General features: G+C 43.1%; 2 protein-coding genes and 2 non-coding genes across 8 annotated transcripts; 1 reads left to right on the top strand and 3 right to left on the bottom strand.

Annotated features, from left to right (window-relative positions):
• Positions 1 to 5402: 5402 nt before the first annotated feature.
• LOC144595193 (high mobility group protein B1-like) lies at positions 5403 to 16755 on the bottom strand. The gene is made up of 5 exons (XM_078402369.1): positions 16594 to 16755; positions 14965 to 15131; positions 10120 to 10268; positions 9302 to 9476; positions 5403 to 5990 (listed from the first exon to the last, which is right to left on the bottom strand). Exons 2-5 carry the CDS (start codon positions 15115 to 15117, stop codon positions 5838 to 5840), a joined length of 630 nt encoding a protein of 209 aa, XP_078258495.1. The 5' UTR covers positions 15118 to 15131; positions 16594 to 16755; the 3' UTR covers positions 5403 to 5837.
• Positions 16756 to 35493: 18738 nt separating this feature from the next.
• uspl1 (ubiquitin specific peptidase like 1) lies at positions 35494 to 63380 on the top strand. Of its 5 annotated transcripts, none has more exons than XM_078402368.1 (11): positions 35494 to 35583; positions 38065 to 38154; positions 41334 to 41401; positions 44169 to 44339; positions 44806 to 44934; positions 45515 to 46145; positions 50493 to 50606; positions 53096 to 53225; positions 54723 to 54848; positions 54927 to 55087; positions 59846 to 63380. In XM_078402368.1, the coding sequence occupies exons 4-11, from the start codon at positions 44214 to 44216 to the stop codon at positions 61798 to 61800; spliced, it is 3372 nt and encodes a 1123-aa protein (XP_078258494.1). In that variant the 5' UTR covers positions 35494 to 35583; positions 38065 to 38154; positions 41334 to 41401; positions 44169 to 44213; the 3' UTR covers positions 61801 to 63380. The 5 variants fall into 5 exon arrangements, with proteins under 5 accessions (XP_078258494.1, XP_078258492.1, XP_078258491.1 ...); XM_078402366.1 differs by having other exon boundaries at positions 41291 to 41401; XM_078402365.1 differs by lacking the exon at positions 41334 to 41401.
• Positions 63381 to 68513: 5133 nt separating this feature from the next.
• On the bottom strand, positions 68514 to 68586 carry trnav-aac (transfer RNA valine (anticodon AAC)). The gene has a single exon. It is a non-coding gene; the product is annotated as a tRNA-Val (tRNA).
• A 172-nt stretch (positions 68587 to 68758) lies between these two features.
• trnan-guu (transfer RNA asparagine (anticodon GUU)) lies at positions 68759 to 68832 on the bottom strand. The gene has a single exon. It is a non-coding gene; the product is annotated as a tRNA-Asn (tRNA).
• Between the last annotated feature and the right edge of the window lie 3111 nt (positions 68833 to 71943).

The raw sequence follows: 71943 nt of genomic DNA, 5'->3' as shown, positions 1-71943 counted from the left end.
GTACTGATTGATAGTGATCAGCCATGATCGCATTGAATGGCGGTGCTGGCTCGAAGGGCTGAATGGCCTACTCCTGCACCTATTGTCTATTGTCTATTGTCTATTGTCCGTAAAGCACCCGTGATTAATAACTTTTGCTAATCTTTACATTTCTACATGACTTTTGCCAGCTAATTTTCAGGTGGCAGTGGGGGGGAGTAGAGGGGGAGGGATGGAGTGGGGGGGAGGGGTGGAGTGGGGGGGAGGGGTGGAGTGGAGGGGAAGGGGAGGGGGATTGTGGGGCCAAGTGGGGGTTGGGGGGAGGGAAATGGGGGAGGGAAGTGGGGTGGGGGGGAGTGAGGGTGGGGATGGAGGGGAGCGAGGGTGGGGGGGGAGAGGAGAGGGAGAGGGGGAGGGGAGGGTGATGGACCAATGTAGGCCTTGGGTCCACGGCTCGCTCTGGCTGCAGCACTGGCGGCATGGGGCCAAGATGAGTGGCACCCTCTCCACTTCCCTGGCCCCCCCCTCGCCTGCCCACGGCCGGGAGACACTCTCCGCCTGGCAACAGGCTTCGTCTGTTGGAGAGGGTTGCCGGGCCTGCAGGAATATGGATATTTTAAACTTTACTAAATCACTTTTCCACTTGCCGTGCCTGTCAGCCGCGCGTGCGCAGTAATACCTCTGTGTTCGACGTCACAATGGGAGATGGTCAAAGAAGATGGCCGCTGGATCCGTGCGTGTGCAGTCGGGAGCTGCTTGGAGGGGGGTGGGACCCGCCCGAGTGATGGGAGTGGCGGCAATAAGGGGTGGGGGAGTGGAGCGGAAGAGGCGGGGCCGGAAGGAGGTGGAGGTCCCTCTCACCTATCCTATTCATGAACCTGTTCAAATGTCTCTTAACGTTGTGATAGTAACTGCCTCAACTACCTCCTCCGGTAGCTCGTTCCATGCACCCACTACCCTTTGTATTAAAAAAATTACCCCTCAGGTTCAGATTAAATCTTTCCCCCTCACCTTAAATCACCTTAAATCTATGTCTTCTGGTTCTTGATTGGCCCTACTCAGGGCAAGAGACTCTGTACGTTTACCTGATCTATTCCTCTCATGATTTTGGACACCTCTATAAGATCACTCCCTCATCGTCCTGCGCTCTAAAGAATAAAGTCCTAGTCTACTCAACCTCTTCCTATAACTCAGACCCTCGAGTCCTGGCAACATCCTCATAAATCTTGCACCCTTTTCAGATTGACAACATCTTTCCTATAACATGGTGACCAAAACTGAATACAATCCTTTAACATGACCGTACAACTGTAACATGACCTCTGAATTTCTATATTCAATGAATTTTGAATTATCTTTTATTCAGCTACTCCTTGAAATGCAACTCCTGCACAATCTATCCTAGCATCTCCTTAATAGCTCAGTGTCAGTGTTATTTTTTAGTGATGGTTATTAATGTCATTTGTTTGTGTTGTAATTAAACACTGCGAGATACTGTCTATCCACAATCGTGAACTTCCTGTGCTCATAGATTATTTTATCAGTGTTGGCTGGGTCACCTAAAGACGTCTCTTTTTGAAGAATTAAACAAAACTCATGAATCAAAAAGTGGTGTTTCCATTAGTAATCTAACTAGGAATCAGCTTGATTTTTCTGTCAGTACTTGCCATTGTAGTTACAATTACCCATATCTGTGCTTGGATTTGAAACCTCATAATAATCTTAAATGTTTCTATTCAGCATACTTACTTAATGAAAATCATTAAAATTTAATATGTTAACGGTACTTCATATATTTAGATTGAAAATATAATCAATTTATCTACAGGCTTTCATGACATAATTTATCTTGTCAAAATAGTTAGTCACAAGATTAATATTTTTTGAAAAGCAAGGACAAATAGGACAAGCTGATGTCAATGATTACAATACTAAAAACTCGTTTGTTTTCTCTCTGTTTCATGTTTAACAAAGGGTTTCTGATCTGAAATATTACCTTTACAATTGCTGTCTGACCTGCTGAGTTTTTTTTCTGGTCTTATTTCTGATATTCAGTAGTTTTTCTTGTCAATTTTTTCTTGTGTTTCGTTAGTTCCACCTCAAGAGAGTCAAGAGACAAAAGTGTTATATTGTCATATGACTCAGACAGAAAAATGAAATTCTTACTTGCATTTTACTTGCGAAATGTAGATAATATTTTTCTCGTTCATTATATTGTACACATACAAACATAAACTCAAACAATAATAGTGCAAAAAGACAAATTAATGCACCTGTCTATGTAGTTCAGAGCTTATTTGGACCGTATCTTGAAAGCCAAACAACTATTTGGACGAGAAGAGGAATTCCTCCCATTTTCCTCATTAGACAGTAGGGGGCATGATTGATAGCAAAAATCTAAGCAGCTGGAGGAACTCAGTGGGTTGGGCAGCATCTTTGAAGGGAAATGGATGGTATCTTTGCACAGTGCAACTGAATGCATTTATGTGCTGTTCAGGACTTCATCAGGGTATTTAAGCAGGGTCTGAAAAAGGGACTAGACCCAAAACGTCACCCATTCTTTATCTCTAGAGATGATGTTACTCCAACACTTTATTTCTTTTGTAAACCAGCATCTGCAGTTCCTTGTTTCATTTTTATTTCTTATCCTTATTCAATTTCTCACTAACAAATACCTGCTTCTATTTTCTCTTGATTATGCCTATGTATAGTAAGATTTTTACCAAACTGTATGCAAAATAGGAATTTCATTGTACCAAGCAGGTACATGTGACAGTAAAGTACCATTGAACCATTAAATCTGTAACACATTGTCAGTCATTCTGCATGGAAACAGGCCATTTGGCCCAACCTGTCCATGCCAACGAAGACGCCCATCTAAGCGCCATTTGCCGACGCCTGGCCCATATCCCTCTAACTTCCTTAGGTTTTTCCCAACATTGGCAGCAAGTCAATTGCTTCGAGCAAACATTTTCTCTCTTTCTTTTTGAATGGGGTGTAATATTTTCAGTCATCCGACTTAATCAAGATTGAAAGAGTGTAGTCAAAGCTTCAAATATTTCTACTATGGCATCCATCAACCATCATGACATTTTATAAATTAAAGATTTGCAAACTTCCATGGTGCTTTATCATCACGTGAAATATTTTTTGCGTAAATCACACATGTACGAGTCGCCATATTTTGATGCCATTTACAAAAGTCCAAAGTCTGGTTCACACACTCAGAGTGATACAGTGTGGAAACAGGCCCTTCTGCCCAACATACCCACACCGGCCAACATGTCCCAGCTACACTAGTCCCACCTGTCTGCATTTAGTCCATATCCCCCAAACCTGTCCTATCAATGTACCTGTCTGTTTCATAAATGTTGGGATAGTCCCTGTCTCAACTGCCTCCTCTGGCTGCTTGTTCCATACACCCACCACCCTTTGTATTAAAACGTTACTCCTCAGATTCCTATTAAATCTTTTCCCCTTCACCTTAACCCTATGACCTCTGGTCCTCGATTCACCTACTCTGGGCAAGAGATCTACCTGATCTATTTCTTATGATTTTATACACCTCTATAAGGTCACTCCTCATTCTCCTGCACTCCAGGGAATAGTCCCAGCCTACTCAACCTCTCCCTATAACTCAGTCCCTCTACTCCTGGCAACATCCCCGTAAATCTTTTCTATACTCTTTCCAGCTTGACATCTTTCTTAAAACATGGTGCCCAGAACTGAACACAATATTCTAAATGCAGTCTCACCAATGTCTTATACAATTACGACATGACCTCCCAACTTCTATACTCAATACTCCAACTGATGAAGGCCAATATACCTACCTGTGACTCGACCTTCAAGGAACCATGCACCTGCACTCTTAGATCCCTCTGCTCTATGTAATGGAGCGGCTCCTTAAACAGGTAAGTCGCAGGCTGCTGCAGGTCCTCCACCGCCGCCCTCAACCGTCTCGGCCCGCAAATCAACAGCCCTCCCCTCCGCCAGACCACCTGTGTCCTGGGGGCGCTTCCTACAACTGACCTTGAAGGTGCTGGAGGCAACTCCTGGTCCCTCTCCTACCAGCCCACTCCTCATATCCGTCGTCGCCAGTGGCTCCCTCAACTCTTCAGGAGTGATGATAACCTATTTTATACTTTTTAAATTATCGTCATTACTCCACTACAATATTAACTGTTATTTAATAAGCTGAGGGGTGTAAAAAGAGTCAGCCAGTCAGCAGTGAGAATACTTGCATTAATTTTTATGATTCTGAGAGGATTCTTGACGGTGACATCCCCATATGTGCCATAAAAGCCTGGAGTCAACGAAAAAAAATCACTTGAGAAAGCTTAGGTGACATTTCAGGTCCGAACCCTTCTTCAGGAGCAAAGCTTAGTTCTCACCCAAAACCTCTACTCTTTTTCTCCAGAGATCCTGCCTCCCCCTTAGTTACTCCAGCATTTTGCGTCTATCTTAGGTATAAACAAGCATCTGCAGTTTCTTCCGGCACACTTGAGGAAGCTTAATAGTTTGGAGTATAGAGGGATATGGACTTTGTGCAGGCAGATAAGAGTTCCTAAGGGCCTGTTCTGTACCTGGTCTGCTACTGACTTGCCCGAATATCTTTTAAAGAAATGTTTGAGTTTGTTTTATTGCATTGAGTAGCAAATCAAAAATGGCAGGTGAAACATCCACTTAATTCAGTCCTGAACTAGTTAAAAATCAGACAACTGAACTATCCTACCAATAAGTAGCCCTAAGCTACTATCTACCTCATTGGAAACCCTTAGAATATCTTTGATCAGACTTGACCTTACACCAAATTTTATTCCGTCCAGAATCTGTACATGTGGATGGCTCAATTGTAATCATGTACACATGCTCGACTTACGATGCTTTGACTTAACGATGGCGCACAGCGGCAGAGTTGCTCCCTTACAGCAAATGCAGCAGAGACCCAGGTTTGATCCCGACTGCGGGTGCTGTCCACGGAGTTTGTACGTTCTCCCCGTGACCTGCATGGGTTTACTTTGAGATCTTCGGTTTCCTCCCACTCCAAAGACATACAGGTAGGTAGGTTAATTGGCTTGGTGTATGTGCAAATTATCCCTAGTGGGTATAGGATAGTGTTAATGCACGGGGATCGCTGGTCAGCACGGACCCGGAGGGCCTAAAGGGCCTGTTTCCGCGCTATATCTCTAAACTAAACGGCAACGAGCCGCAGCTCCCAGTCAGCCATGCGATCAGGTGTATTAAATGCATTTTCGACTTATTGGAACGTAACACCATCGTAAGTCGAGGAGCATCTGTATAGACTTTCCGCTCAATGGTTAGCACGCAACAAAAGCTTTTAACTGTATCCCAGTACACGTGACAAAACTAAAGTACAAGACCAATTATGAGGTTGAGAGGATAACAAAATAAAAATCTAATGAGCATTAATAAATTTTTTTAATAAGCATTTCAAAAGGTCAACAAAAAAGCCGCAATTTCAGCCAATTACAGAGTGGCAATATCTAGCACAATGTTGGATGCACCAAGAATGTCACAACAACTCAATAGCAAATTAACACCCCCTCCCCCAAACCCAGTTGGTGCAGTGTACCAACATGAAATTGCTCACCAAGCCAACTTGTATCCCCTCACTGTACCAGCCAAGGTAAATGTGAAACAAAACGCCACTAAGAACAGAGACAATGGGCCACCCAAAGACACTTTCGTAGTGTGTTAACTATACAAAACAAAAATAAACTGTACAGTTTAAAATCAAATTCTCATATACATAGCCTTATATATTTTTAAAAAGCAGTGTGTATAGGGCAGGGGCAAATGTTCTATCACTAAGTGTTGCTGGAAGTAGGATTAATTCAATCATCCTCTTCATCATCTTCATCCTCTTCCTCATCATCATCATCATCATCGTCATCCTCATCTACGACTTTCTTTTTCTTTTCCATTTTGGTAGGCATGGGCTTTTTAGTGGCTTCAGCCTTTGATTTAGCACGATACGTGGCAAGATCCTACAAGATAATGCAAATGAAAATGTAACCAACATGAATAGCAGTTTGTTTGTGCTTGACTCGGGTTAAGTGAACCATAGATTTAGGTTTATTACTGTCATGTGTACCAAGGTACAGTGAAAAGCTCAGTTTTGCATGTTATCCAATCACATCAGATATACCAAACATAAACACAATCCATTCAAACTCAAGTACAATAGGCAGAGCAATGGGGTAGAGTGTCAAAACTAGTTCTCAGCAATGTAGCGTGCCAGTTTCAGTCTAAAGTCCTTGATGGGGAAGAAGCGAATCAGAGTATCCAAACTTATGGAAAAGCTGTTCAGGTCAACACATTCGTCAGAGAACAATACTTAGAATCTCAAAACCTGAGGCAGCAGTGGCGCAGCAGTAGAACTGCTGCCTCACAGCACCAGAGATATGGATTGTGTCCTGACCATGGGTGCAGTCTGTAAGGAGTTTGTACGTTCTCCCAGTGACCGCATGGGTGTTCCTCTGGATGTTCCGGTTTCCTCCCATATTCCAAAGATACGCAGGTTTGTAGGTTAATTGGCTTCTGTAAATTGCCCCAAGTGTGTTGGATAGAAGTAATGCAAAAGGGTGATCGATGGTACAGGGTACTGATTTTAGATGACCAGCCATAATCATGTTGAATGGCGGTCGGTGCTGGCTCGAATGGTCTATTCCTGCACTTACTTTTCTATATTTCTATGGCCAGTGTGGACTCAGTGGTCCAAAGGACCCGTTTTGCTGAATTAAAAGTCTCATATCTAAGGAATCCAAATAACCTTCAACCATCACAGTATAACTGGTAAAACTCTAAGTAAAATAAGTTTTAATCTTCAAGTTTACGTGAGATGAAAGATGCATGTTTTTCAACCTCAAAATGCTCACTGATTCAGTATTAGTGCAAAACAATCATCTGCATGGTAGACTGCAACTGGGATCACAGCATCCTCCACTTACAATAGGATTTCATTGATAATAAAGGGCGATTCTCACCTTGGTCACTCTCTTCTCATTCACTCATCAGACAAGAGAAAGTGTGAAAGTGGGGAAGATTCCAACAAGGGGACATAGCTTCAGAATTGAGGGACAAAGGTTTAGGGGTAACATGAGGGGGAACTTCTTTACTCAGAGGGTTGTGGCTGTATGGAATGGGCTTCCGGTGGAAGTGGTGGAGGCTGGCTCGATTTTATTATTTAAGAGTAAATTGGATAGGTATATGGATAGGAGGGGATTGGAGGGTTATGGTCTGAGTGCAGGTAGATGAGACTAGGTCAGGGAGAATGGTCGGCGTGGACTGGTAGGGCCGGACAGGCCTGTTTCCATGCTGTAGTTGTTATATATATATATATATGTTATATGTTGTTATACAGTGCCCTCCATAATGTTTGGGACAAAAACCCATCATTTATTTATTTGCCTCTGTTCTCCACAATTGGAGATTTGCAATAGGAAAAAAATGACATGTGGTTAAAGTGCACATTGTCATATTTTAATAAAGGCCATTTTTATGCATTTTGGTTTCACAATATAGAAATTACAGCAGTGTTTATACATAGTCCCCCCATTTAGGGGACCCATAATGTTTGGGACACAGCAATGTCATGTAAATAAAATTAGTCATGTTTAGTATTTTGTTGCATATCCTTTGCATGCAATGACTGGCTGAAGTCTGCGATTCATGGACATCACCAGTTGCTGGGTGTCTTCTCTGGTGATGCTTTGACAGGCCTGTATTGCAGCCATCTTTAGCTTCTGCTTGTTTTGGGGGCTAGTCCCCTTCAGTTTTCTCTTCAGCATCTAAAATGCAGGCTCAATTGGGTTCAGATCAGGTGATTGACTTGGCCACTGAAGAATTAACCATTTTTAAGCTTTGAAAACTCTTTTGTTACTTTAGCAGTATGTTTGGGATCATTGTCTTGCTATAGACGAAACCACCAGCCAATGAGTTTTGAGGCATTTGTTTGAACATGAACAAATAGGATGTGTCTATACACTTCAGAATAACATTATGCTACTACCATCAGCAGTTGTATCATCAATGAAGATAAGTGCGCCAGTACCTTCAGCAGCCATACAAGCCCAGGCCAAAACACCCCCACCACCTTGTTTCACAGATGAGGTGGTATGCTTTGGATCTTGGGCAGTTTCTTCACTCCTCCATACTTTGCTCTTGGCATTACTGAGAAAAAGATAATCTTTGTCTCATCTGTCCACAAGACCCTTTTCCAGAACTGTGGTTGCTCTGAAGTATTTCTTGGCAAACTGTACCCCGGCCATCCTATTTTTGCGGCTAACCAGTGGTTTGCATCTTGCAGTGTAGCCTCTGTATTTCTGTTCACAAAGTCTTCTGTGGACTGTGGCCATTGACAAATCCACACCTGACTCCTGAAGTGTGTTTCTGATTTGGCGGACAGGTATTTAGGGATTTTTTTTTTTTAATGAGAGAATTCTTCTGTCATCAGCTGTGGAGGTCTTCCTTGGCCTGCCAGTCCCTTTGTGATTGGTAAGCTCACCAGTGCTCTTTCTTCTTAATGTTGTTCCAAACAGTTGATTTTGGTAAGCCTAAGGTTTGGCTGATGTCTACAACAATTTTATTCTTGTTTTTCAGTCTCATAATAGCTTCTTTGACTTTCATTGACACAACTTTGGTTGTTTCCAAAGGTGATAGAAAGATTGGAGGAAAGACTAGGTGCTGAGAGTTCTCTTATAGCTGCATTAAGGAGGCAATTAAACACACCCGAGCAATTACAAACACCTGTGAAGCCATGTGTCCCAAACATTATGGTGCCCTGAAATGGGGGGGACTATGTATAAACATAGCTGTAATTTCTGCATGGTGAAACCAAAATGTATAAAAATACCCTTTATTAAAATATGACAATGTGCACTTTAACCACATGTGATTTTTTCTATTGCAAATCTCAAATTGTGGAGTGCAGAGGCAAATAAATAAATGATGGGTCTTTGTCCCAAACATTATGGAGGGCACTGTACACCTCCAGATTTAGGGAGTTTCTTCTCAGGTGTAATCAAGCAACTGAACCATCCTATCAACTAGAAAGTGGTCCTGAGCTACTATCTACCCAATTGGAGACCCCTGGACAATTTTTAATTGGACTTTACCTGGCACTAAACATTTTTCCCTTTTATCATATATCTGTACACTGTGAATGGCTTGATTGTAATCATGTCCAAACTTACCACTGACTGGTCAGCACACAACAAAAGCTTTTCACTGCACCTCAGCACATGTGACAATAAACTAAACTAGACACTAAAGCTTGTAGCTTTTGGTTAAACAATACCTGTTCATATATCTCCTTCAGTTTGCCAGCCCGCTTTTCATATGGAATCTTATCACTTGCGGCCGTTCCATTCCAAAGCTCTCCCAGCTTCTTAGCCGTCTCCCCAATTGATAAGCCAGGACTATCATCTTTAATTTTTGGACGCCAGTCAGCACAGAAGACAAAGAAAGCAGATCTGAAATTAATTGCAGTTAATTAATTATTTGGAAGCGACATCGTACACATTACAAACCCTTAACCGTACCTTTCACCTGTAAAAAGGCTGTTTGGATAGCAGCCTCCACAAGATCAACATAAATCTTTCCTCCCACTCCAGACGTACAGGTTTGCAGGTAAATTGGCTTGGTATAAGTGTACATTGTCCATTGTGTATGTAGGGTAGTGTTAATGTGCAGGGATCGCTGGTCGGGACGGACTGTGGAACGACGGACCTGTTTCTGCGCTGTATTACTAAACTGAAATATTTGGTTCAGGAAATCTGATCCGAAATGTCACCCATTCCTTCTCTCAAGAGATGCTGCCTGCCTTGCATTTTGTGTCAATGTGGTTTTTAAACCATTCATCCATTGCCATTTGTATTGGAGCAGAATAAAGGCACCTCACGTTTTTACGAGTGTTTGATTTACCCATTTTCAAAATAATGCACGTGCTCCTTTAATACCAAAGCTACATGTACGTGCTGATATTTTAAGAATAACTAGCTCAAATTTACCGTTGACAGTGTAATTGTTTATTTGTGTAATTTTACACGCTGTTTTTTCAAGCACGTAGCCCCTGTGTAAAAGCGCGTGTATAATTGCATCTTAATGCAAACTTACGGAGGTCTCTTTGGTGCATTAGGGTCCTTCTTTCTCTTCATTTTCTTGGCACCTGTTGGTGGCACATAAGTCTTCATTTCTTTCTCCCAACGAACCTTGTCATCTTTTGCCTTATCTTCAAACTTTGTTTTCTCTTTGCCGGTCATCGACTACAGAAAACAAATCAAAACTGTAGAAAGAAGATCCTTAGAAAAGGGAAGAGTGAAAGAGATGTTATGGGGGGCAATTTGGTGCTTACTGCCCTGACAATAGGCCAATAACATTCAGGAATGTTTAAGTGATCATATTAGAAACATAGAAAATAGGTGGAGTAGGCCAATCGGCTCTTCGAGCCAGCACTGGCATTCAATATGATCATGGCTGATCATCCAAAATCAGTACCCCGTTCCTGCTTTTTCCCCATATCCCTTGATTCCAGTTGCCCCAAGTGCTAAATCTAACTCTCTTGAAAACATCCAGTGAATTGGCCTCCACTGCCTACTGTGGCAAAGAATTCCGATTCACAACTCTCTGGTTGTAGATATTTTTCCCCATCTCAGTCCTAAATGACTTACCCTTTATTCTTAAACTATGACCCCTGGTTCTGGACTCCCCCAACATCAGGAACATTTTTCCTGCATCTAGCCTGTCCAATCCCTTAAGAATTTTATGTTTCTATAAGATCCCCTCTCATGTTGTGGAATTCTCTGCCAGAGGGCAGTGGAAGCCAAATCACTGGATGGATTTAAGAGTTAGATAGAGCTCTAGGGGCTAGTGGAATCAAGGGATATGGGGAGAAGGCAGGCATGGGGTATTGATTGGGGACGATCAGCCATGATCACAATGAATGGCGATGCTGGCCCGAATGGCCTCCTCCTGCACCTATTTTCTATCTTTCTAAATTCCAGTGAATACAAGACCAGTCGACCTATTCTTTCATCATGTCAGTCCCGCCATCCTGGGAATTAACCTGGTGAACCTACGCTGCACTCCCTCAATAGCAATAATGTCCTTCCTCAAATTAGGAACCAAAATTGCACACAATACTCCAGGTGCAGTCTCAAAATGGCCCTGTACAAGTGCAGTAGGACCTCCTTGCTTCTAAACTCAAATCCTCTTGCAATGAAGGCCAACATGCCATTAGCTTTTTTCACTGCCTGCTATATCTGCATGCTTACTTGCAGTGACTGATTTACAAGGATACGTGTACTTGTACGTTGAACCTCCCTTTTTCCTAATCTGACACCATTCAGATAATCTGCCTTAGTGTTCTTGCTACCAAAGCGGATAACCTGTTGTCCACATTATACTGCATCTGCCATCTCGCCCAACCTATCCAAGTTACCCTACAGCCTCATAATATCCTCCTCGCAGCTCACATTGCCACCAGCTTAGTGTCATCCGCAAACTTGGGAGATATTACATTTAATTCTCTCGTCTAAATCGTTAATATTGTAAATAACTGGGGTCCTAGTACTGAGCCTTGCGGCACCCTACTAATCACTGCCTGCCATTCTGAAAAGGACCCGTTAATATTTGCAAAAATGTAGATACCCCAGGAGAGGATGTTCTTACAGAAATTGAGGGTTTGCTTACAAGAGGCAAATACTGGTCAATGAGATGTGATGTGTAAATTTGGTACAGGACCAAGGAAAAGAGACCTGAAGGGAAAACGTAGGTGCCAATCAGTTGGGCACTGAAACAGTAGAATCTAGTGATAACAAAGGACATTTTTTTGTTTATTGTCACATGTACTGAGGTACAGCGAAAAAAATATTGTTGTGTGCTTATCAGTGAGCAGTCTATACACAATTACAATCGAGCTGTCCACAGTACATAGATACACGGGAGAATAACATTTAGTGCAAGATAAAGTGCAGTAATGTCCAATTAATGATAATCAGTGGGTCTTAATGAAGTAGATGGGAGGTCAGGACTACTCTTTAGTTGGTGATGGGATGGTTTAGTGGCTTGTTAATAGCCGGAAAAAAATGTCACTGAATCTGGAGGTATGCATTTTCACTTCTTCACCTCTTGCCTGATGGGGTTGGGGAGAAGAGGGTATGATCAGGGTGAGACTGGTCCTTGATTATGCTGGTGGCCTTGACGAGGCAGCGTGACGTGTAGATGGAGTCAATAGCAGGGAGGTTGGTTTGCGAGATGATCTGGGCTATGCCCACAATTCTCTGATTTCACACATAGCCAAACATGCAAGCAAGTGATCAGGCAGTGGCCACTGCAATGGCAGATGTTATCTGAAGCACAGAAATGGGCGGTGGGGGGGAGAACAAAGATGGAAAAAGAACACCAAAGGGAAGGGTGTAAACTCAGTAAAGGAGCTAATGCAGGTAATTCTCTGGCTGCGACTAGATAAGATGGTGGTCATCCACAAACAGGGCGGGCACGATGAGCAATTACTTCTTATTGCCACATTCATTGAAATTGGAGGGAAACTGAATAGACGACCCATAGCATGAAAGCGGTTTTGGTGTCAATCTGCAAATTCCGAAATGCTCCATTTCATATGCAAGCCATTACAACTTCCTTTCTCTATACATAACGCATTGCTAGAATCTAAACCAAGGCATTCTTCTATTTCTTGAGACACAGGGAACTGCATAATAAAACCTCTTAGAAACGATCCATTGGGTTAGGTGAAGAAAAGAAAAAGTAGAGTTGATTAATCAATCAGATCTTCTGAATGACAATGATGAAATAGCCTCCAGGCAACAGCTGCTTAACGGAAAAGAGTAGGAGGCTTGGGAGACGTTAGATAAAGGCTTTGTCTGGTAAGCATGCAGATACAACAGGCAGTGAAGAAAGCTAATAGCATGTTGGCCTTCCTTGTGAGAGGATTTGAGTTTAGGAGCCAGGAGGTCCTACTGCAGTTGTACAGGGCCCTGGTGAGACTGCACTTGGAGTATTGTGCACAATTTTGGTCTCCTAATTTGAGGAAGGGCATTATTGCTATTGAGGGAGTGCAGCATAGGTTCACCAGGTTAATTCCTGGGGTGGCAGGACTGACATATGATGAAAGAATGGGATGACTGGGCTTGTATTCACTGGAATTTAGCAGGATGAGAGGGGATCTAAAAGAAATATATAAAATTCTTAAAGGATTGGACAGGCTAGATGAAGGAAAAATGGTCCCGATGTTGGGGGAAGTCCAGAACCAGAGGTCACAGTTTAAGAATAACAGGGAGGACATTTTAATACTGAGATGAGGAAAAACTTTTTCATCCAGAGTTGTGAATCTGTGGAATTCTCTGCCACAGAAGGCAGTGGAGGCCAATTCACTGGATGTTTTCAAGTGTTAGATTTAGTTCTTAGGGCTAAAGGAATCAAGGGATATGGGGGGAAAAAGCAGGGACGGGTACAGATTTTAGATGATCAGCCATGATCGTATTGAATGGCGGTGCTGGCTTGAAAGGCCTACTCCTGCCCCTATTTTTCTATGTATTTGCAATTTGGGATACCTACTGAATAGTGAGCAGTTTTGGCGTTATATTATACATCCCGATTTTGTAATGAATATTTCAACTCCAATTCTGGATTCCCCAGAGTCAAAGGCTGCAGAGGGAATCAGCAAAGTGGGAATACAATGATTTTAATGGAGATTAGGGCATTAAACATGGAACCAAAGATACTGTTGCAAAATTAGTAACTGCAGAATTGTTCAGTGAATAGAGTAAGAGTCAGAGCCATACGGTATGGAAACAGGCCCTTCAGCCCAACTCACCCATGCCTGCCCATCTAAGCTAATGCCAATTGCATTTGGCTCGTATCCCTTTAAACTTTTCCTATCCATGTATCTGTTCAAGTGCCTTTTAAATCTATAGTATATGTTTTAGTACGTGCATCAACCATGTCCTCTGGTACTTTGATCCGACACCCACCATCTCAAATGAAAAAGTTGACCCTCTTAAGTTCTATTAAATCCTGCCTCTCTTACCTTATACCTACGCCATCTGGCTCTTGATGGTCTACCCTGTGACTCCGTGCATTCACCCTATTTCCTCCATGATCTTATACTCTTTTATAAGATCACCCCTCATCTTTCTGCGCTTCAAGGAATAAAGCCCTAACCTGCCCAGCCTTTCCCTATTGCTCAGGCCCTCGAGTCCAGGTAACATCCTCGTAAATGATCTCTGCACTCTTTCCAGCCTAGTTACATCCATTCTACAGCAGGATGACCAAAATCTCAACCACCTAGCATTTTTTGGTTTTACTCAGGTTGTGAAGCTTTTTTTTTTTTTTAAAGCAACCTCTTCAAATGATTCAATAATCAACATGCTAAACTATAATCCAACAACATCCCAAATAGTTTGATTTCATGCCAAACTCAAAAGAAAAATCTGAAATAGAAAGACACTCCAGATGAGAACACAAGGCTGATCTGTAATATAAAAGAAAAACTAGGAAAAAAAGACTTTGATGGATGCACAATTGCCGATTTTTACATTGTTGGGTAATGTTAACAATGTCCTAGCCAAATTACTGGGTTTGTTAAAGGCTAATTCAGAGTGCTTTACATGTTAAAATTTCAAACATTTTTAAAGAAACTTAAAAAAATTAATAACCAAAAAATCCAGGAAAGTGAAAATCTAATTTGTATTTACAGATGAAAATCTTTCATTCTTATACTTCATTCTTGAACTCCATCCTTATAATGCAGGGGGGGGGGGGGAGAGAGAGAAAAAACATGCTGGCATATCTGATAGATCTATCATTACCTTGTCGTCTGCTTTTCAACCATTTTATTTTAGCTTGAATCTTAATGCACATATTCTAAGGGGCAGAAGTACAATTTTTTTAAATAAGGCAATTAAAATCTGCAACCGAGCCACAAAAGAACAAACTCCCCACCTTCCACCTTTCTGCACACTTCTTTGAAAATTCAGAAAAGTTGACAGACGCATCGGGATGCTTCTTCCTGTGCTCCTCGCGACAGGTTTGAACAAAGAAGGCATACGAGGACATTTTGCCTCGAGGTTTTTTAGGATCACCCCCCCTTACCATTTTGGCTTTTTTTCCTGAAAAGGGAATTTAAAAAATCGCAGACAATTAATTAATTACATCCTGTACAATTCATAACATTCCGTCCATTCAAGTGGTGCATGAAATAGAGGTACAACGAGCTACTGAACGAGATTTCCATGAAGTACGTGCGTTGTACGTTAAATGGTTTAAAAAACAAGTTTCTGGAGATTAATACTGTATTGCTGTTATTCCATCTCCGTTCACATCACATTCTTTGAAAAGGGCAGAGGTTTAAACTACCTGTGCCTCTGTCGTTGGCTTATCGCTATATATCAGGACAACCTTGCAGTTCTCAAAATACTTTAATGCACAAAAATAAATAAAAACGCAAAAAGAGTGCAAATTGCCACCAGATTTACCAAAAATGTGTGAAAATAACCGCGCCTTGCATTTTAGCCTGTGAGGTGGGAAGGTAAACGGTGCAGAAATTAAACAGGAAAATTAAAATTACTCTATGTCATTTACCCACAAAAAAATGTCTTTAAATGTTAATTCCATCCTTCGCGCCATTTTAGGACCAGTGTGGTGGGGGGGAAAGCAGCTTAAAAATTTTATAAAAGAAAAAAAAATGTTCCTGCGATTTAGTAAACCCGTCTAACTTTTCCCGCAGTTAAAACTGCAAAAGTTTCCATTGGAATGGGGAGAAAATTCCGCTCTGAACACTTCCCGCCACATTTTGGAGAAAGAATAAAATAATAACGTCCATTTAACAAAACAAAAATTCCTAATCACGCCCACCAAGAAAATAAAATCTTCTGAAAATGGTATTTAAAAGTTAAAATGTTTCTAAGGGCTTCTTAGTTCACTGCGGTTCGAGTGGACGCAATGGCTGAGAACAACAGAGAGAGCGGAGAAGAAAACAAAATGAGGTCAAACAACAACGACAATATTTCTTCTTCCATGTTGAAGAAACTGCTTCTTCATGAGAGAAAGTCCCCTTCAAATGTCACCGGGCACCGTCTGGAGAGGGTTGTGTCGTTGTTTTCCGCCTCCATCGCTCGCCTTTTTTGCGGTGGGAGTACAATGGGGTTTATGCCTGTAGTTTACACGGTGTGTGGTGTCTATAGTGGAGTATGTGGAGAGAGCGCAGCGAATGGCCGCCTCGACATGGCTCCATCTTGATAGCGGCCTGAAGGGGAGTGGGGACACCCCGCCTTGCCGCACGCTTTACCCCCGCTTCGCAACCCCTCACCACCGCCAAACCCTCACCCTCGCACGGCCCTGAGTCCCGGCTACCTCACCCCGCCTTCGAAAGCCGCCGCCCGCCCTCCCGCCGCCTGCCTGCCGTGCTCGGGAAAAGTTGAAGCCAACTCGACGGCGCTGCTATTTAATAATGGCTTTCAGCCGTCGTCAGCCATGTTAACAACAGCGCTGGGGCTGCTCTTCTATCCGTCAAACTTTGCTCCCTTTCTCCGAGATAAAACTAAAAGAAAAAGAAGAAAGTAAAAGACATGCCCGGTTAGAATTCGCAGGGTTTTTTTTTTTTTTTGAGGGGGAAGCCTGAGGTAACGATGCAGCTCGCTGTGTTAGAGTTGGTCCGCACGCTAACACCCGCCCTCACTCCGTCTCTCGCTGTAATGGCTGGGAAGGCGCTCTCTCGCTGCCTGCCTTGCCTGCGCACTATCACCACAAGCCGTTACCATTGGGCGCCGCCGCGCCGTGCGGCTCGTCAGTTGGTCAACACCCAGCCATTGTTCTGACTGCAAATTCCCTCTCATTGGCAGCCGGCGGGGAAAATGACAGCTGAGGGCGAAACAGCGCGCAAATACAAAATATAAAACAAATCTGCAGGCAGAGAGAAAGAGAGAGACATAGGCACATGCCGCACACGCACAGAGTCTCTGTGTACAGCCTGGCTACACATGGGAGCTGCACTCCGCTGCCTTAGCCTCATTTCTCACCCACTCCTCCACATTTGGCTTGGTCCTGGTGGCCTGAGATTCTAAACAACACTCCTTTTAATCGAGGTTAAGAGTTGTATGTGACATAATGCAAAATATGACAGGAAAATAGATATAATCCAAAAAAAGACACAGAGCGCTGGAGTAACACTCTAATGCCTTAACTTCACTTGTCACCACTCCTCCACAGTTGGCTTAGTCCCGGTGGTCTGGGATTCTAAATTGCACTCCTTTTAGTCGATTTTCTATGCATTCAGCTATCCCTCCTTGGGTCCCATGTGATCTAACCTTCCGCAGCAGCCTACCACGAGGAACCTTGTCGAATCCTTTACTGAAGTCCATATGTACAACATCTACAACTCTGCTATCATCGACATTTTTGGTCACATCTTCAAAAAACTCAATCAGATTTGTGAGACATGATCTCCCACATACAAAACCATGCTGACTATCCCTAATCAGCCATTGTTCGTCTAAATGCCTGTACATCCTCTCCCTCAGAATACCCTCTAGTAACCTCTACAGATATTAAGCTCACTGGCCCATAGTTCCCAGTATTTTCCCTGCAGCCCTTCTTGAATAAAGGCAAAACATTTGCCACCCTTCAGGCTTCCAGCCTCCAGTCTACAACTCCTGCAGTTGCAAGAGAAAGTATCTGGGGAGGGGATGGTTGGTGTGGGAAGGGATGAGTGAACAAAGGAGTTGTGGAGGGAGCAGTCTCCATCCTATTACAATCAATCTGCATGATCCCGATCTAAAATGTTGCCTATTTATGTTCTCCAAAGATACTGCCTGACCCGCTGAGTTACCCCAGCACTTTGTGTTGCGTTTATTGTCATATGTACAAGTTACAGGTACAATGAAAATCTTGCTTGCAGGAGCACCACAGGCACTTATCTCAGACAACATGCAAAAACGATGTTATACATAAATTCTACAAGGCAGTGAAAATAAAAAGACAGCAAACGATAAAAGATATTAGTGCAAATCACAATTAGAAAACAAGTTTATAGCAGTGTGGAAAATTGTCTGTAGTGTGACTAAAGACACAAAATACTGGAGTAACTCAGCAGGTTAGGCAGCATCTCTGGAGAAAAGAAAAGTTTTGAGTCGAGATCTTTCTGTCGTGTTCAGTGGCTGAGATAGGATTAGGGTTGTGCAAGTTGTTCAACAACTTGATGGTTATAAGAAAAGTAACTATTCCTGAACTTAGTGATGTGGGACTTCAGTCTTCTATATGTCCTACGCAATCGTAGAGGAAGGGAGAGGACACATCTGGATGGTTGGGATCGATGAAAGGTGCCATCTTCTTCCGGCAATACCTTGTGTAGATGCTTTCGATGGTGGGGAGGGTTGTGGCATCGCTCTCTGCAGCCTATTGCATTCCTGTGCATTAGAATTGCTGTACCAGGCCATGATGTAACTAGCCTGGATACTTGCAACAATGGAGCTAGAAGATCGTTAGGGGTATTTGGTGAAATGCCAAATCTCTTTAAGCTTCTTAGAAAGTAGAGCCGTTGGCACACCTTCTTCACGTTACATCTACGTGCTGGGCCCCGGACAGGTCATTCAATATATTAATGTCTAGGAATTTGAAGCTGCTAACTTTCTCCACTGATAACCTAGAAATGAAAACTGGAAAAGTGGTCTCTGCCCTTCCCATTTCTGAGTATAGAGGAAATAATTCAAGGAGGTTCTCAACCTGTCTCCGAAAAAATACACTAGCCACACTGACTCATAGATTGTAGAATGGACCAGCATGGGAACAGGCCCTTCGATCCACAATGTCTGTGGCGAATATGATGCCAAGGCTATTGCTTATCTACTGCACATAACCCATATCCCTCCATTCTCTGCATATCCATATGCCTATCCAAAAGTCTTTCAAATGTCACTAACATATCTGCTTCAACCACCACTCTTAGCAGCGTATTCCAGGCACTCACCACCCACTGTGAAAAAGCATGCCCTGCAAATCTTCTCTTTTTTTTGCAGTTATAATATCAGTAGTACACAGAACAGTACAGCAGGGGTTCCCGGCGAGCCGTGTGGCTGGGAGTGTTCCCACCTACATTTCATCATGTTCTCCCTATGACCATGTGGGTTTCCTCCAATACCCCAAAGATGTGCGGGTTTGTAGGTTAATTGGCCTCTGTAAATTGTCCCTAGAGTGTAGGGAGTGGATGAGAAAATGGGATAGCATAGAACTAATGTGAATCGGTGATCAATTGTCGGCGTGGATTCAGTTGGCCGAAAGGCCCGTATCTGTGCTGTATCTCTATACTGAGCTAAGATAATAATTCTGGATAGTGTTTCAGAAATATTCCTGGATATTCCCCCTCACCCTGAACACAGGATTCCCCCAGGGTTGTGTCCTTAGCCCCCTACTGTACTCCCTGTACACACATGACTGTGTGGCCAGGTTCAGCTCAAACTCCATCAAGTTTGCTGATGACACTGTGGTGGTGGGCCAGATCTCCGACAACGATGAGGCCTACCGGGAGGAGGTGGCTGATCTGGCACTCTGGTGTCGGGACAATAGCCTCCTCTTGAATGTCAAAAAAACTAAGGAGCTGATTGTGGACTTTAGAAGGGTTCAACATCCAAGGACGTACACCCCACTGGAAATAAATGGGTCTACTGTGGATAGGGTGAGCAGCTTTAAATACCTGGGAGTCCACATCAAAGAGAATCTGACATGGACAACACACATTGCCGCACTGGTGGGTAAGGCAAAGCAGCGTCTTTACCACCATAGACAGCTGAGGAAATTCAGAGTGTCTCTGAGGATCCTTCAATGCTTCTACTCTGGGGCTGTAGAGAGCATCCTGTCCGGCAACATCACAGTCTGGTTTGGGAACAGCTCTGCCCAGGACAGGAAGGCCCTGCAGAGAGTGGTGCGTTCGCCCCCCTGCAGGACCTATACATCAGGAGGTGCAGATCGAGAGCAAGCAAGATTATGAGGGACCCCTGCCACCCCAGCAACGGACTGTTCCAGCTGCTACGGTCAGGCAAACTCCTCCGCTGTCATGCTGTGAAAACGGAGAGGATGAGACGGAGTTTGTTCCCACAGGCCATCAGGACTGTTAACTATTATAGCTCCAGGGACTAAATTTTTATTTTCTGTATTATTTTTAATTTATATGCTGTAATTGTAATCTTTTTTTTGCACAATCCGCAGGCATTGCCACTTTCATTTCACTGCACATCGTGTATGTGTATGTGACAAATAAACTTGATTTATTCACAAAATGCTGGAGTAACTCAGCAGGTCAGGCAGCATCTCGGGAGGTCTCGGGAGGTCCCGCCCGCCTGACATCAGTCTGAAGAAGGGTCTCGACCCGAAACGTCACCCATTCCTTCTCTCCCGAGATGCTGCCTGACCTGCTGAGTTACTCCAGCATTTTGTGAATAAATCGATTTGTACCAGCATCTGCAGTTATTTTCTTATACTATTATGACAAATAAACTTGACTTGACTTGATGGTGTTTCAGAAACTTTACAGATTAAACCAGATGAATGCAAGAGCATCCTTTCCATCCATCATTGTGCCCGATAATGTAATAAGAATAGTACAGTCCAAGGAAAGCAAATGTGGTTTTACCATCCAATAAAAAGAAATTAAAGATATATATCAAAAGAACATAATTAACTCCTGTTCTACAGATGACATTAGTCTTTGTAGTGATGTGTTAAATGATGAGTGAAATTTATTCATCAAGAAGAGAAGGTGGATATGAACTATTAAAAGACTGCAAATGGAGACGGTTGATTTCAGTGGTTTGGAAAGAGTTCTGTTTGGAATTTGGAACATTTAAGGCTAATATTGTATGGAACAAATACATGAACAACAATAAATACCGAAATAGCACAAAAGGGAAAGTGACTCAATGATGGAATACAAAATAAGTTCAAGATAGTATTAGATCTAAAGAGTTGCATTAAAAGACAAATAGGCCTGTGTTCTGGTAGCAGTTTAATATTTGGAGAAAAAGGAGAGTTTGAATTAAAGGATAAAAAAGGCTCAGAGCAAGAAACACAAAAATGGACTGCAAAGTATGTATATACATATGATTGCTACTTTATTGTCACGTGTACGGTACTGTGAAATTCTTTGTTTGCATACAGTACACATATGCAAGAGTCGCCATTTAAAGGGCACTGACAAAGTTACAAAAGTATTCAATATAGTCCCTCTTCCTTCTCCCCCACCCATGACTCTCCCTCACACCGAGTCCCTCTTTGTTCTTGGCGCCCCTCGGCGTGTGTGTGTGTGTATGTATATATACATATATATTTCCAGCGACAAACAAAAGCATCTAGAAGGTTCCAGTCGCACAAGGGCACAGTTTCTTGTCATCACTGGGGAGGCACAGGCAAACTTGGATTCATTTATGATCGTATAGCACAGGAACAGGCCCTACTGCCTGCAATGTCTGCGATGAACTTGATGCCAAGTTAAATTAATTTTCGCTGCCTGCATGTGATCTGTATCCCCCACTTTTTCAGCATAGTCAGCCTATCTAAATGTGTCTTATATGCCACCAAGCATATGTGCCTTCATCACCACCCCTAGCAGCACGTTCCACGTACCCACCACTGCGTGTACAAAAAAACATGCCCCGCTCATCTCCTTTACCCTTTCAACTTAAAGCAATGCCTTTTAGTCTTTAACATTTCAAGATTCCTAGTATAACTTTCCAGAGGTGCTTGGAAAGCAAGAGAATAATAAAAAGAAGAATGAAAGGAAATTAGAATTAGTAAAAAAAAAATGGCTGAAGAAATTAATGTAATTGATAAACGATAAGTTCTCAGGTGGACACAAAATGCTGGAGTAACTCAGCGGGTCAGGCAGCATCTCGGGAGAGAAGGAATGGGTGACGTTTCGGGTCAAGAACCTTCTTCAGACTGTTCTCAGTTCTCAGGTGCTGATCATTTGCATTTGGAGTACTTGAGGCTGGGTCACTGATCGCATTTAAGAAGTATTTAGATGACCAATCGAATGGCTTAGGCAGAGAGGGCAATGAACCAAGTGCCTGGGTGATGGAATTAATATAGAAGGGAGACAAAAAAAGCTGGAGTAACTCAGCTGGACAGACAGCGTCTCTGGAGAGAAGAAATGCGTGGGTTGTCTCTGGAGAGAAGAAAAACCTGCGTGGGTTTTCTCCGAGATCTTCGGTTTCCTCCCACACTCCAAAGACGTACAGGTATGTAGGTTAATTGGCTGGGTAAATGTAAAAATTGTCCCTAGTGGGTGTAGGATAGTGTTAATGTGCGGGGATCACTGGGCGGCACGGACTTGGTGGGCCGAAAAGGCCTGTTTCCGGCTGTATATAAACATAGCACAAAAAGTAAGGAAATTTGTGTTTGGTAGATTATTTCTTTGTTGTAACAATGCTTCTTGGCAATAAATCTTATACCGTTGGAAAGCCTGTTTATTTCCCTTTTAAATGGTGCCACATTTGTAAGGAACATGCATTTGTGGGATGAGCAGCAGAGCTGAGTATGTGGGTTGCGCCCATGAAAAATCTGCCAACTCTTCTCTGCCAATGCCAAACAGCTTATTCTGCCATTGACTCTTGTTCGGTGTTGTTTGGTGGATTGGATGATTGAAGTCTGAAGAAACAAGACATATTGGCAATTTAACAATTTATTCATTTAATAAACAGGAGCCTCAGTAGCGTGTGGAAGAACCATACACAGCCACAACAGCCTGGCATCTCCTCCTCATGCTGGTCACCAGCCTGGTCACACACTGTTGTAGGATGGCATCCCATTCTTCAACCAGCATTTGTCGCAAGTCAGCCAACGTGGTTGTGTTGGTCACTCTGGCACGAATAGCACGCCCAAGCTGATCCCACAAGTGTTCAATGGGGTTGAGGTCAGGACTGCTGGCAGGCCATTCCATCCTCTCCACTCCCAAATTCTGGAGGTAGTCTCTGAGAAACCCTGCTCTGTGGGGGCGAGCATTGTCATCTTGGAGGATAGAGTTCGGTCCCAGACTGTGGAGATATGGGATTGCCACTGGTTGCAGAATCTCATCTCGATATCTCTCTGCATTGAGATTGCCTCCAATGATGACAAGCCTCGTTTTTCCAGTGAGGGAGATGCCCCCCCACACCATCACACTGCCTCCACCAAAAGATGTTACTCTATCGGTGCAGCAATCAGCATAGCGTTATCCGCGTCTTCTCCACACTTTGACCCTATGATCCAACTGCCGTAGGCAGAATCTGGACTCATCGCTGAACATAACGTTCCTCCACATGTTCAGGTTCCAGTGCACGTGTTGCCGACACCAGCGCAAACGGACCTGATGGTGAAGGGCAGTCGTGGCAGGCCTCCTGGCAGCCCTATGAGACCGGAGATCGGCTGCGTGCAGTCTGTTCCGAATTGTCTGTGCAGAGAGCCGTCGGCCATATCGTCCTGCAAACCTTGACTGCAAATCTGTAGAAGACAGCCTACGGTTCCTAAGTGCTGACAGGGTGAGGAAACGGTCTTCTTCGGGTGTCGTCTTCTTGGGACGCCCACTTCGCGGCCTGTCTCTGACAACCCCCGTTATATGGAACTTGGCCTTCACTTTGGAGATGGTACTAGGGCTCACTCCAAATAATGCCGCAACTTGGTTTTGCGGAACACCAGTTTGAAGTTGCCCTATCGCACGGGCCCTATCCAGATCAGTCAAACGTGGCATGCCGATTCTTGGAGCAGACACCTACTGACCACTGTAGCAGGGCCCATGCTCACAAATGCTGCCAATCAGGTGCCAATCAGGCACCTGATTGTCAGCACCTAGGGGTACCAGAAGCTCAAAACAAGAGTCAATTGCAACAGCAGAATAAGCTGTTTGGCATTGGCAGAGAAGATTTGGCAAATTTTTCATGGGCGCAACCCATATACTCAGCTCTGCTGCTCATCCCACAGATGCATGTTCCTTACAAATGTGGCACCATTTAAAAGGGAAATAAACAGGCTTTCCAACGGTATAAGATTTATTGCCAAGAAGCATTGTTACAACAAAGAAATAATCTACCAAACACAAATTTCCTTACTTTTTGTGCTATGTTTATATGATATGATATGAAATGGGTGACATTTCGGGTCGAGACCCTTCTTCAGACTGGTTAGGGATAAGGGAAATGAAAGATATAGACGATGATTTGGAAAGATAAAGAACAATGAACGAAAGATATTGACTCCTCCCATTTCCCCCAAGTCCAAGGCGTTGCTATGGGCACCAGCTATGCCTGCCTCTTTGTAGGGTACGTTGAACAATCCCTGTTCCAGGCGTACATTGGCCCTGTCCCCGAACTCTATCTCTGTTACATTGATGACTGCATCGGTGCTATCTCCTGCACCCATGCAGAACTCATGGACTTCATCACTTCACCATCAATTTTCATCCTGCACTCAAATTTACTTGAACCATCACCGACAACTCCCTCCCATTTCTTGATCTGTCTTCATCACAAGAAATAGACTATTGACTGATGTCTATTACAAACCCACTGACTCCCACAACAATCTCGACTACACTTCTTCCCACCCTGCTTCCTGCAAAGACTCTATCCCCTACTCCCAATTCCTCCGTCTACGCCGCATCTGCGCCCAAGATGAGGTGTTCCATCCGAGGTGTCCTCATTCTTTAGCGAAAAGGGGGTTCTCCTCTCCCATCATAGATGAAGCCCTCACTCATGTCTCCTCGGTACCCCTTGCTCTCCCTCCCCCTAGTCGCAACAGAGACAGAGTCCCCCTAGTCCTTACCTTCCACCACATCAGCCGTCGCATACAACACATAATCCACTGAAATTTCCACCACCTCCAACGGGATCCCACCACTAGCCACATTTTTCCATCTCCACAGAGACCGTTCCATCCGCAACTCCCTGGTTAATTCATCCCTTCCCACCCAAACCACCCCCTCCCCAGGTACCTTCCCCAGCAACTGCAGAAGATGCAACACCTGCCGCTACACCTCCTCCCTCGACTCTGTCCAGGGACCCTGACAGTCCTTTCAGGTTAGGCAGAGGTTCACTTGCCCCTCCTCCAACCTCATCTACTGTATCTGTTGTTCAAGATGTGGACTATTATACATCGGCGAGACCAAACGTAGACTGAACGATCATTTCACCGAACACCTTCGCTCAGCCCGCCTGAACCAACCTGATCTCCCGGTTGCTGGACACTTTAATTCTCCTTCCTATTCCTACACAGACCTTACTGGCCAAGGTTTCCTCCATTGTCAGAGTGAGGCTAAATGCAAATTGGAGGACGAGCATCTCATATTTTGCTTGGGCAGCTTACAGCCCAGTGGTATAAATATTGATTTTTCTCACTTCAGGTAGCGCCGGCATTCCCTCTCTCTCTATCCCTCCCCCACCCAAGTCGCACTAGCTTCTCATTTTCAAACAGCTAACAATGTGAGTTGGAAAGAACTGCAAATGCTGGAGTAACTCAGCAGGTCAGGCAGCATCTCTGGAGAGAAGGAATGGGTGGCGTTTCGGGTCGAGACCCTTCTTCAACAGCTAACAATTACCCGTTTCCTTTATCATCGTTACTTTTTTGCATATCTTTCAGTCATTGTTCTTTATCTCTCCACATCACTGTCTATATCTCTCGTTTCCCTTACCCCTAACCAGTCTGAAGAAGGGTCTCGAACAGAAACATCACCCATTCCTTCTCTCCAGAGATACTGCCTGTCCCGCTGAGTTACTCCAGCTTTTTGTGTCTATCTTCAGTTTAAACCAGCATCTGCAGATCCTTCTTATACAAACTTCATATGTTAACCAGACGTAGGCAAGTGGGACTAGTCTAGATGGGGCATGCTAGTTGGCAAGTTGGACCAAAGGGCCTGTTTCCACGTTATATAACTTTATGACTCTAAGTACACACAGTGTTTACCAGCAGTAAGAACTCCCTTCCCCAACACTCAATCTATTTAAAAGTTTCCTCAGTGGGTTGCAAGATTTTTAAAGTACAAGATGGCTGGTTAGGATTTTACATGGATGTTGATGGGATGCAGGAGGGCCCTTTTTTGTTGAGGTTGTGGTTTTACAATCTCTCTTACTGGGTTGACAGTATGACATGGGAGAGGGGGGGGGTGGAGGAGGGGGACATACTGAAGATCATGCCAGTATTCTAGAAAAAAAGGGGGGGAAAGGCCTATTCTTCAAAAGCATTGCAAGTGTTCAGGTGTTCAGTGCACTTTACTGGGGGGAAAAGGAAGCTGAAGTTTATGAAGCAGGTGGTCACTGGGATCCTGAACAAAACACTAAATGCATGTGGAATTCAGTGGGTCAGGCAGCATTTGGGGAGGAAATGGACAGGGTCAGGACTTTTCGCCAGATTGGTTAGAGAGGATGGTCACTGGTATTCTCAGCTGCTTGGATGGAAAGCTGCAGTCAAAGAGTTGGGCTTGGGCTGCTTTGCTAGTATAGAAACGTAGAAAATAGGTGCAGGAGTTGGCCATTCGGCCTTTCGAGCCTGCACCGCCATTCAATATGATCATGGCTGATCATCCAGCTCAGTAACCTGTACCTGCCTTCTCTCCATACCCCCTGATCCCTTTAGCCACAAGGGCCACATCTAACTCCCTCTTAAATATAGCCAATGAACTGGCCTCAACTACCTTTTGTGGCAGAGAATTCCACAGACTCACCACTCTCTGTGTCTCGCAGTATGGTTGCAATAAACGCTACATTGATCCTTAACATCTTTCCATCTGTTTTTTTCTTGGTAGTCGTGACAAACGCCAGCCGTATCTCCCAATTTGCAGCAACATAAGTGAGGTGACGGATGCTTTTTATTCAGAGTTCATCTTGAATGGTCAGCAGTAGAAAATGCATCTAAAAGAACTTGCAGTGGAGAATGCAGATCAGCAGCTTGCTGATATCACGAAACACAGCAATCAGTGCTGGAGTAACTCAGTGGATCAGGCAGCATCTGTGGAAGGTATGGACAGACGATGTTTCAGGTCAGGTCCCTACTTCAGATAATATTACAGACTTCCCTGTGAAGCAGAGGTGGATTGCAACAAGTGGTATTATATGAAATTCTTACTTGCAGAATGAGCACAACAGGTTCAATAAATACAATACTCAATAAATAATATAATAAACAAACAAACAAAATAGTTCAATAAACGAAAGAACATCTATATTATGCAAAAAAAAATAAAGCGTAAAATCGCTAGCGCAACCCAGGCAGTTTGTAGTTTAGGTGGAGTATGTAGTGTTCAATAGGTTAAGAAAAAAACTGCAGATGCTGGTTTAAATCTGAGGTAGACACAAAATGCTGGAGTAACTCAGCGGGGTCACGCAGCATCTCGGGAGAGAAGGAATGGGTGACGTTTCGGGCTGCCTGACCTGCTGAGTTACTCTAGCATTTTGTGTCTACCTCCGTGTTCAATAGCTTGAAGGTTGTTGGGGAAAAAGCTGTTCCTGAACCTGGACATTACAGCTTTCAGACTCCTATACCTTCTACCCGATGGCAGGAGTGAAATGAGAGCATGCCCAGAGTGGTGCAAGTCCATGATTGTGCTGGCTGCCTTTTTGAGTCAGCATCTCTTATAGATCCCTTAAATGGTGAGGTCAGTACCTGTGATGACCGCACTTTTTGTGATCTCCTTCGTTCCAGGGCATGTGTTGCCAAACCAGGCTCTCTTAATAATGAGATAGTTTGTGGTCTCATACAGAAAATCCTGATGGTCAATACAATACACTTATGGTGCTACCTGGTTCGTTCATACTGAGGGAGGAGGTCATGCCTACCATGTACAAGGAGGATTTTACAGGACAAGAATAATCCTCTAATCCACTGGTTCCTGATTCCAATGCAGGTCTCTGGAAACTAAGAGGGAAGTGAGAAACATTGAAAGTAATGTTACACCCAATATTTTGATGTACAAACCAGTCTGGAGGCACATTCCAAAGATGCTATCTCAATTCATATTTTGATACAGTGCCAAACAATAGGAGAATATAACTTTACATGAAAGTTTTCATGAACAAGGAATAGTGGAACTAAAGAACTAGATAAATGGATAAATGTCATGTTTTGTCCCGTTGCTTTGAGGAAAGATTATGTAGAACATGTCAGACTTCATGAGGAAAATGCCCTTTCTGTGATCCATGTTTTTTTTAATGTCAATAGACAATAGGTGCAGGAGTAGGCCATTCGGCCCTTCGAGCCAGCACCGCCATTCAATGTGATCATGGCTGATCATTCTCAATCAGTACCCCGTTCCTGCTTTCTCCCCATACCCCCTGACTCCGCTATCCTTAAGAGCTCTATCTAGCTCTCTCTTGAATGTATTCAGAGAATTGGCCTCCACTGCCCTCTGAGGCAGAGAATTCCACAGATTCACAACTCTCTGACTAAAAAAGTTTTTCCTCATCACTGTTCTAAATGGCCTACCCCTTATTCGTAAACTGTGGCCCCTGGTTCTGGACTCCCCCAACATTGGGAACATGTTTCCTGCCTCTAACATGTCCAACCCCTTAATAATCTTATATGTTTCGATAAGATCCCCTCTCATCCTTCTAAATTCCAGTGTATACAAACCTAGTCGCTCCAGTCTTTCAACATATGACAGTCCCGCCATTCCGGGAATTAACCTAGTAAACCTATGCTGCACGCCCTCAATAGCAAGAATATCCTTCCTCAAATTTGGAGACCAAAACTGCACACAGTACTCCAGGTGCGACCTCACTAGGGTCCTGTACAACTGCAGAAGGACCTCTTTGCTCCTTTACTCAACTCCTCTTGTTATGAAGGCCAACATTCCATTGGCTTTCTTCACTGCCTGCTGTACCTGCATGCTTCCTTTCAGTGACTGATGCACTAAGAGACCCAGATCGCATTGTACGTCCCCTTTTCCTAACTTGACACCATTCAAATAATAATCTGCCTTCCTATTCTTACCACCAAAGTGGATAACCTCACACTTATCCACATTAAACTGCATCTGCCATGCATCCGCCCACTCACACAACCTGTCCAAGTCACCCTGCAACCTCATAGCATCTTCCTCACAGTTCACACTGCCACCTAGCTTTGTATCATCGGCAAATTTGCTAATGGTACTTTTAATCCCTTCATCCAAGTCATTGATGTATATTGTAAATAGCTGCGATCACAACACCGAGCCTTGCGGTACCCCACTAGTCACTGCCTGCCATTCTGAAAGGGACCCATTTATCCCCACTCTTTGCTTTCTGTCTGTCAACCAACTTTCTATCCATGTCAGTACCCTACCTCCAATACCATGTGCTCTAATTTTGCCCACCAATCTCCTATGTGGGACCTTGTCGAAGGCTTTCTGAAAGTCGAGGTACACCACATCCACCGGCTCTCCCCAGTCAATTTTCCTAGTTACATCCTCAAAAAATTCCAGTAGATTAGTCAAGCACGATTTCCCCTTCGTAAATCCATGCTGACTCAGAACGATCCTGTTACTGCGATCCAAATGCTCCGCAATTTCGTCTTTTATAATTGACTCCAGCATCTTCCCCACCACTGATGTCAGACTAACTGGTCTATAATTTCCCGTTTTCTCTCTCCCTCCTTTCTTGAAAAGTGGGATAACATTAGCTACCCTCCAATCCACAGGAACTGACCCGGAATCTATAGAACATTGGAAAATAATTACTAATGCGTCCACAATTTCTAGAGCCACCTCCTTAAGCACCCTGGGATGCAGACCATCAGGCCCTGGGGATTTATCAGCCTTGAGTCCCATTAGTCTACCCAAAACTTTTTCCTGCCTAATGTGGATTTCCTCCAGTTCCTCTGTCACCCTAGGATCTCTGGCCACTAGAACATCTGGGAGATTTTTTGTATCCTCCTCAGTGAAGACAGATCCAAAGTACCGGTTCAACTCTTCTGCCATTTCCTTGTTCCCCATAATAAATTCCCCTGCTTCTGTCTTCAAGGGACCCACATTTGCCTTGACTATTTTTTTCCTCTTCACATACCTAAAAAAGCTTTTACTATCCTCCTTTATATTATTGGCTAGTTTACCCTCGTACCTCATCTTTTCTCCCCGTATTGCCTTTTTAGTTATCTTCTGTTGCTCTTTAAAAGAGTCCCAATCCTCTGGCTTCCCACTCTTCTTTGCTATGTTATACTTCTTCCCTTTTATTTTTATGTTGTCCTTGACTTCCCTTGTCAGCCACGGGTGCCTCTTACTCCCCTTAGAATCTTTCCTCCTCTTTGGGATAAATTGATCCTGCAACTTCTGCATTATTCCCAGGAATACCTGCCATTGCTGTTCCACAGTCTTCCCTGCTAGGGCCTCCTTCCAGTCAATTTTGACCAACTCCTGCCTCATGCCTCTGTTATCCCCTTTGCTATACTGTAATACTGACACCTCCGATTTTCCCTTCTCCCTCTCAATTTGTAGAGTAAAACTTATCATATTGTGGTCACTGCCTCCTAATGGCTCATTTACCTCGAGTCCCCTTATCAGGTCAGGTTCATTACATAACACTAAATCCAGAATTGCCTTCTCCCTGGTAGGCTCCAGTACAAGCTGTTCTAAGAATCCATCTCGGAGACACTCCACAAACTCTCTTTCCTGGGGTCCATTACCAACCTGATTTTCCCAGTCTACCTGCATGTTAAAATCTCCCATGACCACCGTAGCATTACATTTGTGACATGCCAATTTTAGCGCCTGATTCAACTTGCACCCTATGTCGAGGCTACTGTTTGGGGGCATGTAGATGACTCCCATTAGGGTCTTTTTACCCTTACAATTCCTCATCTCTATCCATACTGATTCTACATCTCCTGATTCTATGTCACTCCTTGCAAGGGAGTGAATATCATTCCTTACCAACAGCGCTACCCCGCCCCCTCTCGCCACCTGCCTGTTTTTTCTGTACGTTGTGTACCCCTGAATATTCAGCTCCCAGCCCTGGTCCTCTTGTAGCCATGTCTCAGTGATTCCCACAACATCATACTTGCCAATGTCTAACTGAGCCTCAAGCTCATCCACTTTATTTCTTATACTTCGCGCATTTAAATAGTCTTTGGGCTTCATTCTTCATCTTATTGATAATGAGTGAACGTTTAATGTAAACGGATGTGTAGGCCTAAGAATAGGATATAGGCATTATCTTAGCCAGGGACAGATGTAGAGAAGGATACAATGAGCAGCAAAACAGAAAAGGAAATATTCACCTATTGTTGGGCACAGTGTCAAAATAAAATTTGAGATATTATATTTGGGTTGTACCTCTATAGTTTGTACATCCAAATATTGGCTTTAACCCTACTTTTGGGATTACAGAAAAACCTTCCAAATTATGCAGTGAGGAGTAGATAATGCTATGTTATCATGGTGCAATAAAGGAGAAACAAAATAGTAGTTCTTTCATATTCATTTTTAAACATTCAGAATATTTCTTTATTCATCAATAATCAAATCAGCGTTTAGAAGCAAGCCAAAAGCAAAACTAAACGGAACTAAAAACTGAAAATAGACACAAAATGTTGGAGTAACTCAGCGGGTCAGGCAGCATCTCTGGAGAGAAGGAATGGGTGCGTTTCGGGTCAAGACCCTTCTTCAGACTGATGTCAGGGGAGGGGGAGGGACAAAGATAGGATGTAGTAGGAGACACGGACTCGTGGGAGAACTGAGAAGGGGGAGGGGAAAGAGAGGGACAGAGGACCTATCTGGAGAAGTCAATGTTCATACCGCTGGGGTATAAACTGCAAAGCGAAATATGAGATGTTGTTCCTCCATTTTGAGCTGGGCCTCACTCACCCTGACAATAGAGGAAGCCCAGGACAGAAAGGTCAGATTGCGAATGGGAGTTGAAGTGCTGAGCCACTGGAGATCAGGTTAGTTAAGGCGGACTGAGCGGAGGTGTTGAGCGAAACGATCGCCGAACCTGCGATTGGCCTCGCCGATGCAGAGAAGTTGACACCTAGAACAGCGGATACAATAAATGAGGTTGGAGGAGGTGCAGGTGAACCTCTGCCTCACCTGGAAAGACTGTTTAGGTCCTTGGATGGAGTCAAGGGGGGAGGTAAAGGGACAGGTGTTGCATATAACATATAACAACTACAGCATGGAAACAGGCCTGTCCGGCCCTACCAGTCCACGCCGACCATTCTCCCTGACCTAGTCTCATCTACCTGCACTCAGACAATAACCCTCCAATCCCCTCCTATCCATATACCTATCCAATTTACTCTTAAATAATAAAATCGAGCCAGCCTCCACCACTTCCACCGGAAGCCCATTCCATACAGCCACAACCCTCTGAGTAAAGAAGTTCCCCCTCATGTTACCCCTAAACCTTTGTCCCTCAATTCTGAAGCTATGTCCCCTTGTTGGAATCTTCCCCACTCTCAAAGGGAAAAGCCTACCCATGTCAACTCTGTCCGTCCCTCTCAAAATTTTAAAAACCTCTATCAAGTCCTATGCATCTCCTGTGGTTGCATGGGATAGTACCTGGGGAGGGGGTGGTTTGGGTGGGAGGAGGAGGAGCCAGCGCTGCCGTCGCAGCTGCGGCTTGCCTGCAGTCCGTCTGTCTTTTGTGTTTTTTGTTGTTTTTGTATGAATTGTAGTTTTAATATGGTGTAGGGTTTGTATGTTATGTGTGTGGGGGGGTGGGGGGGAACGGGAACTGTAAAATTCTCTCTCCCGAACGGAGACGCGACCTTTGTTTCTGTGTCGTGTCTCCGTTCCCGTTGCGGCCTACCATCGGCCATGCACCTGGGACCACCTGGGGCTCTGGTTCGCTGAGCCCGCGGCCTGGACTCACCACCTGCGGCGCTGGCTGCCTGCGGATGCTGCGGGAGCGGCTGTGACTCGTCTCCGGAGGCTCCGGCGCGGGCCGCGTGGACGTCGGAAGCCTGCAGGCCCCTGGATGGGGGCCGACATCGGGAGCACCGGCAGCGGCAGAGGCAGCGTGTTCGCCCGCCCCGAATCGCGGGGCTTGGGTCAGCCCGCCGCGGACCTTTCACCGTCCGGCGCGGCCTGGAATAGGCCGCGGGATTTTCACCGCCCAGCGGGGGCTTCAATGTCGGGAGCCCCGACCGCCCCGACGTGGCAACGACAACAGCCTGACCGCGGGAGAAGACGGCAGGGGAAGAGAAAAGACATTGTGGCCTTCCATCGCAGTGAGGAGGGACTGGAGGAGACTCACTGTGATGGATGTTTCTTTTTGTTTGGTGTTGGTTTGTGATTGTATGTGTTATTGCATTTTTATTGATTATTCTTATTGGTCTTATTGTTCAACTGCGGGTAATGTTTCATTTCACTACACATTTGTGTGTATGTGACAAATAAATGACTATTGACTATTGAAGGGACCAGTGGGCCAGGCAGTTAGGAGGGAATGGTCTCTGCAGAAAGCAGAAAGGGGTGGAGATGGGAAAATGTGGCCAGTAGTGGGATCCCGTTGGAGGTGGCGGAAATGTTGGAGGGTAATTTGTATTGTGCGACGACTGATAGGGTGGAAGGTGAGGACAAGGGGGATTCTATCCTTGTTACAGGCCTTTGTCACTCAAGGACATGTCAAAGTGCATCAAAACTAATGAAGCTCTTTTCAAGTAGATCAGCTACAGAAATGGGCAGAGAAATGGCAGATGGGTTTAATTCGGGCAAGTGTGAGGTATTGCACTCTGAGAGGTCAAATGTAAGGGGAAAATATGGGGCAAAACCCTTAATAGCATTCATGTACAGATGGATATTGCAGTCCACATCCATAACTCCTTGAAAGTCGCACATCAGCAGATTTAGAATGGTTCATGAAAGCATTTGGTATACTTGCTTTCATTGGTCAGGCTATTGAGTATAAATAAGTCATGATTCAGTATCACTGCTTTGGTTAAGCCGCATTTGGAGTATTACGTGCAGCTCTGGCGTTACAGGAAGAATGTGGAGGCTTTCGAAAAATATACCAGATTGGCATGTAGGAAGGAACTGTAGACATTGGTTTACACTGAAGATAGGCATAAAATGCTGGAGTAACTTAGCGGGACAGGCACCATCTCCCGTTGCCTGTCCATCGCGGTACAGGGAGACTCCCTCTCCTCTGACTCAATCTGAAGAAGGGTCTTGATCCAAAATGTCACCCATTCCTACTATCCAGAGATGCTGCCTTTTACCAGACGGATGCCTGTATTACGGGGTACTAGATACAGGAAGAGATCAGACAGATTTTGATTGTTTTCTCTGGAATGCCAAAGATTGAGGGAAGATCTGAATTTTTAGTACATAAAATTACAAGAGGCATAGATAGGGTAGAAGGTCAGAACTATTTCCCCAGTATGGAAATATCAAAGCAAGCATAGCATAAGATGAGAGGGGGAAAGTTTAAAGGAGTCCGGAATGTTTTGCCAGGGGTGGTGATGGAGGCAGATACGATAGAGGCAGTTAGGAGACTTCTGGATAGGCACATGAATATGCATGAAATGAAGGGTTAGAAGTTATGTGCAGGCATATAAAAGTTGGTGTTGACACCATGTTTGGCACAGAAATTGTGGGCCGCAGGACACTTCTATTTTCCATGTATATCTGGGAGAGAGATTTTTAATTGGAATTGGCGACTTCAATCTTACTTAACAATTGGAAAAATTTCCAGTAAATAAATCCAAGATCATAAAAAGGCCGCTTCTTCAGCCTCTGGGTCACTCATTTGAAATGTTACTCCCTTAAAACTTTTGAAAAGGGTATTCTGGATTATCAAACTCGGTAAACGGGTGGGAGGGGGAGACTGCACGTTTCCACTCTCTTCCATGAATTACCTCCCAATGAGGAGGCTGCAAATGCTGCTGGAATATGCAGCAAAACACATAGTGTAGGTGGAACTTAGCAGGTCAGGCAGCATTTGTGGAGGGAATGGACAGGGGTACGTTTGGGGTCGGAACCTTCCTCAGGCTGGGTGCTCTGCACCGCACTCCATGTTTAGGAAGGAACTGCAGATGCTGGTTCAAACCGTAGACACAAAATGCTGGAGTAACTCAACGGGACAGGCAACCCGAAGAAGTGTCTCAACCCGAAACCTCACCCATTCCTTCTCTCCAGAAATGCTGCCGGTCCCGCTGTTGCTCCAGCACTTTGTGTCTCTCCGCGCTCCATGTTACCTCAGGTGGTGATGAGTTTCTGGACCTCCGCCAGTTGGAGGCTTTTCCACACCAGCTCGAATAGAGGGCGAGGGGCGAGGGCGAGGAGGAGGGGGGGGCGAGGAGGAGGGGGGGGGCGAGGAGGAGGGGGGGGGGCGAGGAGGAGGGGGGGGGGCGAGGAGGAGGGGGGGGCGAGGAGGGGGGGGCGAGGAGGAGGGGGCGAGGAGGAGGGGGGGCGAGGAAGGGAGGGGGGGCGAGGAGGGGGAGGGGGGGGCGGGGCGAGGCGAGGAGGGGGGGGGGCGAGGCGAGGAGGGGGGGCGAGGCGAGATGGGGAGGGGGGGGCGAGGGCGGGTGATGGACGTCACGGGGCAGCCGTGCAGCGCCGGCACCGGATGTGTAATGCCACTCCCGGAAGTGGGAATTGACGGCGCAACGAGAGGCCGCGAGGAGCCGGCGTGAGGGGTAACGGGGGGGGGGGGGGGGAGAGGGAGTAATGGGGAGGGAGAGTGGTAAAGGGGGAAAGACGGCGTAATGGGGAGTGAGGGGGTAATGGGGGAGGGAGGGGGTAACGGGGAGAGAGGGGGCAATAGGGAGAGAGAGGGGGTAATGGGGAGAAAGGGTAATGGGGAGGGAGAGGGGCTAATGGGAAGAGGGAGAGGGGGAGAGAGAGGTAACGAGGGGAGAAAGAGGGGGGTAATGGGGAGAGAGAGGGGATAATGGGGAGAGAGGGGGTAATGGGGAGAGAGAGGGTAACGGGGGAGAGGGGGTAACGGGGGACAGGGAGAAATGGGGAGAGAGGGGCTAATGGGAAGAGAGTGGTAAAGGGGGAGAGACGGCGTAATGGGGAGTGAGGGGGTAATGGGGAGAGAGGGGGTAACGGGGAGAGAATGGGGTAACGGGGAGAGAGAGTGAGTAACGGGGAGAGAGGGGGGCAATGGGGAGAGAGTGGGTAACGGGGAGAGAGAGTGAGTAACGGGGAGAGAGTGAGTAACGGGGAGAGAGGGGGGTAATGGGGAGAGAGAGGGGGTAATGGGGAGAGGGTAATGGGGAGGGAGAGGGTAACGGGGAGAGGGGGTAATGGGGGAGAGGGGGAGATAGAGAACGAGGGGAGAAAGAGGGGGGTAATGGGGAGTGAGGGGTGATGGGGAGAGGGGGTGACGGAGAGGGGAGTGAGAGAAGAGGTAACGGGGAAAGAGAGGGGGTAACGGGGAAGGAGAGGGGTGTAACGGGGAAGGAGAGGGGTGTAACGGGGAAGGAGAGGGGGTAACGGGGAAGGAGAGGGGGTAACGGGGAAGGAGAGGGGTGTAACGGGGAAGGAGAGGGGGAGTAGTGGGGAGAGGGAGGGGGTAATGGGGAGAGGGGTGCAGTGATAGAGAAGAGGTAACGGGGAAAGAGGGGGAGTAACGTGGAGAGAGGGGGTAATGGGGAGAGAGAGAGAGGGTAATGGGGAGAGGGAAGCGAGACAGGGTGACGGGGAGAGGGGGTAACGAGAGAGAGAGTAATAGGGAGAAAGAGTGGTACTGGGGAGAGAAGGGGTAATGGGGAGAGTAGTAATGGAGAGAGAGGGGGTAATGGGGAGAGAGAGTGGTAATGGGGGGAGAGGGGGAGAGAGAGGGGGTAACGGGGGGAGAGAGGGTAATGGGAGAGAGGGGATAATGAGGGGGAGGGAGGTAACGAGGGGAGAAAGAGGGGGTAATGGGGAGAGAGAGGGGGTGACGGGTAGAGGGAGAGGGTAATGGGGAGAGAGGGGGAGTGAGAGAGAAGAGGTAATGGGGAAAGAGATGGGGAGTAACGGGGAGAGGTGGTTACGGGGTGGGAGAGGGGGTAGATACGGTAACGGAGAGGGGGTTAATGGGGAGCGAGGGTTACGGGTGGGAGAGGGGTTAACGGGGAGGGGAGAGAGAGGGGATAGGTAGGGTAAGGGGGGGAGAGGGGGGTAAAGGGGAGAGAGAGGAACGGGAGAGGGGGTGATGGGGAAAGAGAAGGGATAGGTAGGGTAATGGGTAGAGAAACATGGAGGGAGTTATGGGGAGAGGGAGTATTAGAGAGAGAGCGCGTAATGGGGGGAGAGAGAGAAGGGGTGACGGGGAGAGAGGGGGAAACGAGAGAGAGAGAGAGGGGGGTAACGGGAGGGAGAAGGATAATGAGGAGAGATGGGTTGGAGAGGGGGAACATGGGGAGGAAGGGTAAAGTGGCGAAAGAAGGTTAACGAGAAGGAGAAGGGTATCGGGAGGTAAAGCGGTAACGGGGTGAGGAAGGGAGAGTAGTAACGGGTTAACGGGAGGGAAGGGGTAATGTGAGTGAGAAGGGTAACATGGGTTAACATAAGGGAGGGAGAGGGGTAATAGTGGGCAGAGGGGTGATGGGAGGGCCAGTAGATATCAGTGTTACTCCCGCAGCTCCCATCAACCCCTCTCCCCCCCCAACTCCCATCAATCCCCAGCTCCAATCAACTCCCCCCGCCCCCCCCCATCAACTCCCCCGCCCCCCATCAACTCTCCCCGCCCCCCAAAAACTCCCCTCGTCAACACACCGCCCCCCCATCAACTCCCCCGCCCACCCATCAACTCCCCTGCCCACCCATCAACTCTCCCCGCCCCCCAAAAACTCCCCTCGTCAACACCCCCCCCCAGCTCCCATCAAATCCCCCTAACCCCCCCATCTCTCATCAGCCCCCCCAATTCCCCTTACCTTCCCCAGTTCCCATCAATGCCCTGTATCCCTCAGTGACCCCCCCTATCTATTCAGCCCCCACCTACCAGATTTCCATCAACTCCACAACTCTCCAGCTCCCCAGTCCCCCTCACACCCCCCCCCCCCCCCCCCCTTGATTCATCGATTTTTCCATGAATTCTGAAATTGCCATTCATTCACATACAAAGCATGGGTGTTGATGCTCCTTTCTCAGTACTTAATGTTACTATTTTGCATTAATGAACCTAGATAAAGATTTGGAGACCGACAACTGTTTTCTTAATACATCAGTGACTACGCAATAAAGATGCTTCATGTCTCTGCCCAACCTCTCATAAGGTAAGCCGCTAATTCCAAATAAATAAACATTTGGAACTTTTGAATTCTGGAACTCCACAAATTCTGAAATTTGTGATTCATTCACTCATACAGACTAGGGTGCTGGTGCCTGGGATGCTGGAGCAGATTCTCTGTATTTCTGCGTTATTTTGCATTATTGAACCGAGACTGACATTTTGAGAGTAAAGACTTTTAATGCATCAGTGCCATCGCATCAAAGGTGCTTCAATGCCTCAGGAACCATTTGACTGTGGTTTTAATTTTCACCCCACCTACTTTTGGTAAAATTGGTGCTATGGCTGAAAGTGAAGTGTTCTTAGGGTAACGGGTTAACATAATGTCAATACCGAATGACAATAAAGTTCTATACTATACTAGATATGGGATGAAAAATAACCGTGGCTTTAATTCATTTAGGGATTATATCTGTTGTTTATATACCTTCATTCTTTTACTGGATTTTTCCTGGTGGTTTAATAATCTTGCACAGTAGATAAGTTAAGTCAAACTTCAAATTATATTCAATCGCCAGTCCACATTATCTATTCCTTGACAATGTTCTCATCCAAAACATTCTTTTGTGCTCTGATATTTCGTGCAGGCATTCTAGCCTGTTTTTTTTGACATTCTAAGGTTGCCCCTCTGAATTTGAATATTTTGCTTACATTTTATTAATCTTTTTCCTGTTTGTCCATGTCAAAATAACAAAACCAAACTGCATCATTGAAGTGGGCCACTTTGTGTTTCTTGTTTACATTATATGAAAAGTGGTGATCCAAGGTGGTATTAAATTTGAAAGATAGTGGAGTTAAATTTAATTGGGTCTTTTTTTCAATCATGGGTTCTTTCTTGAAATCGTGGGCTCTGGGTTTTAGTATTACATCTGGATTTACAAAGAGTTTGGAAATGACACTTAAAAATTTTAATTGAGGTCCAGCTTTGTTAATTTCATCACCTTCAACGTGATCCCATTACCACTCAGTCACATCTTCCCATTCAGTTAAGACTGTTCCCTCTGCAACTCTAGTTTCCTTATCCCTTTCCATTCAATCCATCGCCAGGCACTTTCCCTTGCAATCGTGGAAGATATCATACCTGTTCCTACACCATTTCCCTCTCCTCCATCCAGGCACCCCCACAACCCTTCCATGTCAGACAGAGATTCAAGTGCACCTCTCCAAACCTGATCTACTGCATTCAGTATTCGCAATGTGTGGCTTCCTTTACATTGGCGAGGTCAACCTTCGACTAGGTGACTGTTTCGCCAAACACCTGTGCCCTGTCCATCAAGGCCTGTGTCATCTCCCAGTTTCTAACCAGTTTAACTTCCCATTCCCATGCCCATACCAATCTTTCTGTCCTTGGCCCACTCCATTGTCAGTGTAAGACCACATGCAACCTTGTTCCACCCATGTTCTACTTGGGGCCTTGCGTCCCAACAGAATGAACATTGAACTCTCCAACTTCAAGTAATGCTTCCGCATTCCCATCTTTTTTTCACTAACCTCCCCCCCCCCCCCCCGTCAATATGCTCCCATTTCTCCCACAATTTCTCTCCGTGTCACCCTGCTCGTTCCCATTTGCCATTTCTTCTTTTTATTTCCCCTCATCCCCTGCCACCCACATCTCTCCCTCCCAGCTTTACATTTCACGCCTTTTCTTGCTTGTTTCCACCTAACTCTTGGAGGCTTTGTAGTGTAGGAAAATAACTGCAGATGCTGGTACAAATCGAAGGTATCACAAAATACTGGAGTAACTCAGCAAGTCAGGCAGCATCTAGGAGAGAGGGAATGGGTGACGTTTCGGGTCGAGACCTTTCTTCAGACTGATGTCAGGGGAGCGGGACAAAGCAACTTTGTCCCGCCCCCCTGACATCAGTCTGAAGAACGGTCTTGATCCGAAACGTCACCCAGTCCCTCTCTCCTAGATGCTGCCTGACCTGCCGAGTTACTCCAGCATTTTGTGATACCTTGGAGGCTTTGTCCAACCTCTCACCTTCTCTAGCTCCTCCCCTTTCTTCCACCCTCTTTTCTTGAGCACCCCCCCTTATTCAGCCCCCTCCCCCCCGACTGAAGAAGTGTCCTGACCTGAAATGTCGCATGTCCATACCTTCACCAGATGCTGCCTGACCCACTGAGTTCCTCCAGCACGTTGTGTTTTGTGTTCAATTTCACCTGGTTCTCTCATGGCTGCATCATTCATATTTTGAACTACACTATTTTGTAGATTTTATTATTTTGTTAATATTTCTTTCGATTCATAATAATATCAACATTATCCGGCAACATAATTGCTTTGTCATGGCCAGTCTAATTGGTCTTAGTAGTTTTTAAAATGAATGTACAGGTGACTAAACTAGTGATTAATTTCAACAAATATTCTGTCAGCATTATAAATCAAATAACTTTGTTCATAAATAGGAAGAGGTCAACATTGTGGAATATGAATTAAATAAAACTTGTGAAACTTTGAAATCGATCTTTTATTTTAAAGTTCTTCAGTTATTCCAGATTGATCCGATCTGTACTTGTGGTGCAAGATTCCCATTGGTTAAAAAAAATTGTTATTATTGTCACATGTTTTTTGCATTTTGATGTGTGCTATCCAATCCAGTCAATCTCGACCCGAAACATCACCCATTCCTTCTCTCCAGGATGCTGCCGGACCCGCTGAGTTACTCCAGCATTTTGTGTCTACCTTCGATTTAAACCAACATCTGCAGTTTTTTTCCTACTAATTACAATTGAGCGGTTAATAGTGTACAGATATGGGATAAAGGGAATAAAGTATAGTGCAAGATAAAGCACATTTTTGGTGTTTGCACAATCTCTGGTTACAGTTGGAAAAAGCTTCCAGTGTGGCAACTCTTTGGAATGGCTCAGCAGCTTTGTCCTCTTGGTCAATCAGTAACAAATTGCAAATAAAGACAACTTAGAGAATTTCGGCAAAGATTACTGGTTGCGCGGTTTTCCGGGATAGGTCATTTATGGTAAACATGGTAAATCATGGAGCAAATTTTCAAAAGATGGAGTTTGTGAAATGGCAAATCATGAGATTTTTGATCATATATTGTCTGGGCATTTCTATATCATATAAATCTTTTTGTTTTCCCAATGTGCATCAAATTAATTTAAAGCTGAGTTGATTAGTTGTTACTTGATATTTGGTCTAACTGGCAGCACTATTTATTACTGACTGAAGACGAATGAAATTAGGATACAGATGACAAATTTTTGCATTTCTTAAGGTGAGTGATTTTTAAAACTCAGTTTTGATAATGTTAATTGCAATTGTTTAATTATTTTGGTATAACACTTCCAAGTTATTCAAAAATCTGAAAATAGAACGTGTTCAGATTTCTGTGAACTAAAACGTAACATTTTCTTAAGAATGCAGGAAATGAGGGCACATGGTTTATGATATTTGGTTTTATTTTGTTTAAAAATAAAAGGATTGTGCTTAATAAATTAACAAAAGATAATTTGTTTGGGTTGACATTCTCTAACTGGCCAAAAGAACAGCAATTAAATGTTGACAGAAGAGACTGTAGATACTGGGATCTGGAGCAAAAAATACAATCTATTGGGAGGAATATGGCAGGTCATGCAGCAGAGGGAGTAGGGAGGGAGAGAATTGTCAATGTTTCCGGTCAAAATCCTGATGCAGTCTTGCTCCAAAACATTGACAATTCCTATTCCCCCACAATCCAGATGCCTGTTCCTATGGAGTCTGTAGATGCTAGCTGACCTGCTGAGTTACTCTGGCACTCTGTGTTCTCTCTGTCCCTATGTCATGCCACTTGTCCCAGTCCCCTTTTAAGTTGACTATCCTAAAATAGCTGTCCTAATTTGCCTTTTAGAATTCATTTTATTTTATTTTCATTCCATAAACTTCCATTGGCTTTTTCGGAGGACAGTCCAGATCTTGGCAATGTTCTACTTCCAGCCCCTAGATCTTTTGCTAGTGATTTTAGACTTGACCTCTTGTCAGTGGCCTACTCTAAAAGAGCATTTCTAGGATGTTAGCAGATTGTCCTGAGGTGAGATTAAGCAAACGTGCCTATACCATCAGGTTCAGAAGAATAAGAGCTAATCTCATTGATAGATGCAAAGTTCTTGTCTAGCTTGACAGGTTAGATGGGGGAAATTAAGATTCTCTTAACATCAGTTCTAACACCTGAAGTCATTGTTCCAAACATTCAGAATGGAAAAAAGAAGAAAAATCTTCACGCAGAGATTATTTAATGTGGATATTTCTACTTTTGGTTGTAGATGCTCAGTTGCTGAGTGTATTAAGGGAATCAACAGATTTGGCATAGGAGCGAAAACTCGTGCCGATTTAACAGATCAGCTTTGGTCATACTCTTGTGATCACAAAGGGCTGAATGACCTACTCGTGCTTCCGTTTCCGAGCCCTGACAGCATATCGATAAACTACCTGCATCAATTCAAAATCTTTTTGTTTTGTACCTGGAATTATCCACAGTTCTCCAGCTGTGGCTTAACCAGCAATGTATAAAGGTTTAATGTAACCCCTTTGGTTCTCTACTCTTTCCTATGCTTATAGAAGGATTCCCACTGTGACTCATTCCCAATGATATACAAATTGCATGTTTGTTCAATACTTAAAAAAGAAAACTGTCCTTCAGTTCCCCAATGAAAAGACAAATCCTTATGTGAACCCATACAGAAATGGTTGGCACGTTGCTTAATTGCTATTGTAACTTTATCTTCAACTCCTATTCCCACGTGCTCTCCCTCAACCATTGCAATGAAGCTTGACATAAAAGCAAATAAAGAAAGCATCTCTTTCTTTAACTAAATGTAATAGTCTTCCAAATAACATAAAGTTCACATATTTTAGTAATTCCCTTTAGACTCCTCTTGTTTCATTTCTATTCACCATTTTTGCCTTGCAGCACTCCCTCGTTGCCATTTAGCCTCCTCCCTTTCACTTGCGATGAATTTTGCTCTTTCCACCCTGCACATTTTTTGGCATCTTAAAATTTCTTTTTCCAGTACAGTTACCAGCTCTGCACAGGTGTTACTTAATATGTTGATATTTCTGGGATTTGCTGTGGGTTTTTTTAAAAACTCATATTCTGACCTATCAGATTCGCAGTATGTTGATTATTCTCTGTGCGCATTGGTCTTTGCATCTAGTGACCATGTCAGCATTTTCATGAAGAAATCTCAGCATAACAATGAGTTAATAACTCAGGAGGATGCAGCCTCTGTTGTAGTTATTGTTATAACCTCATATAACATGGTTGAAATGAATAAAAGTGTTTGCAGGAAAGACTGAGATTTTCCTATGCTTTTTTACCCATGTGATTTTCAGATAAGTTTCCAATATGATTAAGATTTTTTGTCTCGCATTTCTGTTCTGAAAGCCCTCGATGTAATTAGGATCATTGTGCCTAACTTTGTTCCATGAAACAAGCTTCCGTTGATAACTATCTTGTCTTTTCAGTTTTATTAATGTTATTTTGAAACTTGCTCCTGTGCATTGGAAAGATGCATACAATATTTTGGACAGTATTACTTGCTGAATTTTGTTTATCAATTTGGATGTTTTTGTCAACCATACTTATGAAAAGTAATAATCACCAAAAAATTGCCATGGCAAGTATTAGTGTATGATTTTTAGATTCAGTAAGCATATGTTTATTTAGTTATATATTCTGTGCACAGGGCTTCTGCAAATTTAGTGAATTTTATTCAATATTCTATAAGCAAATAATATTTTAGTTGGATCAATTTTATTAAACTAAAACTGAGTTACCAATATTCTTACAATGGTAATTGATCATTTTCAAGTTAAAACTCTGGTGAGGTGCTGATAGCTAGGTTTCAATTCATATGGAACTAATATTTAAAATATGACATACCAAATGATTATTTTAAATTTGTGCCTGTGTATTGTAGCTTAAGTGTATTGCCATTTGCAATCTAGGAATCTACGGTAAGGTTCTGGATATCCGCTAATGATATCTTCAACTTTTATTTTAACAGCTTTATCTGAGAAGTTCCTGATATGTGCTTCAGATCACCGGTGAGATGGTAAAGGTTAGCCTATGGGCCAGCATGATGGATAGACAGAAGACCAAGACTTGTTTGCCTCTGAGTGGTCCAGGCACTGATATAAATGTGTCTTCCATCCACACGGTGGGGTATTTGGGAAAAGTCAGTAAAACTGTTTATTCCTCTGTCAACTGCACAAAGTTCTAAATTTTATTACACTTCTAAATTATTTTTGATCTATTATTATTTCTGGAAAAGATCAAGAATTGTGGAACATTCTAAGCTCACGCATAGTGACACGGAAATCTTGCACAAAGTGTTATGGCGAAAGATTTTACTGAGGTGAAAACATGGTAAAATGGTATTCCTCTGAGTGATCATTACAAAATACACTTGAGGACATCCATGATTTGTTTTCAAATGAGAACCAGAATACGAAAATAAACTTGGTATAAGTAATCTTTTTCATTAGAATGAATGAAAACACTATATTAAATGGGTTTAAGTTTCTATTCAGTCTTGACATGATGGATGGCATCAAACATTTCACTTTGATTTTTTTCCCAATAAAATTCTTTACTGTAAACAGTTTTTTTTCTTGATTCCCCTTTTTTGTTTCTATGTGCAGTTTTTTCAAAGTACTTCACTAGATCCGCATGAATATTGTCCAGTTTGTGCAGCAAAAGGGAAACGGCAGGTCCTACGTAGATATGGTATCAGCTTTGAAGAATCCATTCTTCTTTGTGCAAATCCACAGGTACTGAATATTATCGAATTTATTTTAAAGACAGACACAAAGTGCTGGAGTAATTCAACGGGTCGGGCAGCATTTGTGGAGAACATGGATAGGCAACGTTTTGGGTCGGGGCCTTTGTTCGGGCTCTGGAAGTCCGAAGAAGGGTCTCAAAGCGAAATGTCGTCTATCCATGCTCTCCAGAACTACTGCCTGACCTGTTTAGTTACTCCAGCACTTTGTGTCCTTTTTCATAAACTATCTGCAGTTCCTTGTTTACTTAGTGAATTGTTTAATATTTTGGGGAGGTGATTTGAGCTAGATTATTTTGCATGTCATCAAGCTAATAGAATACAAATTGGCCATCTTTTCAAAGTCAATTTTTTTAGTATTGTCGGTGCTGGTAATTAATTGCATCCCCTGGATCTTTCTGTAATTACTCTATTAATCTAGAATTAGAAAAAATATATGTAATTATTTTCCATCTATACCAGCAGACTAATCTGACATTTGATTGTTACAAATTTTGTGGTGTCAGTTCTGACATTTGTTGAGTCACTAATGTTTCTGCTTTTTAAGTGAAAGTGTGTTATTTTCTTTATAGTGTTTCTTTCCTTTGGGATGTAAACCATTGAATGAGATCCTAACTTCATCCACCTTGCCAAGCCTTCAATCACTTTATAGTGGGGAGAGCATATATGAATCAAGCTTGCTGATTCAATCGTCCAAACAGAATGTGAAAAGACAAAAGACTTTGAATTGTAGTAACAAAGGCACTTGGGATAGTTTCAGTAGTCTATCCAAGGAAAGTGCTTTTAAGTTTACAACCAGCAGATGGAATAAAATAGACAACTTTAGTCCTTACTCAAATAATGGAAGCAATCATCAGGCAGTTAATTCTGCTGATGTGCATGGTACAGGTATCACAAATGAGCCAATTCATGTGGCTCTGGGACAATTATGTGGCAAAAGAAAGGAGCCATCGACTGAATCTGAACATTCTGGATTGGAAGTTCCTAAAGAGGAATTGTCTATCGAACAATTCATTCTTCAGTGGAAGAACACGGCTGCACTCTGCTGGCTAGACTGCATCTTAACAGCTCTGGTCCATTCGAAAGTACTTCGAAATGTCATAACCAATCTAGGAACAGAAGTGGAATCTCCAATTAAGAAACTATGCACTGAGTATGACCAGGCATGTGCACTACTGTCTAACAGCCAATGTTGTGGAACAGGTAGGAAGTGATTATCGGTCTTCTATGTAATAACTGCAGCTGCTGGTTTATACAAAAGCATTTTACTTTGAGCAAAATGCTCAAGTAACTCAGCGGGTCAGGTAGCATCTCTGGGGAAAATGGATTGGTGACGTTTCGGATCGAATCACTTCACCTTTATTATAAGAAAGCTGAGAGACAGGAGGGGCAGGACAGAGCATGGCCACCAGTAGGTGAACACAGGCGAGGGGGTTATTTGATAGCCAGATTGTTGGACAAAGGCCAGAGATGAAGAGACAGGTGTGAGCCCGAAAGGATAGAGTTGCAAATTATGAAACTCAAGGGTAGAAAAGTTGTGAATTGTGTATGTATAAATTGAGGTAATTGGTCATCCATGTTGTGCTGCAGTACACAAACAGTTCTGATTTTACACTTATGTTATGTTCACTTGCTTTGAAACACTGATGATGATCAGCGAAATCCATGTCTTGTACAAAGGAAAACCTAATTCCTGCAAACAACCCTTTTTTGGGGGAAGTTGAAATAAACTTTTTGAATACATTTGTATTCTCAACTGTAAGTGAAAGCTTCATGTACCACAGCATGATAGATCTATCTAAGGAAATACTTTGATAATGTGTGAAGAATTCAGCAAAAGGGGTGACAAAGTTGAAACATTTGAATTGAAAAGTTGGTACATAATTTGGACATTTATGTGACCAAAGGAAAGATTGACACTGACAAAAATTTGATGGGCTTGGAATCAAGACTGATGTATCTATTGATCTCCATCCAAAGGGAACAGTTTCTCTATTCTGTATTGAATGCTCATTATTCTGAACACCTCTGTTATATGTCTTTCAACCTTCTAAATTCAAGGAAAACATTCTCGGCTTCTCTAAGCTTCCCGTATAACATCAGACTCTCATTCGTAGGAACTAGTCTAGTAGATCTCTGCCTCCTCTTCAATGCCTTTGTATCCCTTTGCAGTTACAGCAGCTAAGATTGGATGCTTACTCCATTTGTGGCAGAACATAAGTTGCAGGAGCAGAATTAGGCCTTTTGCCCCATCAAGTCTACTCCACCATTCAATCATGACTGATCTATCTTTCCCTCTACATCCTATTGTCCTGCCTTCTCCCTGTAACCCCTGACACCCGTACTAATCAAGAATATCAATCTCTACCTTACAAATAACCATTGATTTGGCCTCCCCAGCCTGCTGTGCCAATGAATTCCACATATTCACCACCCTCTGACAAAGAAATTCCTCCCCATCTTCTTTCTAAATGCACGTCGTTTTATTTTGAGGCTATGGCATCTGGTCCTAGACTCTCCCACTTGTGGAAACATCTTCACCACATCCTCTCTATCCATGCCTTTCACTATTCGATAAGTTTCAATGAGGTCCCCCTCATCCTTCTAAACTCCAGCGAATGCAGGCCCAGTGCCGTCAAACAATCCCACCTGTAGAAACTTTCCTCTTTATTAGGATACATTTTTGCCTTAAATTACAAATATCTGTCCTTCCATATTATCTTTCCTGCCAATCTATTAGCCAAACCTAACCTCATTTTATCATAATTTATTTGTTAAACACAGTTGTTTCTCTCTCAAATCATGAAAATTGTTTATCATACTGATAATAGTACATTTCAGGGGATCTTTTATCCCAAGGTCATTTACGAAATCTGTCTAATTACCCATTGCTAGATCCAGGATAGACTGTTGCCTGCTCAGTTCCATAATGTCTTGGTTCCGGAAATTATTTCAAATGCACTCAACCAGATCATTATTGTCGGTTCCCATTCCACTTGATTAACCCAATCCACATAAAGATTGAAGTCTCCCATAATTACTGTTTTTTTATTCGTAATTTGTTTGATTTAAACCAATGGGCGGCTCAGTGGCATAACGGTAGAGTTGCTACCATAGCGCCAGAGCTGTAAGGTTCAATTCTGACTTCGGGTGTTGTCGGTACAGAGTTTGTACATTCTCCCTGTGGCCACGTGGGTTTTCTCCGGGTGCTTCAGTTTCCTCCCACACTCTCAAAGACGTATGGATTTGTAGGTTCATTGGCTTCGATAAAAATATAAACTGTCCTTGTGTACGATATTGCTAGTGTACAGGGTAATCGCTGGTCGGTGTGGACTCGGTGGGCAAAGGGCACTGTATGTCTAATTCCTGTAGTATGGCTACTTTATGGGTGTTTGGGTCGAGGGATGGTGGTGCTCAAAAGCGCTATTCATCCCAGTGCCCTCTTCCCCTTGTTATTTTTTAACCTGCATTCAAATGGACTTCACTTGAGCCTTGGGTTATTTCTTGCGAGTGTACCTATTAATATTGATACAGTGCCCCCCATAATGTTTGGGACAAAGACCCATCATTTATTTATTCGCCTCTGTACTCCACAATTTGAGATTTGAAATAGAAAAAATCACTTGTGGTTAAAGAACACATTGCCAGATTTTAATAAAAGCCATTTTTATACATTTTGGTTTCATCATGTAGAAATTACAGTAGTGTTTATACATAGTCCGCCCATTTCAGGGCACCATAATGTTTGGGACACACGGCTTCACAGGCGTTTGTAATTGCTCGGGTGTGTTTAATTGCCTCCTTCATGCAGGTATAAGAGAGCTCTCAGCACCTTTTATTGCTGTTTATCAACATGAGGACCAAAGTTGTGCCAATGAAAGTCAAGGAAGCCATTATGAGAGTGAGAAACAAGAATAAAACTGTTAGAGACATCAGCCAAGCCTTAGGCTTACCAAAATCAACTGTTTGGAACATCATTAAGAAGAAAGAGAGTACTGGTGAGCTTACTAATTGCAAAGGGACAGGCAGGCCAGAGGAAGACCTCCACAGCTGAAAACAGAAGAATTCTCTCTACAATAAGGAAAATCCCAAACACCTGTCCAACAGATCAAAAGCGCTCTTCAGGAGTCAGGTGTGGATTGTTCAATGACCACTGTCCGCAGAAGACTTCATGAACAGAAATACAGAGGCAAGATGCAAACCACTGGTTAGCTGCAAAAATAGGATGGCCAGGTTACAGTTTGTCAAGAAGTACTTAAAAGAGCAACCACAGTTCTCAGAGTGATGGCAAGAGCCATCAGAGTGATGGCAAGAGCAAAGTATGGAGGAGAGAAGAAACTGCCCAAGATCCAAAGTATACCACCTCATCTGTGAAATCCGGTGGTGGGGGTGTTATGGCCTATTGGCCTGGGCATGCATGGCGCTGAGGGTACTGGCTCACTTATCTTCATTGATGATACAATTGCTGATAGTAGCATAATGAATTTGCCTCAAACATTATGGAAGGCACTGTATATTGCCACCTTTTATTTCTCATTTGTCTTTAGTTTAAGTTTAGAGATACAGCGTGGATACAGGCACTTCATCCCACCAACGTGTCACACTGACCAACGATCACCTGTACACTAGTTCTGTTACCCCAGTTTCACGTCCTACATACTGGGGGCAATTTACAGAGGGCTAAATCACCTACAAACTTGTACGTCTTTGGAATGTGGGAGGAAACCGGAGCACCTGAATAAACCCCACGTGGTCACAGAGAGAACGTACAAACTCCTTACAGACAGCACCCGTGGTCAGGATTGAACCTGGATCTCTGGCGCTGTGAGGCAGCAACTCTAGGGCAGTGCCTCCGTACCCACACTTTGTCCTTCCAAAATAAAAATGTGCACAGAGCCACTTAATTAAATATTAGTACACATGATCAAATGCTAGTGCAGTGAAAGTTTTAAAGAATATATTATCTTTTTGTCCCCAATTCAATTTCCAAGACAATCTAAAATTGAGGTGCAAGTGGACCAGGAGCTTTTAAAATAATTGAATACAGACATGATGGATGATCATTTGTTTATATGATTTAGGGTATGAGTAGAGTGTTGACAATTTTTTTAAATATAAAGGGTGGATGACTGGCCCGAAATGTATTGAAATAATAAATGTTAAATCAAGGAAGGCATGGATGAGAGTTTCAGTTGCAAATGAACAATTTTATTTTTAGCATCCCTATTATAAAGCATTAGTTCATTAGTGCCATGTTCATCAATCTGAAGAGTCCTGACATGAAACGTCATCTGTCCATGTTGTCCAGAGATACTGCTTGACCCGCTGAGTTACTCCAGCATCTGCAGTTTGTTGTATTACCATATCTACTATGATTGGTGGAGGGGGGAAATAACGGTCTACATTGTATGGTTATAATTATTAGATATTTCTCTGAAAATGTGCTTGTTTTGAGTCCAATTTTATAACGCAGAAACAAAAATGTAATTAATTTTAGGTGCATCAATTGTTTTGTACTTTGTCTTAAATTGATTTAAATTATTTTTGCAGCTGATGGTTTATGGAAGATTCCTCCTCAGTTGCTTGCTCAGATAGAATTAATACTGAACAATATCCGGGAGAGATTCTTCAATTTGCTTCAACCAAAGCTGAGATGCGAATTAGGTAATAAACTAATTTGGGTTCCTATAATAAATGTTCCCTCTAATATTTTTATATTCAAATTAATTTTCTGACCTATGATGGCTCACAGATGGTGCTGCACTGGAATTATTTACAGTAACATTCATATTATTTTACGTAAAAATATCCAAATGAAAGCATAAACTGATGCAGCAGCTTTCTTCCTGAACCTTAGCTGGTCTAAGATTGAACCATGTCTGTCTTTTTCCTGTTTAGTATTTTCCTCTTTTTAATGTGGAGGAGTGGTTCTTTTGGTGGTTCTCCCTTTTTTTAAACCGATGTCCCTATTGATAATTTCAACATTAGGGCTATTTATCTAAAGAAGAATATTGGAAATGAGTCAGAGTCATACAGCACGACAGCAGGCCCTACTTGCCTATGCCAACCAAGCTGCGTCATCTACACCAATCTCACCTGCCCGTGTTTAGACCACATTCCTCTAAACCATTCCTGTCCGTGTACCTATCCAAATCTGTTTTAAATGTTGTATTAGCTGCATCAACTACTTCCTCTGGCAGCTCGTTCCATATAGCCACCACTCTCGATGTGAAAATATTGCCCCTTAGATTCCTATTAATCATTCCCCTCTGTCCTCTGGTTCTTGATTCCCCTACTCTGGGGAAAAAAGACTGCATTTACCCTATGCCCATTTCTTAATTGTGATAATACTGATGCTACCAGTACTATTACTGATTTGATCTAGGTTAGATTACTCAGTCAGGCCTGCAATGAAGTTATGTAGTCACAAAATAGATACATTTCAAAGTATTTGTTGCTTGTCCTTGGAAAGGGGATATTAAAAAAATCGTAATAATCATAATAGTACTTTATTAGCTAAGTATGCTTTGCAACATATGAGGAATTTGATTTGCCATACAGTCATACCAATAAAGAGCACCAAGACACCCAAATAAAATTTTAACATGAACACCTGCCACAGCGACTCCCCCACATTCCTCACTGTGATGGAATGCAAAAAAGGTTCAATCTCTTCCCTTCTTTGTTCTCGGGGTCGGGGGCCTCGAACCTTCCGTTAATAGGACGATCTTGGCTCCCATAGCCGGCGGTCGGGCCCTCTGCATCGGGGCGATCAAACTCCCGCATCGGGGGGAATCTCAGCTCCCCCGTGCCGGGCGACCGGATCTCGGGTTGGGGCTGGTCAAACCTTCTGTGACTTTGGAGCTTCCCCCCATCAGCCTCTACCCGAGATTGCGAGCTCCTCGATGGTGAAATCCGCAGGCCATGGTTGGAGCGTCTATCCCAGGCAAGGGATCGCAGGCTCCGATGGTAAGTTCACGGCCCCGGAGTGGGGCTCAAAGTCAGTCCCGAGCAAGGCTGCCAGCACCATGATGTTAGGCTGCAGAGCGACCAGAGATACGATCCAGAAAACAATCGCATATCCGGCAAGGTAATAGATTGAAAAAAGTTTCCTCGGACCCTCCCCCCCCCCCCCACATAAAACAAACCAGAGGACATTAACATATACTTTTAAAGCACACTAAAAATAACAAGAAAGACAGATGGCGAGGCTGCCATCGCTGATGGTGCCACCCGGTGGATAGTTGGAGTATTGGAAAATTGGAGTAGTTTTTTTCCTTCACCCAGATTACTTTTCCAGTGCAGATCAAATTAAAATAACTTGTATTTATTTAGCTTTGTCAATCTACAGCACTCCTTCTATCCAATTATAGCCCTTGCCATATCTTGACATCCACGCCAGTTGTATCCAGCAAGAAGTTGTCACTGTTTCCCATTCCTGGGTATTGATTGTAAAAGCACCACCCATGATTTTAGTGTAAGGAGCCCAGGATCAAACAAATTCGATCGGCTGTTTATATTTAGTTTAAAATCCCATTGCCTCAATAATGTTTTTGGATCCAATTGTTAACCCTTTGGATAGGAAATTGCTATGGAGCCACCCTATATCTTTAATTGAAAATGTGCTATCTCATCTTTTAATAATCAACATATTAAGTTAGTGCCAATTTAGTTAGTATAATGGTGCAGACTAATTAAATTATGCAATTGTGGCCTTGGGTGTCTTGTTCTGGACTTCATTCAGTACATGTTTGTGAACTCTGATGGTGCCGAAGCCAGGCGACTCTTTGCGTGCTGGTCCCGGAAACCAATCTGCAATCATTTGTTACAATCGCTCTACTCCTTTAAACACTGTGGTCAGTTTGATTGTAATCATGTATAGCCTTTTCATGGACTGGATAGCATGCAAGAAAAACACTTTTAACTGTACCTCATTCACACAACAATAATAATAAACTAAACTTAATTAAACTATACTGAACCACATTATTCTTCATACTGCATTATTTTCCTCTTTTGTTGGTCTATTTCTAGTGCTCTCCCAAATGAAATATTGCTGGCTATCATTAAAGCTGCTGTTCCTGACATACAACTACTTCATCAAATGGAGTATATGAAAAAAAATAGACCTAATCTTTTAATGTCTTTTTCAGGAAAACCTGACAGCCCAGTCTTTGCTTTCCCACTTCTCCTAAAGCAGGATGCCTTTATTGAGATGCTTTTTATACAAACATATATTTGGAGTTTTGAATGTATGAAGTGTGGCTACAAATATGATGAGAGGCAAGTGTATTTTTTAAACGAAAATTTAACTTGTGTTGCTGGTGTATTTTAATTTGTTCCATGTTACAATATGGATAACCAGTAATTTCATCCTGCAAACACCTGTAAAATGTTATTCCTCCACTGATTTTATTCTCAGAGATTTATGCCTGGATATTGGAAATTCAGATGAGTGTAGAATGTTTCATATTATGGATTCAAAATGTATACAATTTTGCATAAAAGGTGGATTTCAATAAGTTACAAAACAAGTAATTACATGAGTAAAACTGAGTCTAAGAGTAATGAGACCTATTTCAATTGAAATGTGGTGCTGTATCAATCCCATTTGAGCCCTAACCCTCTATGATTATATGTCATAAGGCCATAAAATATAGGAGCAGAATTAGGCCATTCGGCCCATTGAGTCTACTCCGCCTGATCTATTTTCCCCCTCAACTCCATTCTCCTGTCATTGATGCCATTACTAATCAAGAACCTATCAACCTCTGCATTAAAATCACCCAATGTCTTGGCCTCTTAAGTTATTTATGCAGTAAATACCTCTAATCTTTCTGCATTTGATTGATTCTTGGCTAAACAGGCCAGTTGTCTGAACATCTTCAGAAAAACATGGAGGAAGATGGTGCCAAATAACGGGCTTCATTCACACTGGCTCTTTGCGCTCCATATCCTATTCTGCCATGTTGTGGAAAGAGGCTCTTTTCATTTCCCATTTATGGATTGCGATATCTTGATTGTTGTTATATTCTGCATCATTTGTTCCTTAACCTGTTTAAAGAATTCAAATGATTTGCCAATATCTGCCATCTGTCCAGGAATTAACCATTTTGAGCGTCATCGTTTATCATTGTGTTTTTTTTATTCATTTTGATCACATCCAAAAAAAACAAAAGTACTCAGAAGGCATCTTGATCGGCAAGGGCAAATTGGGCCAAAGGGCCTGTTTCCCTGCTATATGCCTCCATGACTGTTCAATTACTTTAAGAAATGCCAAACCAAGCAAATTTGTTGTATAGATAGGAACTGCAGATGCTGGTTTATACCAAAGATGGAGACAAAATGCTGGAGTAACAGCGGCTCAGGCAGCATCTCTGGAGAAAGGAAACAAGGAATCGCAAATGCTGATTAATACACAAAAGGACGCAAAGTGCAGGAATAACTCAACAGGTCAGGCGGTGAACATAGATTGGTGATGTTTTGAGTTGAGTCAGAAGAAGGGACTCGACCCAAAACATCACCAATCCTTGTTTTCCAGAGAAGCTGTCTGGCCTGCTGAGTTACTCCAGCACTTTGTGTTTTGCGGTATTTTGTGTTTTCTTATCGTTAAGAGCAAATAATGAAGATGCCAAATGGAGGCTAATTTATTTCACAATAAATTGTCTTTAAAAATAACAATATGCACTCACCTAATAATCTGAGACCTAGGGTGTAGATCAGGCTTTTTTATATAGAAATGTTTTATACGCGTGGCTTATGGTAGGTTTTTGTTTATAGGTGTACAAAAACCTTGACTACATTTACAAAAATAGATTCAGATTGGCATCCGCTGAATGCTGTTCATAAATCGCCCTGCAATAAATGTCAAGATAAAGATCAAAGGCGGAAAATGCACATAGAACGGTAGGTATATTGTTCATAAATATAAACCTATTACAATTATGTTTCTGGAACTTTTTTATAATTTTTGATTTCCCTTAGGATCTCCTCAATATACATGCTACATTTTATGGATGGTCCACCGCATATAGACTTGGATGCTTTTGGATTTGACTTTGAAGGATGCTTGTACAGAATCTGCTCTATTATTCAATATTTACCAAATATGAAGCACTTTGTCACGTGGATTCGGAATTCTGATGGTATGAGTTGTGTTTTTTGGCTTGACGTCAATGTTTTGAATAGTATTTTCCTAAAAAGTATGTATGCATTTATACATTTGGCATGTATGTATGCATTTATTGGCAATGAACAAAAAAAAACACAAAAGGGTTCTTCAAATTGTAGATGCAGTGGCAATTATTTGAATAGTCACTCACCGCTGCCCGTGAGTCATGGAACTTCCAATCTCCTTTCCCAGAACAGGGCAGTTCACATCTGATAACTACAGATATATGGTAGAATCACTGTTTTGAGCATTTTGTTTGGTTTAGTTTACTGTCACGTGTACCAAGGTACAATGAAAAGTTTTTTTGTTGTACGCTATCCGGTCAGTGGAAAGACTGCACATGATTACAATCAAGTACTCCACGATGTACAAATACAGGATAAAGTTATTGAAATAACATTTAGTGCAAGATAAAGTTCAGTAAAGTCTGATTAAAGATAGGGCAAGGATCTCCAGTGAGGTGCGAGGTAGGTCAGGACTGCTCTCTAGTTGGTGATAGGATGGTTCAGTTGCCTGAGGATAGCTGGGAAGAAACTCCCTGAATATGGAGTTTTCACACTTCTGTACCACTTGCCTGATGGGAGAGAGGAAAAGAGGGAGCATGATTAGTCAGATGTCAGAGGTTATGGGAGAAGGCAGGAGAATGGGGTTAGAAGGGAGAGATACATCAGCCATGATTGAATGGCGTAGACTTGATGGGGCAAATAGCGTAATTCTACTCCTATTCCTTATGACCTTATGAGTCTGGTCCTTGATTATGCTGGCAGTCTTGCCAAGGCAGCGTGAACTGTAAATGGAGTCAATGGAAGGCAGCTTGGTTTGTGTGATGTACCGGGCTACGTTCACAATTCTCTGCAATTTCTTGCGGTCATATAACACAGAAACAGGCCCTTCAGGCCAAGGTGCCCATGCCAACTAAGATGCCCCATCTACGTTAGTCCCACCTCCATGTGTTTGACCCATATTCCTCTAAACCTTTCCTATCCATGTATCTGACTATACTATTATAGTATCTGCATCAGCTACCTCCTCCAGCAGTTCTTCTAAGTAGAATTTAGATATTCCACTTATAAAAGGTGCCCAAGTGTTCACCAGCACAAAAACTTTCCTTCGCTACTACCTATTGAACTAATCAGATAATATCTCTCAATATTTAAATTATTTTTAACTTAGCTGTCATGGCAAAATGTAATGGTGGTTTATAACTTTCTCAGTGTTATCGTGTATTTGGTAGAATAAGGGGAAATTTGAGGTGAAAGGTTCTCCATGTTGGCTGTAAGCTTTCTTTAATCTAGAGATACAGTGTGGATATAGGCCCTTCGGACAACCGAGTAAGTTACCCATACACTGATTCTAACCTACGCACTAGGGATAATTTGAAGAGGCCAATTGACCTACGCACAGACACATCTTCGGAGTGTCTTCGGAGTGTGGGAGGAAACTGGAGCACCTGGAGAAAACCCACGCGATCACGGACAACGTACAAACTCTGTATAGACAGCACCCATAGTCAGGATTGAACCCGGGTCTCTGGCGCTGCAAGGCAGCAACTCTACTGCTGTGCCACTGTGCTGCCCTTTCATTCTTATATATCAAAGATTAACTTGGTTACAAACAAGTCCGCATGATCTAAATGTTGACTGCCCTCAAACTGGACATTTAAAAATAAATGTTGCTTCCATATCTCAGAAGGATAGTGGAAGCAATGAGGCAGAAGAATAAAGGTAAATGAAATGGCTTATTCTGGAGGAATTGGTCATAGATGGATAATGTAATCTATAAAATGCAGGGATTTTCTTTTTGGATGATTGAGTGATTTTCTGCAGACGTATTGTGTAGGATGTTTTGTAGAGTAAATTGTGCAATTACTATTTATATGATTCTGATTGGCTCTTTGTTTAGTTTTATTAACTTTATGAATGAGATCTGACCTTGGATACTGTCTAGGTGGTATTTGCATGTTCTCCCTGTGACTGCATGGGTTTCTTCCGGTTTCCTCCCATAACCCAAAGGGTTTGTGTTAATTGGCCTCTTCAGATTGCCCCTGGTGTGTAGGGAGTGATTGTGAAATTGGGATAATACAGAACTAGTTTGAATCGAAGGGTGTCGCGGATACGGTGGGCCGAAGGGCTTGTTTCCATCCAGTATCTCTCAATCAATCATTGATTCAATCTATCACTTGAATGTAGAAGTCCAAACAGGAATGAACACAAAAAGCTACAGTAACTCAGCTGGTCAGGCAGCATGTTGTCCCGCTGAATTGCTCCAACCTTTTGTGTCAATCTTTGGTATAAACCAGCATTTATAGTTCAATTCACACAAGGATCCAGACAACGGTGGAGAATCTTATGTATGGTTTTGTTTTGAAGAGGTGAACAGTAAGGGTTGATACTGCAACATATGTATTGTGTATTCAAAAGGAATTGAATATTATGCCATAATATTTGGATAAAGGAAATAAATGGTTTCATTTATATCAGAGGTATTGTATGCATAGAAAATTGTACTGATGAATGAATGATCTAACTATGATGTAGGATGCCATTGAAGCAATATTGCGATCGACATTATGATTGGTTTTCTTAATCTATATAAATAACCTGGAGTTTTTCCAAGCAGCTTATCTTTTGATCCAGCTTTCAGCTTCTACAGTCTTTTGTGTTTCGTCCTTGTTAGGACCATTTGACATTTGGACTGGGAGAAATATTCTGTGACGTTCCCCAGGGTCAGTAGTGAGAAAACTGCATTGCTTTTATATCAGGTGCTTGAGTTTACAGAGCATAATTTCCAAGTTGACAGATGATACCGAATTTGAAGTTGCAATGAACTGTGAGCATGATGGTAATAGAGAGATAGCCGATTAAATTTAATGCTGAGACGTGTGAAGTGTAAAATATGGGAGGTGAATTAAGAGGCCTTATAAAATAGAAAGCATTTCAAAAGAGGTACAAGAACAGATGGGGCCACAGTTCAGCGAGAGTGGCAGAGCACATTTCAAGAGCGGTGATAAAAGCAGGAAGGAAAGGTTTCAGCACAAGTCCAAGTAGGTCACAATGGACCATTGTAAAGCATTGGTTCAGTCACAACTGGCCAATTGTGCCCATTGGTGGTTGCCACACTAGAGGAAGAATGTGAAGGCTGTGGAGAGAATGCCGAAAAGATTTGCCAAAATAATCCCAAGGATGAGCAACTTTAGTTATGCGGTCCGACTGGAGAGAGTGGGTTTTGCTGTTTGTTCTTGGAACAGCAGAGGTTGCAAAGCAATCTGATTTTTTTTTTAAATCGTGAAGGTTAAAATGATGTTCTGTTTTATTGACGGAAGGGTTTGGGAGCATAGAATGGAAGTATGTGTTGAATAGTAGGGGTCAGAAATGCACTTTGGGGGTAGTGGTGCAGACTAATTCAGTTCCAATGTTGAAAAGAAAATTTGCAGCGTTTATAGTGTCGGAGTCATACAGCGTGGAAACAGGCTCTTTGGCCCAACTTGACCACACCGACCAACATGTTCCATTTATACTAGTCGCACCTGCATTTGGCCCATTTTCCTCTAAACCTGTCCTATCTATGTACCTGTGTAAATGTTTTAAGCGTTGCGATGGTACCTGCCTCAACTACCTCCTCCCGCAACTTGTTCCATACACCCACCACCCTTTGTGTGAAAAAGTTACCACTCAAGTTTCTATTAAATCTTTCCCCCTCACCTTAAAACTATGTTCTCTGGTTCTCGATTCCCCTACTTTGGGCATCTATCCGATCTACCCGATTTAAAAGACACTTGGACAGATACATTTATGGGAAAGGTTTTTAGGGATACAGGTTAAACATGGGCAAATGGGACAAGATGGGGCATCTTGGTTGGCATGGATTAGTTGGACTGAAGGGCCTGTTTCCGTACCGTATGATTCAATAAAAAAAAGGATATAAATGGGGTGGGGGTGGGTAGAATTTTCAGTGCAATTTTCATGACATAGGGCAGGGAAGCGGTACTACCTGGATTTGTTGTGAAACAGGTGATAAGCACTGAATAGCCTAAATGGCAACCTCCTTTGATTTTTATTTTCTCAATAGTGTACACAAATCAATGCAGAACATTTAACATTTATAGTTGGTACTTTGTTCTTATACTCTGTTCCCATTCCTAAAATCACAAATCTTATGTTTGGTGGCTTTTTAGTTATACAACCATGAATGTTGCAATTTGCTTTTAGTATGAAAAATGTATTTACATTCATATTACCCGTGACATAAGCATGCACATTAGATCAGTTTTCAGCAAATTTGATGAGCTGCATTTTTGTTTAAAAATTGAACTTGTCTCAAGGTGTTGGGTCATGTTAGACTTTAGAGATACAGTGCAAAAGCAGTCCCTTCAGCCCACCGAGTCTGTGCCGACCGGCGATCACCCCGTACACTAGCACTATCCTACACACTAGGGACAATTTACAATTTTTACTGAGGCCAATTAACCTACAAACCCGTACGTCTTTGAAGTGTGGGAGGAAACCGGAGCACCTGGCGAGAATCCATGCGATCATATGGAGAACTTACAAACTCCGTACAGACTGCACCCTTAATCAGGATCACGCAGCAACTCTGCCACTGCTTCCCCATGTTGCCTGTATTTTCTAACGGTGGTATTAATATTTTTTTGGTCATGTAATTAATTTCTCGTTCTAAACAAGTGGAATCATTTTTGTAGTAAAATGAGTTTCATTTCTATCTGCTCTTATAGGTTCATGGCTTCAGTGTGATGATTTGCAAGGTTTCAGTTGTGTTAGACGTTCAACATTAGAAGTGCCTGCCCATGAAGTCCATATTATCATCTGGGAAAGGAGCGACTTTGAGAAAGCAACTCGCAGGAATACCATGCCACATGGTGACTCTTCATCTGTAACTGGGCTTAATGCTCCATCCTTAAGGAGTGAGGCCACTTCCTCTGATGTGCAACCACCCAGTGAAATAACATTAACTAGTACTGCTCCGTTTAGTGCACCAGATAAACAAATAATCAGTGCACCAAATGTGGATTGTGTAAAGGAAAACGATATAAAGGGAACTTCAAACAATAATTTCTTGACCGATTTGTGGCATCTGGAAGATGATGCGATGAGAACACCGAATCTTGTTGAGATTAAACTGGATGATGAAGGGACCCCATTGGACAACATTCAGTTCATACCAGATTGTCAGCAGTTACAAAATGCACCACTTATTGACTGTAATGTCTCTGTCCACCCTCCTGGTGAAGTACATTATTCCAGTGAAGAATGTCAAATTGCTCAAACTATTGCAAATTCTGATACGACTCAAAAACATATTTTGCAGTTTGAAATGCCATTTAGTCCATCCCGATCATTGCAACTCCAAGACACTGACCTAGCTGATATTCCTTCAGCAATATTACAAAGAGATTCAACAGTAAAAAACCGAACAGTTCAATGTCAAGAAGGAATGGTAATCCCATCTGGAATTTTGGAGATCACGACAAAGTCTGACGTCAAAATACAGAAGGGGCATTGCAATAAGATCTCGACATCTCCAACTGCAAAAACACCTGCTGCAAATAAATCACCGACTCACATTCCCCAGACTGCAGTAGCTAAACGAAACTTCACTGTTGGCTGGGGAAAGAATCTGTTGAACCGTCATCTTTCAATTCTGGCCACCAATGAACCTGGAACAACAAGTAAGAAAGAAGTTGGGAATACTCAAAGGAGTGGTTTGCCCGGTGTGACAAATTCAAAGTCTTCTGCAAAGGCGCATTATGATGGATTTAAAAGCAAAAATACCCAACTATCTGTACAAATGGCCATCAAAAATCCACCTGAATCTCCAGATTTAAGTACTCCAAACCGTACCTGTGTGCAGAATAACAATATTCAACGATTCAGTAATATGAAGGACAACTGCAAGAAAATATCTATGGGTGCCCATACTTTAAATAAAACATATCTTTCTAATTCATCAAAATTTAATAATTCCCCGATGTGCGAGACAGGGACTTATAACGTGAACCATCAGAGTTTAATCCCAGTTGATAAAACGGAACTGAATAACATGGATTCCAAAGCCCAAAAGCTCCGTCTGAAGTTACTGAAAAAACTTCAAACCAAAAAAAATCAATTGGCATCTCTTGACCAGCAAATGAAGACTAATCAATGTGGCGAATATCTGAGCGCTGGACAATCATTAAACCTTGCAAATAATAACGGAGACCTGATGTATGATGACTTTTTGAACGATCTTTGTGGTCAGTCTGGAGTTGAAGACAGAGCTGTTTGTACCAGCTCTAATGCATCACTGAGCAGTAGCCCAAGCCACGATGAATTGCTTGCAGAACTCTTCACTCCGACCACGGCCACTACATTTACCTGCATGAAACCTGATGACTTGCGATATGGTGAACCACCAACAGGTGGAATAGCGAATGGTAAACTGAGTACTAACTACAGCATAGGTTCAGGAACAGCAAACAATAACCTCACATCACCTATTTCAGCTTCAACTATGCCACAACAAGCTTACAAAGATGAGTTCACCAGCATAACCAACATTCACACGTCATCGTTTGAGAGTCCTATTAAGGATGACATGTTAGTAGATTTATTATCCATTTCAACTCTTAACTCTTTAGCAGGAGATCACGAATTGCCCAACTTTGATGAAAACCTCTTTGAAAACTGCTAGGAAATGTAGGCTCCTCAAAATAGTGAAGGAAAGAATCATTGTTTACATGACAGTATTGTTGGTCTGAACTTAAAATGGTTTTTGTTCCCATGTTGTAACACAATGAGTAATGTGCGCCTGATCCGCGCTTGGCAAAGATTTGTTTCAACTTTGGAAATTTCAGAATCTGTGTATAAATGTGTAAACTTGCTTTCTTAGACACTTTATTTTGTTCTGGTTTCACTACTGAGGGTCTGTTAATGATGGTTCGAAATGCAATGTAAGTGTGGCCATTCACGTTTAATTGTTAATTAAGAAATCGCTAGCAAACATTGTTTTGACAGTGTTTACTGGTATTTACATGAATAGTTTTATTTTTTGTATATTTAAGTGAAATTTTTCTTTTTATTTGAACTGTAAATAAATTTGTTAACAATATTTGTTAACAAAATTGTTGCAGTGTTTTTGTTTAGTTTTGGTCACCCTACTATAGGAAAGATGGCGTTAAGCTGAAAACAGTGCAGGGAAGATTTATGAGGATGTTGCCAGGACTCGAAGGCCTGAGCAATAGTGAGAGGTGAGGCAGGTTAGGACTTTATTCCTTGGAGCGCAGGAGGGTAAGCGATGATCTTGTAGAGGTCTAAAATAACATAAGGGGAATATATTGGATAGATGCACAGAGCTTTTTTACCCAGAGCGGGGAATGATGAACCAAAGGACATGGGTTTAAGGTGAGCTGGGAAAGATTTAATAAGAATCTGAGGGGCAACTTTTTCACACAGAGACTGAAAACGGTGCAGAGAAGATTTACGTGGATGTTGCCAGGACTCGAAGGCCTGAGCTATAGTGAGAGGTAAGGCAGGCTAGGACTTTATTCCTTGGAGCGCAGGAGGGTAAGCGATGATTTTGTAGAGGACTGAAAGATCTTAAGGGAATACATTGGATAGATGCACAGAGCTTTTTTAACCAGAGTGGGGAATAAAAAACCAAAGGACATAGGTTTAAGGGAGTGGGGAGAAATTTGATAAGAACCTGAGGGGGCAATTTTTTCACACAAAGGGTGGTGGGTATATAGAACAAGCTGCCAGAGGAGATAGTTGTGGCAGGTACTACAAACAACATTTAAAAGACATTTGGACAGGTACTTAGACAGGAAACGTTTAGAGGGATATGGGCCATGTGAGAAAGAGTTTGGCGCATTTGAGGGGGAAAATATGGTTACTTTCTTTAGCAGGTCATTCTTCAGAGTTCTGCCCAAGATCGCAACCTGTATCTTCTCAGCACAGATGCTGTATAATACGAGCAATTCATGATCCCGATCCTCATAATTTATTGCGTTTTATTAATGATATCATTTCTGAGCATACAGAAATTCCGTGGACTGAATATATATTCTCAATAGCAACAGAGCTGATTAACTTGCCAGACTGATTTATTTTAGCAAATTTTTGATATCTGAAATAAAATGTTGCATTAGAGTTCAAAAATAAGGGTGTTAAAAATAGCATAGAAGTTCAAGAAATATTTCTAATAATAGGTTCTTGGTGGAGAACCTTTATTTTCTTGTTCCCATTCAAAATAGTTCACTGTTCCATCAAAATTGTTTTTGATATGTTTCTCTGGTAATAAAACTGACTAATTCTGTCAACTTTCTTGTTAAAAATACGATGCCCAAATTAAACGGGGCATACTACCAAATGAAAAACTCCTCTCCAATTGATTTAACTTAAAATGAAATATATCCAATCAAACATTAATCTAATAATTGGCCTGCCAATAATGTTTCTTGGAAGCCATGCACTTCATAAAGTTGGAAAACTCAACGTGGAGCAGTATCGAAGAAATAATGGGGAAAGAACCAAAGGTAACACAATTTATCTCTTCATATGGGGCTGACTTGTGGAACTTTATGCTCAAGGATATTGAATATTAAAGACCTGTGCATAAAATCATGAACATTGGCACATCAACATAATATGATAAGTTTTACTCTACAAATTGAGAGGGAGAAGGGAAAATCGGAAGTGTCAGTATTACAGCATAGCAAAGAGGATTACAGAGGCAGGAGCTGGCCAGATTTGACTGGAAGGAGGCCCTAGCAGGGAAAACGGTGGAACAGCAATGGCAGGTATTCCTGGGAATAATGCAGAAGTTGCAGGATCAATTTATCCCAAAGAGGAGGAAAGATTCTAAGGGGAGTAAGAGGCACCCGTGGCTGACAAGGGAAGTCAAGGACAGCATAAAAATAAAAGAGAAGTATAACATAGCAAAGAAGAGTGGGAAGCCAGAGGATTGGGACTCTTTTAAAGAGCAACAGAAGATAACTAAAAAGGCAATACGGGGAGAAAAGATGAGGTATGAGGGTAAGCTAGCCAATAATATAAAGGAGGATAGTAAAAGCTATTTTAGGTATGTGAAGAGGAAAAAAATAGACACGGCAAATGTGGGTCCCATGAAGACAGAAGCAGGGGAATTTATTATGGAGAACAAGGAAATGGCAGACGAGTTGAACCGGTACTTTGGATCTGTCTTCACTAAGGGAAATACAAACAATCTCCCAGATGTTCTAGTGGCCAGAGATCCTAGGTTGGCGGAGGAACTGAAGGAAATTCACATTAGGCAGGAAATGGTGTTGGGTAGACTGATGGGACTGAAGGCTGATAAATCCCCAGGGCCTGATGGTCTGCATCCCAGGGTACCTAAGGAGGTGGCTCTAGAAATTGTGGCTGCATTGGTGATCATTTTCCAATGTTCTATAGATTCATAATCAGTTCCTGTGGATTGGAGGGTAGCTAATGTTCTCCCACTTTTTAAGAAAGGAGGGAGAGAGAAAACGGGAAATTATAGACCAGTTAGTCTGACATCAATGGTGGGGAAGATGCTGGAGTCAATTATAAAAGACGAAATTGCGGAGTATTTGGATAGCAGTAACAGGATCGTTCCGAGTCAGCATGGATTTACGAAGGGGAAATCATGCTTGACTAATCTTCTGGAATTTTTTGAGGATGTAACTAGGAAAATTGACAGGGGAGAGCCGGTGGATGTGGTGTACCTCGACTTTCAGAAAGCCTTCGACAAGGTCCCACATAGGAGTTTAGTGGGCAAAATTAGAACACATGGTATTGGGGGTAGGGTACTGACATGGATGGAAAATTGGTTGGCAGACAGAAAGCAAAGAGTGGAGATAAATGGGTCCCTTTCAGAAAGGCAGGCAGTGACTAGTGGGGTACCGCAAGGCTCGGTGCTGGGACCACAGCTATTCACAACATACATTAATGACTTGGATGAAGGGATTAAAAGTATCATTAGCAAATTTGCAGATGATACAAAGCTGGGTGGTAGTGTGAACTGTGAGGAAGATGCTATGAGGTTGCAGGGTGACTTGGACAGGTTGTGTGAGTGGGCGGATGCATGGCAGATGCAGTTTAATGTGGATAAGTGAGGTTATCCATTTTGGTGGTAAGAATAGGAAGGCAGATTATTATCTGAATGGTGTCACGTTGGGAAAAGGGGACGTACAACGAGATCTGGGTGTCCTGGTGCATCAGTCACTGAAAGGAAGCAGGCAGGTACAGCAGGCAGTGAAGAAAGCCAATAGAATGTTGGCCTTCATAACAAGAGGAGTTGAGTATAGGAGCAAAGATGTCCTGCAGTTGTACAGGGCCCTAGTGAGCCCGCACCTGGAGTACTGTGTGCAGTATTGGTCTCCAAATTTGAGGAAGGATATTCTTGCTATTGAGGGCGTGCAGCATAGGTTTACTAGGTTAATTCCCGGAATGGCGGGACTGTCATATGTTCAAAGACTGGAGCGACTAGGCTTGTATACACTGGAATTTAGAAGGATGAGAGAGGATCTTATCGAAACATATAAGATTATTAAGGGGTTGGACACGTTAGAGGCAGGAAACATGTTCCCAATGTTGGGGGAGTCCAGAACCAGGGGCCACAGTTTAAGAATAAGGGGTAGGCCATTTAGAACGGAGGTGAGGAAAAACTTTTTCAGTCAGAGAGTTGTGAGTCTGGAATTCTCTGCCTCAGAAGGCAGTGGAGGCCAATTCTCTGAATGCATTCAAGAGAGAGCATGATAGAGGACTTAAGGATAGCGGAGTCAGGGGGTATGGGGAGAAGGCAGGAACGGGGTACTGATTGAGAATGATCAGCCATGATCACATTGAATGGTGGTGCTGGCTCGAAGGGCTGAATAGCCTAATCCTGCACCTATTGTCTACTGTTATAGTCTAAAAAGACAACAGATTGAATAATGCACCTTCATCTAGCCAAAAAGCTCAATCAATTCCACATGCATGTGTCACTACTGCGATCTGAGATTAATCGATGGAAACCAATTTAAGAAGATACAACCTTTCTGCAAACATACATGCACAACACGCAATGATTTTGCACTTGTAGAGTTAGACAGGATGGAAACAGGCCTGTCAGATTAACTTGTCCAAACTGACTAAGTTGCCTCTCTAAACTAATCCCATTTGCTCAAATTTTGTTTAGTTTATTATTGTCATGTGTTCTGAGGTACAGTGAAAAGCTTTTTTTGCTTGTGTATTATCCAGTCAGCGGACAGACTACATGTTCACAATCAAGCCATTGACAGTACAGATACAGCATAAAGGGAATAATGTTCAGTGCAAGATAAAGTCCAGGGTCTACAATGAGGTAGATAGTAGATCAGGACCACTCTGGTTGGTGAGAGGACCATTCAGTTGCCTGATAACAGCTGGGAAGAAACTCCCTAAATCTGGAGGTGTGTGTTTTCACACTTCTGTACCTCTTGCCTGATGGAGAAGGGAGAAGAGGGATTATGCTGGCCCAAGTCCCTCTATACCAGTCCAAATGTTTTATAATGTTTTAATTGTGCGTGCCTCTACCACCTCTTCTAGCAAATTAGTTCCACATACCCTCCACAGCCTCTGGAAAAACTTTCCCCTCGGATCCCCTTTAAATCTTCCCGCCTCCCCTTAAAACATACTCTCCCTAATTTTAAACTCCCCTACCCTATGTGTGATGACTTGAACTGTACGCATACGATACGATAAACTTTATTCATCCCTGGAGGAAAATTGGTCTGCCCACAGTCGCAAGGTACACAAAAACTTGAAATTAAAAGTGAAAAAAAAGAAAAGGAAAAGTCCAGCAGTGACTGAAGTAATGTTTTATGAAATGTCACCATACTTTCCCTGCTCTTATTCTATGTCCTGGCTAATGAAGGCAAATATCCCATTAAAAAAACAGACATAAGTGCTGTAGTAACTCAATGGGTCAGGAAGTATCTCTGGAGAACATGAATATGTGACGTTTTAGATTAAGACCCTTCAGTCCTGGCCCAAAATGTCACCTATTTATGCTTTCCTGAGATATTACCTGACCCGTTGAGTTACTCCAGCAAATCTTTTTCGTAAACCTGCGTCCACAGTTGCTTGTTTCTATGTATCTCATGTACCTTGTTCCCCACATTATCTACCTGTGCTTCTGCCATTAGGGATCCCTGTACATCAAGGTCCTTCTGTTCATCAACACACCCAAGGGACCCACCATCACTGTTTATGTCCTAAACTTATTAGTCTTATCAAAGTGCTCACACCTATCAGGATTAATTACATCTTGTATGTCCAATTGATCAAAAACAGCCCGCAGCCTAAGATTACCCTCCTCGCTGTAAACATCAACCAATCTTCATGTCATTTGCAAACTTCATTCATATTGAAATGTTTTATGTATATCAGCTCATAATATTAGTAACTATTAACAAATAATAAGGTAAGTGAAAAATAAGCGAGTTAGGGAGAGCAAATGAGATTCAGATCCTCTTTCCACAGCAACAGACTGAGCATTTCCTGCGTTCTCTGATTTTATTCCAGATTTCCTGCATATGCAGTCTAATATCTAATACAGAATTTAAATTGCACATTAAATTTTTGTTTCCTAGGTCTGAAAATGTGTTTCTTCGGCAGCCTTTATTTCCAAAACTTTGTTTCCAGCAATCCAGACTGGGGAATAATGATACAAAGAACTGCAGATGTAGGAATCTTGAACAAACGACAACGTGCAGGAGGAACTTAGTGGATCAGGCAGCATCTGTGGAGGGAATGGTCAGATAATATTTTATCTGTTGGTATCCTTCAGACTGATCCTTTGCGGGGAGAAAACTGGAAAAGAGGAGGGGGTAGGAAAAACCCTGGCAAGTAATTGGTGGCTACAGGTGAGGAGGGATTGGCTCTTGTATGATACAAGGAACTGCAGATGCTGGGATCATGAGCAAAACACAGAGTGTTGGAAGAACTCAGCTTCTGTTGAGGGAATGAATGGGTGATTAATTGGCTTGCGACAGGCCGGAGGTGAAAAGGAAACGGGTGTCAGATGAGGCAAAAAGAGCAGTGAAATGAAAAGCCAGAGGGAAGGATGTGGGTGGGAGGGGACAGGGAGGAGGTGAATGAGGGGATATAAAAGGGAAATGAGGGAATTGGTGATGGGAGCATGATTGGTGTTGGGGGAGAAATTGTATGTACCAGAGAGTACTTAATGATAACTTTCAGTTTCATTAAGCTACCTTGGGATGTATTTTAATAAGATGAGAAAGTTTTTCCTGGCATATGTACAATTATAAAGCAAATATCTGCTCCAAAAATAATATTAAAAATGAAGAGATCATCTTTTTAAATTAAGTTAAAAATACAACTATTAAAAATTAAATATAAAAAAGTTTAAAAAAGTTAAAAACCTGTTTCCGCCCGGTTTCGAACCGGGGACCTTTCGCGTGTTAGGCGAACGTGATAACCACTACACTACGGAAACGACGCTGTACAAAGTATCTCCCATCTACGACTAATATGATTGATGCTGAGTTTTAGCGTGATATATATCTGGGATTTTCTACCTGAAATTTATCAGAATTTACTCCAAGATTTATAAATAAGTTCCTTTCTAGCATCCTTAATCACCAAAACGAATGTCAATAAAAGATAAGCGTCCCTGGGTGGGCTCGAACCACCAACCTTTCGGTTAACAGCCGAACGCGCTAACCGATTGCGCCACAGAGACAAAAGCAAATGCATGAGCCAGAGACGGGACTGACTAAAGACCTTTACCATCTTTTACCATGGATGTCCAGTCACTCTACACTTCCATCCCCCACAAGGATGGTCTCGAAGCCCTCCGTTTCTTCCTCGACCGCAGAACCAGCCAATCCCCATCTACCAACACTCTCCTCCGCCTAGCAGAGCTGGTTCTTACCCTCAACAACTTCTCCTTTGACTCCTCCCACTTCCTCCAAACCAGAGGCGTAGCTATGGGCACTCGCATGGGCCCTAGCAACGCCTGCCTCTTTGTCGGGTACGTCGAACAATCCCTGTTCCGGGAGTACACCGGCCCCATCCCCGAACTCTACCTCCGCTACATCGACGACTGCATTGGTGCTGCCTCTTGTACCCATGCAGAACTCACTAACTTCATACACTTCACCTCCAATTTCCATCCTGCCCTTAAATATACCAGGACTATCTCCGACATCTCCCTCCCGTTTCTGGACCTCACCATCTCCATCACAGGAGACAGACTAGTGACGGACATTTACTATAAACCCACCGACTCGCACAGCTATCTGGACTACACTTCTTCCCACCCGGTCCCCTGCAAAACATCTATCCCCTACTCCCAATTCCTCCGTCTACGCCGCATCTGCGCCCGGGATGAGGTGTTTCACACTAGGGCTTCAGAGATGTCCTCGTTCTTCAGGAAACAGGGCTTCCCCTCCTCCATTATAGATGAGGCTTTCACTAGGGTCTCCTACATCCCGCAGCTCCGCTCTTGTTCCCCCTCTCCCCACGCGCAACAAGGACAGAATCCCCCTCGTTCTCACCTTCCACCCCACCAGCCAGCGGATCCAACGAATCATCCACCAACATTTCCGTCACCTACAACGGGACCCCACCACTGGCCATATCTTCCCATCCCCTCCCCTCTCTGCGTTCCGCAGAGACCGTTCCCTCCGTAACTCCCTGGTCCAGTCGTCCCTTCCTACCCAAACCACCCCAACCCCGGGCACTTTCCCCTGCAACCGCACGAGATGCAACACCTGTCCCTTTACCTCCCCCTCAACTCCATCCAAGGATCCAAACAGTCTTTCCAGGTGAGACAAAGATTCACCTGCACCTCCTCCAACCTCATCTATTGCATCCGCTGCTCTAGATGTCAACTTATTTACATCGGTGAAACCAAGTGCAGGCTCGGCGATCGCTTTGCTGAACACCTGCGCTCGGTCCATATTAATCAAACTGATCTCCCGGTGGCCGAGCACTTCAACTCCCCCTCCCATTCCCAGTCTGACCTTTCTGTCATGGGCCTCCTCCAGTGCCATAGTGAGGCCCACCAGAAATTAGAGGAACAGCACCTCATATTTCGCCTGGGCAGTTTGCAGCCCAGTGGTATGAACATCGACTTCTCCAACTTTAGATAGTTCCTCTGTCCCTCCCGTCCCCTCCTCCTTCCCAGATCTCTCTCTATCTTCCTGTCTCCACCTATATCCTTCCTTTGTCCCGCCCCCCTGACATCAGTCTGAAGAAGGGTCTCGACCCGAAATGTCACCCATTCCTTCTCTCCCGAGATGCTGCCTGACCTGCTGAGTTACTCCAGCATTTTGTGACTAAAGACATTTAATTGGAAGCATCTGTGGGGGGAAACAAAGGGTCTGAAAAGGGTTCCGCCCTCCAAAAAGTCGTGTACCCACTTGCCCCACACCTGCCTGCCTGACCCGCTGAGTTCCTCCAGCACTAATGTCTATCTAAGGGAATATTTAGTCTGAAGAAGGGTCCCGAAACGTTCTCCAGAGATGCTGAGATGCTGCCTGACCCGCAGAGTTACTCCAGCCCTTTGTAACCAGCATCTACAGTTCCTTGTGCCCAGGCGAAAAGATTCAAAGCACAGCCTGGTGAGAGCGCTGTAAGGTTAAGTCACAAACCACAATCTTCAAGAAATGATGCCCTCTGGAGGCACTAGTTCATGAAATATATTAACTGTAGCCTTTTTATTTCACAAAATGCTGGAGTAAGTAGCCTTGTCATTACATTGTAACCCAACACAACGAGTTTCAATGCACCGGACACACTGCCCTCATTTGTACAGCCTCTCCTACATTCGGCCCGACCGTACTCCGATGGTCAATTAATATTATTATAACATATGATAATATAACTAATATGTGATTATTTATATATAATCAAATACTAGATCATATGTGCGTACATGTATGTAATATATAATATAACATCATATGCATTTACGCGTGCTATATATAACATATCGTGCATCTAAATATATATTTATATATAGATATACATGTACAATAATGCACGTAAATATATATATCACACATCTATATATGTACGATATATTTGTAACATATAATACAAGTAAATATATATCGTTGATATAAATATGTATATGCATACATTTACACATACGATATATATGAAGCATATTCAATGCATGTAAATATATATATCGTACATATAAATATATATACGACATAACCCATGTCAATAGACAATAGACAATAGGTGCAGGAGTAGGCCATTCAGCCCTTCGAGCCAGCACCGCCATTCAATGTGATCATGGCTGATCACTCTCAATCAGTACCCCGTTCCTGCCTTCTCCCTATACCCCCTCACTCCGCTATCCTTAAGAGCTCTATCCAGCTCTCTCTTGAAAGCATCCAACGAACTGGCCTCCACTGCCTTCTGAGGCAGAGAATTCCACACCTTCACCACTCTCTGACTGAAAAAGTTCTTCCTCATCTCCGTTCTAAATGGCCTACCCCTTATTCTTAAACTGTGGCCCCTTGTTCTGGACTCCCCCAACATTGGGAACATGTTTCCTGCCTCTACTGTGTCCAATCCCCTAATTATCTTATATGCTTCAATAAGATCCCCCCTCATCCTTTTAAATTCCAGTGTATACAAGCCTAATTGCTCCAGCCTTTCAACATACGACAGTCCCGCCATTCCGGGAATTAACCTAGTGAACCTACGCTGCACGCCCTCAATAGCAAGAATATCCTTCCTCAAATTTGGAGACCAAAACTGCACACAGTACTCCAGGTGCGGTCTCACCAGGGCCCGGTACAACTGTAGAAGGACCTCTTTGCTCCTCTACTCA

This window comes from Rhinoraja longicauda, chromosome 7 (genome assembly GCF_053455715.1).
Source record: "Rhinoraja longicauda isolate Sanriku21f chromosome 7, sRhiLon1.1, whole genome shotgun sequence".
Classification (NCBI taxonomy): domain Eukaryota; kingdom Metazoa; phylum Chordata; class Chondrichthyes; order Rajiformes; family Arhynchobatidae; genus Rhinoraja; species Rhinoraja longicauda.
The sequence above is the reverse complement of the archived record's forward strand: the minus strand, read 5'-3'. Positions and strand labels throughout refer to the sequence as shown.

Excerpts from the sequence above, each read along its gene's own strand:
- LOC144595193 (XM_078402369.1), bottom strand. The coding sequence starts at position 15,117 with ATGGTAAGGGGGGGTGATCCTAAAAAACCTCGAGGCAAAATGTCCTCG. Across the intron at positions 10,269-14,964 it reads AGTGTGCAGAAAGGTGGAAG|TCGATGACCGGCAAAGAGAA; the intron begins GTGGGGAGTTTG and ends TGTTTTCTGTAG. Across the intron at positions 9,477-10,119 it reads AATGCACCAAAGAGACCTCC|ATCTGCTTTCTTTGTCTTCT; the intron begins GTAAGTTTGCAT and ends AATTAATTTCAG.
- uspl1 (XM_078402365.1), top strand. The coding sequence starts at position 44,214 with ATGGTAAAGGTTAGCCTATGGGCCAGCATGATGGATAGACAGAAGACC. Across the intron at positions 50,607-53,095 it reads AAAGCTGAGATGCGAATTAG|GAAAACCTGACAGCCCAGTC; the intron begins GTAATAAACTAA and ends TGTCTTTTTCAG. Across the intron at positions 55,088-59,845 it reads GTGGATTCGGAATTCTGATG|GTTCATGGCTTCAGTGTGAT; the intron begins GTATGAGTTGTG and ends CTGCTCTTATAG.